Here is a 72089-nt window from a genome sequence, read left to right as displayed (position 1 = left end):
AAGACCGGTTTGGCTCAGTGGATAGAGCATCAGCCTACGGACTGGAAGGTCCCAGGTTCGATTCCGGTCAAGGGCATGTACCTTGGTTGCGGGCACATCCCCAGTAGGGGATGTGCAGGAGGCAGCTGGTCGATGTTTCTCTCTCATTGATGTTTCTAGCTTTCTATCCCTCTCCCTTCCTCTCTGTAAAAAATCAATAAAATATATTTAAAAAAAAGAATGATTGTTAAAAAAAAAAAAATTTCCAGCTTTATTAAGATAATAATTGACATATATCATTGTGTAAGTTTAAGGTGTGTAACTTGATGATTTAGTATACATATATATTGTAAAACTTTTATTATAATATATGATTAATTAACATATCTATCGCCTTGTATAAGTATCATTTATTTTTCATGATGAGAACATTAGTTCTTTTTTTAAAAGTATTTTTTATTGATTTCAGAGAGGAAGGGTGAGGGAGAGAGAGATAGAAACATCAATGATGAGAGAGAATTATTGGTTGGCTGCCTCCTGCATTCCCCCTATTGGGGGTTGAGCCCGCAATCCTGGCATGTGCCCTTGACCAGAATCAATCCTGGGACCCTTCAGTCTGCAGGCAGATGCTCTATCCACTGAGTCAAACCAGCTAGGGCAGAACATTAGTTCTTTTAGCTACTTTCAAGTATATAATACAGTATTGTTAACTATAGTCACCATGCTATATATTAGATCGCCATAACATTACTTTTAAATAAAGAAGAGAGGAGAGAGATTGAGCTTCAGTCTTCAAATGTCCATTTGAGCTTCATGCTTTAAACCCTATTCACTTGGCAAATGTTTGTGTCCCTGTATCCTCTTTTTCTTTTCCTTTTTCTCTTGTAATGCTGGTCCCTGGAGTTTAATTTGGTTTTAAGACCTCTGATTTGCGTTCTCTCTCTCTCTCTCTCTTTTAAAAAAATATATTTTTATTGATTTCAGACAGGAAGGGAGAGGGAGAGAGAGATCAAAACACCAATAATAAGAGAGAATCATTGATTGGCTGCTTCCTGCACATCCCCTACTGGGGATTGAACCCGCAACAGAATCGAAAACTGACCTCCTGGTTCATAGGTTGATGCTCAACCACTGAGCCATGTTGGCTGGACTCATTGTCTCCCTTAATTTCTTTCCTGATGCCCTTCCTTTGATGGTTATCCTATACTATTCTACAAATATTTCCCCTTTTCCACCCACTCCCCACTCTGAAAGACACATATATAGAATAAATGGATGAAGTTAAGGAGCTCAAGGAAGCTGTATCTGAGCATTTCTACCTTCTTGGCATCTCTAGTGTCTTAGAGAACATGGCTTCTGGAATGAGGGCTCTCCTTTATTGCTTTCTTTCAACATTTTTCTGTTTCTTAAGCTTTCTCCCCAAGTGTATTTGACAGAGAGCCTTCACAAAGAGCCTTCAGTAATAATTAGCCATGAAATTAAAACTTATGAAAGGCTTGACCCTGGACACAAGCCTAAAACAACCTGTGAACTCCTTAAGATTATAATTTCTGTAGCCATTGAATGAAGGCAGGGGACTTGGAAATAAGGCACTAGTAAGACAAGTAAAGGGTTGTTTAAAGGAAAGCATCAATAAATGGAGTCATGGTTAAGTGGAACAGTGATGAGGTGTCACTCATTGAGGAAGGAAACAGATTTCATAGATAAGTTATAAATATAGTATTGAGTTTCTATATTTAGTTTCTATATAATAGGGATCATTTACACAAGTGGCACCCAGTCTAGCTGGCTTCTTCTCCTAAGTCGTTCCTGAACTCTGCTTAACTCTGGGATGGGATGCTGTGACTATTTCCACAAAAAAGATGAACTGAGGAAGTATTTTTCTAGGGGACTAATGACATTTTGGTAGGAAACAGTCTTTGGCCAAGTGATATCATGGGGCAGTAATAACAATAGTTTAAATTAATGAAGCATGTCCTATGTGCTAGGCACTGTTATAGCACTCCACTTTTATAAATCACTTATTTTTTAAAACATTTTATTGATTTTAGAGAGGAAGGGAGAGGAAGAGAGAGATAGAACATCAATGATGAGAGAGAATCATTGATTGGCTGCCTCCTGCACACCCTCCACTGGGGACCGAGCCCACAACCCAGACATGTGCCCTTAACCAGAATCGAACCTGGGACCCTTCAGTCTGCAGGCTGATGCTCTATCCACTGAGCCAAACCAGCTAGGACTATAAATCAGTTATTATATCCATTTTTTCAAATGTGGAAACTGAGGCTGGAAAGGTTAAGTTAATTTTCTTCCATCTAATCTTCTGATCTCCCCTATCTTGCTCTACTTTTTCTTTTCTCCCTAGCACTTTTCATTGGAACATATAAAATGTGTTAACTTTATTGTCTCCCTCCTCCCCCACTAGAATGCAAGCTTTATAAAGGCAGGGATCTGTACCTGATTTAAAATGCCTAAAATAAATAAATAACTTCAGTTCATATTTGCTGAATGAGTAACTTTCCCAAAGTCACACAACTTGTTAATTGCAGAGTTCAGACTTGAACCCAGGCAAACTTCAGTGCCTGCTCTCTCTACCTACTCTACTATCTCTCTGTCTTTAGGATGTGAATTATTCCATTTCTGATGCCATATAAAATATGATGCTTTCAACAGCTGTCCTTACAAACCATAGGGCATTGTGGCCAATATAGGGAGAGGTCTGTAGAGTCTTCTTTGTCACTGTCAAGGGATTTTCCTGGGAGAGCCCTCAGCCTGCATTCAAGCCTCTGTGGGCTCAGTTTAGCCCAGCTTATGTCCTCTATGGTCATTTTGGGTAAAGAAGGGTGAGGTCATAAGGGCTTATGCATTTTCTTTTGAGTCTTGGCTGTGGCTGAACCCAGAGAAAATGATTCTTTTGTGTGATATAGCTGCGACCTTTTGGTGCCCATCTCTTTTACGTTCTCATTCCCCTTTCCTGAGCCACAAGAAGAGCTCTCTCAATGCAGATCAAAAGTCAGAGGAAGTTCAACTGTGGATTTCATTCAGAAATGGAAATGCACTACAAAAATCCCTTCAGACGTCTCTTTCTATAATGAGTTGATTTTAGGCTAGCAGTCTAATGGGAAGGCTTGATTGAAATGGCAGCTGAAACAATCCTGGTGTCTGGGTTGACTCAGCATCTGAACCAGTTTTCCAGTTTATGCCTTCATAGGAAGTACGGTATGATTAATGATGCTTCCCCCCTCTGCACTTGTAAGAAGCATAATAGAATAGGTGTGGTGCTTTTGTTTTTATTTATTTAATTTATTTATTTTTAATGAATTAAATTTATTGGGGTGTCATTGCTTAATAAGACTATATAGGTTTCAAGTATACAGTTCTATAATACATCATCTGTACATTGCATTGTATGCCCACCATCCAAAGTCAAATCATTTTCCATCACATATATTTGGCACTCTTTACCCTTCACATTCCTCCATCCCCCTTCCCTCTGGTAACCACCATACTGTTGTTCGTTTTTGTGAGTTTCAGTTTAATATGCCACATATGAGTGAAATCATATAGTCCTTAGCTTTTTATTACTGACTTATTTTGCTTAACATAATATTCCTGAGGTCCATCCATGTTGTTGCAAATGGCAGTATTTTGTCTTTTCTTATGGCCAAGTAGTATTCCACTGTGTATATGTACCACATCTTCTTTATCCAGTCCTCTATCGAAGGACACTTTGGTTGTTTCCATGTCTTGGCCACCTTGAATAATGCTGCAATGAACATAGTATTGCATTTATCTTTTTGAATAAATGTTTTCAAATTTTTTGAGTAGATAGCCAGAAGAGGGATTGCTGGGTCATGTGGCAACTCTATTCTTAATTTTTTGAGGAGCCTCCTTACTGTTTTCCTTAGTGGCTGTACCAGTTTACATTTCCACTAGCAGTGAATGAGGGTTCCTTTTTCTCCACAATCTCTCTAACACTTGTTATTACTTTTCTTGTTGATAATAGACATTTTAACAGGTGTGAAATGGTATCTCATTGTAGTTTGTTTTAATATGTCTTTATTGATTTTTTTAGAAAGAGATGAAGGGAGAGGGATAGATAGAAACATCTATCATCTGCCTCCTGCACGCCCCCTACTGGTGATCGAGCCTGCACCCAGGCATGTGCCCTGACTGGGAATAGAACTGGTGACCTCGTGGTTCATGGGTTGGTGATCAACCACTGAGCCACACCAGCCAGGCTCATTGTAGTTTTGATTTACATTTTCCCAAATGGCTAGTGAAGTTGAGCATCTTTTCATATATCTACTAGAGGCCCGGTGCACAAAATTTGTGCATGGGTAAGGTCCCTAGGCCTGGCCAGCAATTAGGACTGATTGGGGCCTTCTGGCTGCCGGCCGGTGCCTTCCTTCATTCCGCACTGCCTCCTGGTGATCAGCGCACATCATAGCAATTGATTGAACTCCTGGTCTCCCGGTCGAACTCACACAGGGACAATTTGCATATTAGCCTTTTATACACACACATACACACACACACACACACACACACACACACACACACACACACACACATATATATATATATATATATATATATATATATATATATACACTACAGGCCCAGTGCACAAAATTCATGCATGGGTGGGGGTGTCCCTCAGCCCAGCCTGCACCCTCTCCAATCTGAGACATCCCACTCACAATCCAGAACTGCTGGCTCCCAACTGCTCGCCTGCCTGCCTTCCTGATTGCCCCTAACCGCTTCTGCCTGCTAGCCTGATCACTCCCTAACCACTCCCCTGCCAGCCTGATTGATGCCTAACTGCTCCCCTGCCAGCTTGTTTTCCCCCAACTGCCCTTCCCTGCAGGCCCAGTCACCCCCAACTTCCCTCCTCTGCCAGCCTGGTCATCCCTAACTGCCCTCCCCTGCAGGCTTGATCACCCCCAACTGCCCTCCCTTGCAGGCCTGGTCCCTCCCAACTGCACTCCCCTGCTGGCCATCTTGTGGTGGCCATCTTGTGTCCACATGGGGGCAGCCATCTTGTGTGTTGGAGTGAAGGTCAATTTGCATATTACTCTTTTATTAGATAGCATATATAGATTGGCCATTTGTATGTCTTCTTGGGAGAACTGTTTGTTCAGTTCCTCTGCCCATTTTTTAATTGCTTTTTTTTTGCTTGGTGTTGAATTGTATGAATTCCTTACAGATTTTGGATATTAACTCCTTATCAGATAGGTAGTTTGCAAATAGTTTCTCCCATTCCATAGGTTGTGTTTTCAATTTGTTTATAATTTCTTTTACCTTTCAGAAGCTTTTTTAGTTTGCTGTTGTCCTACTTGTTTACTTTACTTTTGTTTCTTATCCTTTGGTGTCATATCTTAACATTCATTGCCAAATGGTACAAATTTTCATTTATAAGATAAATAAGTCTGGGGATCTAATGTATAGCATGGTGACAATAGTTAACAATACTGTATTATGTATTTTTAAGTTTCTAAGAGAGTAGGTCTTAAAAACACTCACCACACTCACATACACACACACAAATGTTACTATGTGAGGTAATGGAAGTGTTATCTAACCTTGTTGTGGTAATCATTATATATATATTAATCAATCAATCATCACCACGATCAATGTTATGGAGCTTCCCCCTATGTTTTCTTCTAGGAGTCTTATGGTTTTAAGTCTTACATTTAAGCCTCTAAACCATTTTGAGTTCATTTTTATGTGTGTTATAAGATGGTAGTTTTTTTAAAAAAAGATGGTAATTCAGTTTCATTTTTTAAACATGTGAGCATCTAGTTTTCCTAACACCATTTATTAAAGAGATCATATTTTTCCCATTAAGTATTCTTGGCTGACTTTTCAAATATCAGTAGATTGCATATCCATGGGTTTATTTCTGGGCTCTCAATTCTGTTTCATTGGTTTATATGTCTGTTTTCATGCTAACACTACAGTATTTTGCTTACTATAGCTTTGTAATATAGTTTGGAATCAGGAAGTGAAATCATTTCATTGTTCTTTCTAAGATTTTTTTGGCTATTTGAGGTCTTTTGTGGTTTCCTGAGAATTTTAGGATTATTTTTTCCATTTCTGTAAACAAAACAAAACAAAACAAAACAAAACAAAACATTGCAAACCTGATAGGGATTGTATTGACTCCATAGATGGCTTTGTGCTGTATGGCCATTTTAATAACATTAATTCTTCTCAATGAACATAGAATTTATATAAATTTATTTGTTTCTGCTTCAGTTCCTTTCATCCAAGTCTTTTTTTTAATTTAACCTTTTGCACTCGGATGTCAAGTGTGACTCGACACGGTTATCATTGGTAGCAGCTCGTATGTCGAATTGTATTGAATGTATCAATAATTTGAAATATAAAAAAATCCAAATAAATAAGTTTGTATGAAAAGAAACTCCAGTTTTTTATTCTACTGCCGCGCTTTGTAAAATCTGGGGTATTTAAAAAATTAAATCCCGAGTAGAATAAAGGAATCGAGAAAAAAGCAAGCGAGTGCAAAGGGTTAATAAATCTTTATTGTTCAGATTAATACAATTGTTTCTCCTTTTTTCTCCCCATAGCTCCCCTCCACCCGGTTCCCAACCCACCCTCTGCCCTTACCTCCCCCACACTGTCCTCATCCATAGGTGTATGATTTTTGTCCAGTTTCTTCCCATACCCCCCACACAGACACCCCTTTCCCCCTGAGAATTATCAATCCACTCCCATTCTATGCCCCTGATTCTATTATATTCACCAGTTTATTCTGTTCCTCAGATTTTTAATTCACTTGAGTTTTAGATTCACTTGTTGATAGATATGTATTTGTTGTTCATAATTTTTATCTTTACTTTTTCTTCTTTTTAAAGAATACCTTTCAGCACTTCATATAATACTGGTTTGGTGGTGATGAACTCCTTTAGCTTTTTCTTATCTGTGAAGCTCTTTATCTGCCCTTCAATTCTGAATGATAACTTTGCTGGGTAGAGTAGTCTTGGTTGTAGGTTCTTGCTATTCATCACTTTGAATATTTCTTGCCATTCCCTTCTGGTCTGCATGGTTTCTGTTGAGAAATCAGCTGACAATCGTATGGGTGCTCCCTTGTAGGTAACTAACTGTTTTTCTCTTGCTGCTTGTAAGATTCTCTCTTTGTCTTTTGCCTTCTGAATTTTAATTATGATGTGTCTTGGTGTGGTCCTCTTTGGATTCCTTTTGTTTGGGGTTCTGTGCGCTTCCTGGACTTGTAAGTCTATTTCTTTCAGCAGGTGGGGGAAGTTTTCATTCATTATTTCTTCAAATAGGTTTTCAGCATCTTGCTCTCTCTCTCTTCTGGTACCCCCATAATTCTGATGTTGGTACACTTGAAGTTGTCCCAGAGGCTTCTTACACTATCTTCAACTTTCTGCATTCTCTTCTCTTCTTGCTTCTCTGGAGGGGTGTCCTTTGCCTCTTTGTATTCCAAATATTTGACGTGATTCTTGTGTTCCTCTAGTCTGCTGTTGGGTCTCTGTATAATATTTTTTATTTCAGTCAGTGTATGTTTAATTTCTAGTTGGTCCTTTTTCATATCCTCAAGGGTCTCGTTAAATTTATTGGCCTTTTCTAGGAAATTCTTGAAAAACCTTATAACCGTGGTTTTGAACTCTATGTCCAGTCGTTTGTTCTCCTCCATTTCTTTCGTTTGTGATCTGTTTCCTTGTCTCCCCATTTTTGCTGCTTCCCTGAGTTGGTAGGGTAGCTTTGTGTGCTCAGTGTCCTATATGGTTCAATGGGTCAGCCTCCCAGTTACCTGAGGTGAACACTCTTGGTGCACCCCTTTGTGGACTGTGTGCACAGCCTTGTAGTTAAGTCTTGATTGTTGTTGGTGTCACTGGGGGGAATTGATCTCCAGGCCAATTGGCTGTGAGGACCTGCTATGTCTATAACGGAAGAATTGCTGTGCTGGTGACACGTTAATGGGGCAGGACTTGTTCCAGTAGGGCTTTGGTGCTCACTGAGTCTCCCTCTTGAATGTGTCCCTTATGAGAGTAGTTGAAATCTGGTGTCGTCTCACACAGACCACTAGATACACTAGTGCCTGGATCTGCAATGGGGTGCATGTCAGCTACTGTCTGAGGCCACCCAGCAGGATCTACAGCAAGAACTACAGTTTTCTCCTCTTTGCTTGGGATATGGTAGTTTTGGAGTAGTCTGACTGGAGCTGCAGTTTATTTGGTTAAGCTGCCACAGGGAAGGCCATTTATATGCAAAAGCCGCTATGTGGAGCTTGGGTGGGTTTGTAGAATGTGCGGGGTGGGGTCTCAGGGCGGGGCAGGGTCTCAGGGTGTCACTAGGCTAGGGCGTGGCAAACAGCAATAGCTACCAGCCAGCCTTCTCTGCCTTTCTGCATTTCCAAGTCCCCACGTCCCCAACTCCAGTGCAGTAAACAATGATTGCTGGACGCACCTCTGCAAAAAAGTCACCCTTACTTTCCAACCTGATGGCCGACAGTCCAGCTTCTCCCCGTGGGCATCTGGGTTCCCCGCATGTCCCCAGAAACTGGATTTCAGAGTGATCGGAAGCTTGTCTCCCTTCGAGTTGAAAAAAAAAAGCGGCGCACCCAGTTGCCTGCCACCAGCCTGATTCGCGCACCTCCGTACCTTAGCTTTTCAGCGTTTGTGCTCCTTTCTCTTTCCTTCTAGTTGTAAAACTTCCACTCAGCCAGCTTTCTCGTGGTTCTGGGTGTTAGACGTTTTGTCTTTTAGTTGTAGTTTTGAAATTGTTGTCTGAGGCGGCAGTTTAGTTGTTTGCCTTTGCCGCCATCTTGGTTTCTCTCATCAAAGTCTTATACTTTTCAGTGTATAGAACTTTCACCATCTTGGTTAAATTTATTCCTAAGTATTTTATTGTTTTTGATATAGCTGTAAATGGGATTATTTTATTTATTTATTTTTTAGCTAGTCCATTGTTAATGTATAGAAACACAACTGATTTTTGTATGTTGATTTTTCATCCTGCAACTTTACTGAATTTGTTTATTATCTCTAAAAGTTGTTCGGTGGAGTATTTAGATTTTTTTTATATAAGATCATGTCACTGCAAATAGACAATTCTACTTATTTTTTCTGATTTGGCTGCCTTTTATTTTATTTTTATTGACTTTATTAGGGTTTACATTGGTTCAAAAAACTATACAGGTTTCAAGTGTACAACTCAGCAAAACATCATCTGCACACCTATCTTGCACCCATTGCCCAATGCACAGTTTCTTTCCATCCTCATTTTACCCACCTCCACCTTCTTTGATTCATACTCTCCCCACCCCCATCCCCTCTAATAGCTGACAGTCTGTTCCATGTATCCATGTCTCTGTTTCCATTTTGTTCGTCAGTTTATTAGTTCATTAGATTCCACATATAAGTGAGATCATATGATATTTGTCATTCTCTCACTGGCTTATATCACTTAACATAATAAGCTCCAGGTCCATCCATCTATGCTGTCACAAAAGGTAAGATTTCCTTTTTTTTTTTTTTTTTTTTTTTTACGGCCAAGTAGTAGTATACCATTATGTGAATGTACACAGCTTTTTTATCCACTCATCTACTGATGGGCCTTGGGCTCTTTCTAGATCTTGGCTATTCTATATAATAAAAGGCTAATATGCAAATCGACTGAATGGCGGAATGACTGGTTGCTATGACATGCACTGACCTCCAGGGGGCAGACATTCAATGCAGGAGCTGCCCCCCGGTGGTCAGTGTGCTCCCACAGTGGGAGCACCACTCAACCAGAAGCCGAGTGCAGCGGCGGTAGCAGGAGCCTCCCGCCGCTGCGGCAGCGCTAAGGATGTTCCACTGACAACTTAGGCCTAAGCCGTCACTAGGACATCCCCCAAGGGCTCCCAGACTGTGAGAGGGTGCAGGCCGGGCTGAGGGAACTCCCTGAGTGCATGAATTTTGTGCACCGTGCCTCTAGTTGTAAATAATGCTGCTATGAACATAGGAGTGCATACATTCTTTCGAATTAGTGTTTCAGGTTTATTTGGATATATTCCCAGAAGTGGGATTGCTGGGTCAAAAGGTTTTTTTGTTTTGTTTTTTTTAATCTTCACCCGAATATATTTTTCCATTGATTTTTAGAGCGAGTGCAATAGAGAGGGAAAGATAGAGAAACATCGATGTGAGAGATGCACATCAATTGGTTGCCTCCTGCACATGCCCAACCAGGGCCTGGGTCTGGGAGGAGCCTGCAACTGAGGTACGTGCCCTTGGCCAGAATCAAACCTGGGACCCTTCGGTCCGCAGGCCAATGCTCTATCCACTGGGTCAAACTGGCTAGGGCAAAATGTATTTTGATTTTTAATTTTTTGAGGAAACTCCATGCTGTTCTCCACAGTGGCTACACCAGTCTGCATTCCCACCAGCAGTGCACTAGGGTTCCCTTTTCTCCACATCCTCGCCGGCACTTGTTTATTGATTTATTGATGGTAGCCATTCTGGCAAGTATGGTACCTCATTGTAGTTTTAATTTATATCTCTGTGATGATTAGTGATATTGAGCATTTTTTCATATGTCTGTTGACCATCTGTATGTCCTCTTTGGAGAAGTATCTATTGAAGTCCTTTGTCCATTTCTTAATTGGGTTGTTTGTCTTCTTGATGTTGACTTGTATAAATTCTTTACATATTTTGGAAATTAACCTCTTATCAGATGTATTACTGGCAAATATGTTCTCCCATACCGTGGGTTCCCTTTGCGTTTTGAGGATGGTTTCTTTTGCTGTGCAGAAGCTTTTTCTTTTTATATAATCCCCATTTGTTTATTTTTAATAAGCACTTGTAATGTGATTTTATTCACAAGAAAAACATTCTTATATATAAATACCAAAAATAGTGTGCTCCAGGAGGTGTGGTTCAACCATGGGCTCCGCATTTGAATTTGTATGATGAAATCTTTCAATGCTGTGATTTGCCAATAGGGGCAAAAGTCGAGATTTGATGTGTTTGGGAATGTGAGAACTTGGTCAAAAGATTTTTTTTTAGGCTCTGCCTGTGTTAGGCCATGTAAGGAACCTAAAGCTGTTTGGATACCTCTCTGAGGAATGAGTATCATTAAACATAGGGATTAGTGGCCAGTTATTACAGCTTCTTCAGCAGGAGTGGATCTGCCAGATGTTCTGTGCAGACAGACAGATGATTAAAATCAAGTGGCTTTAAGTAAAATTGATTGGGCCTGGATAAAGCTACCAGAATCCTTCTTTCCCCTCATACTAAAAATAACCTCCATAAAGAAAAAATATGATCCTTAGCTATCATTAAAGCTAGAGTTCAGAAATATTTAGATGGGGAGTAGTGGCTGACCTTCAGCCTCTCCTCTGTAGCCTCTCCTCCCACTCACAATGCAGTCTTCCCCATCTACCCAATTGAAACCAGGTGATGGCTTGAGATGGACTCTGAACACTGGAGGCAGTAGAGATTGAGCCCTCCTATACCCTGACATGTACTTGGTTATAGGAGTGAGATATTAACTCTGAGTGGTTGCATGGATTAAATAAGACCAATATTAGGCTATTATTATTATTATTATTATTATTATTATTATTCATACTTTCCAATTGTGTTCTTCAGAGCCATCTTTGTCTTAGCCACCTTTTTCATCATGGGCCTTCAGCCCCTACCCAAGGCAAAATGGGAATCTCAATATTATAGTGAGGAACAAATAAGGTAATGCCTATAAAGTGCTTAGCAGAGGAATAGGTACTCAGGATATGGTAGCCATGATTATTAGCTGCTTCTACAAAAAGGAATTTAAAAAATATTAACAGTAGAAAGCATTCCTTGTTCTGAAGATCAACAAAAAGTACTTCCCATGGATCCACCAACTATTGGTTTCTAACACCTGTAGAGCAATAACAGGCTAGCAGTATGTATATTCCCATTATCCTAATGAGCTAAATACAGACCTTTAGTCCTCCAAGTGTGGCCCCCAGAATAGCAACATCAGCATCACTTGGGAACTTGCTAGAAATTAAAATTCTTGGACCCCACCTGCGACCTACTAAATCAGAAACCTTGAGGGTGGGGTCCTGCAGTCTGTGTTTTGACAAGACCTCCAGGTGATTTGAATGCACATTCAAGTGTGAGAACCATGATGTGCTGGAGTTTTAAGTGGTGCCACAAATTTGTTTTTTGTTAATCCTCACCTGAGGGTATTTTTTTCCCATTGATTTCCAGAGAGAGTGGAAGGAAGGGAGGAAAAGAGAGAGAGAGAGAGAGAGAGAGAGAAAGAGAGAGAGAAACATCGACGTGAGAAAGACACAGTAGATTGGTTGCCTCAGAACTTGCCCTGGTGGGAATCGGATGTGTGACCCTTAGGTCCCCAGATGGACGCTCTAACCACTGAGTAAACCCAGCCAGGGCAGTGTCACAAAATCTTGATTCTATGAGGTACCTTTTCATAAATACTATGCATTTCTGAAACTCTAAAATGGGAACGATAATACTGGTTGAAATCATCAAGACTAGTTTTAAAGCAAACCCTAAATGCAAAAGTAATTCCACAGCAAATGGCCTTCTGGGTGGTCACCATGGAATAGTGCCTCCTGCTTCATTCCTCCTGGGGTCAGTAGCTGAGACTTCCCTGTTCTCATTCTAACAAAATGTAGCCAAGGACAGATGTGAACATGCAAAAAGGACTGTCATTTGGCAAAACTTGTGCAGGTTTAAAAGAGTTCCTTACCCAGGTCTCTAGAACCTATATCTGAGGATATGAAATCAATAAAAATATATTTTGAAAAACACCTTTTGATAGTTTAGATAAGAAATTATGTGTGTGGTTTGTATTACTAGTATTACTTATACAGGTGTTTATGTATATGTAGGTTTGGAGTTGTTTGTATGGAAAATAATACACGATTAGTAAATAATAACACAAGAATAAACTGTTTCACATACTCACAGCTATAAACCTACATTTGCCCACCTCTTTACATATCATTTATTTAAGTTGATGTGATTCAGGCAAGTAAGGGTTATAATACGTTTCTGATTTATAAACAATTCACCCTATTTGTTTTTTCTAATTATAGAAGTAATACAAATTTTTTATAGAAAACAGAAAAGTATAATAAAGGAAATAAAATTCCCATAATCCTTCAATGACCTACAACTTTAATCCCATGTCCAACTCCCAATATTTTTCCAATTATAAAAATAATTCATGCTCATTATAGAAACATTTCCAATAAAATAAAAGTTTCATACAATCCCACTGCTATCATTTTTAAATACTAAAATGTGTTTCTGTAGTAAAAATGTGTATGTCGTCCTAGTTGGTTTGGCTCAGTGGATAGAGTGTCAGCCTACAGACCAAAAGGTCCCGTGTTCGATTCTGGTCAAGGGCACTTACCTCGGTTACAGGCTCCTCCCTGGCTTGGGCACTGGTTGGGGTGCATACAGGAGGCAACCAATCCATGTGTTTCTCTCACATCGATGTTTCTCTCTGTCTTTCCCTCTCTCTAAAAATCAATGGAAAAATATCCTCGAGTGAGGATTAAAAAAAATGTGTATGTCGGACAAAATTGTGTTCTGTTTTACACTTAACATTTTTACATACATATTTTCCATGCTCACTGAGAATATTGAAAAACTTAAATTTTAATGGCTATCTAATCAATCACATGATGCACTATAATTTACCTATCCAATATGTTATTGTGAACATTTTTATTTTTTCCAACTTTTATTATTATAGTTAAATCTGGGATGCCTTTCCTTTGTCCTCATCTCTGCTTTTATGATAATAAAGATATTTATATTTACCCTTGCACTTGATTACCTGGCAAACACTGTGAGATGGCATCCCTGGCCTGGGAGTCCTTATTGCTTTGCTCTAACCAACCAAGAAAACAGGTGGTGATGGTATGGAAGCCATATTACACAAGGGATGGACTAAACCACCATGCATGTTTATGGGAGAGAAAAGAAGGTGAAACATTTGAGGGAGTATGACATGGAAGAAGTAGCCTTGCTCTATTTTCCCCCAGATGTCAGTCCCAGAACTAATAGGTAAAAATCTCAAAGAGGCATATTTCAGTTCAACATAATAATAGCAAAAATTTATATAGTGTATACTCTGTGCCAAGGACTGTTCTAAGCATGTTGCATGTACACGTATTTTTTTTCTTTCTTTGCATGTACATGTGTTATGTTATATAATCCCCTCAGTATTCTATGAGGTTGGTACTGTTATAATTCCTATTTTACAAATGAGGACACTAGGGCCCAGACACATTAAATAACTTATCCAAGGTCACACAGCTATAAGTGGTGAAGTTAGTATTCACACCCAGACATTGGGGCTCTCAATTATCCCCTTCTACCATTTTTACTGGGTACTTGTCATAAGATAAGCACTGTGCTCAGAGTTAAAAGTATAAAGATGATCGAACTGACGATTGAACTTCTGACTTCACGCAACTGACAAATGGGTGAGTCTGACATAAAAAAGATAGGTGTCCTCTAATGCAGTGAACCCTCTGAGAGAAATATGTCAGAGTGCTGGGAGAGGGCCCCTTAGCCCAAACTGGAGGTTCAAGGAAAACTTCCTGAAAGCCCTAGTCGGTTTGGCTCAGTGGATAGAATGTTGGCCTGTGGACTGAAGGGTCCCGGGTTCGATTCCGATCAAGGGCACATACCTGGGTTGTGGGCCCGATTCACAGTAGGGGGTGTGCAGGAGGCAGCCAATCACTGTGGAAGTGTGTTCAGAAAAGGTGTAAGCTTCATCTAGGTTCCCTGGGAAACTTCCATAATTAGCAATTCTGCCAGGGGCACTAAAGGAGGAGGCAGGCTTGCTATGTATTTATTGATTTGGGAGTTCAACCTTTCTCTAAACCAGCGGTTCTCAACCTTTTTACTGCCGCGACCCTTTAATACAGTTCCTCATGTTGTGGTGACCCCCAACCATAACATTATTTTTGTTGCTACTTCATAACTGTAATTTTGCTACTGTTAATGAATCGTAATGTAGATATCTGTGTTTTCCGATGGTCTTAGGCGACCCTGCTAGTGGTTCTGTATTAAAGGGTCGTGGCATTAGAAAGGTTGAGAACCACTGCTCTAAACCAAGGTGACTAGTAAAGGAACTTCTGAATTGGGAGGAGAATTGGATTCAATAATTGACTGCTAAAGTTCAGTTATTTATATTTCACCTTTATGATTTAGAGTTTTAGACCATAGCTGAGTACCACCTGTACCATGATTTACTTAATATGCTTCCTTAAATAAACATACCTTATCTTACTAAAAATATTTTATCAAAAATAACACAACCATAAATAGAAAACTAGTTTTACTCTCCATAAATAGAATGCATACTATTAGAAACTATTTATCTCTGTACCACCTAAGGTAATTCTTATATTACTAAAATAATCATCAAAAATAGCACTAGCATAAATAGAAATCTAGTTTTACTCTCCATAAATAAGTATGTACTGTTAGAAACTATTTATCTATGTACCACCTAAGATAACTCTTCATATTGCTATTGGAATGCATACCACATGTTGAAAAGCATTGGGTAAAAATAATCTCTTCGGGTCCCTCCTACATCGACATTCTGTGCTTGGGTGAATAACTCTTGCATCCAATGTGTGCCTCCAATATTTTTTTAAAATATATTTTTTATTGATTTCAGAGAGGAAGGGAGAGGGAGAGAGAAACATCAATGATAAGAGAGAATCATTGATCAGGCTGCCTCCTGCATGCCCCACACTGGAGATTGAGCCCACAACCCAGGCATGTGCCCTGTCTGGAATCAAACCAAGACCTCCTGGTTCATAGGTCCATGCTCTGAGCCACGCCGGCTGGGGCCTTCAATATTTTATTTTTAGCATATTTGTGTATATTCTTTCTACCTGTCATTCACATAGTCCTGATAATTTCTTCTGTGTGTTCACACTATGTAAGCAGCTGTAGTATCTCCATGACATACTAATTAGACTCTCTTCCCAGATCAAATCATTTGTCTCACCCTAGGAAGTGAATTATATTGCTAATGTGCCTGCCTTACTCTTTTAAATTCCCTGCTAGCCTAGCTTGAGAAGGTGATGTCCTGACATTGTGACTTCATGGAAGGCTGCTGCAGTATTTGTGATATTAACTTGAGAGGAAATGATTACCATAATATAGGGCCATTTGGGCAAAGGGCAGAGGAAGGAAGAATAAAGGTGCAGTACTTCAATAGGTGTGTTAGTGGGAAGGTTTAACGAAAGCACCAAAGACATACTTCCCTCCTTTCTTCTCTCTGTTTCACTCTCTGAGAGAAGTGATAAGACTACAATGGACAGACAGACGGGTGAAGGCTAATCTCCCATTGGTTTGGAGAGGATAGTGGGAGATAGACACAACCCCTCTGTCAGGAAAGTGAGAAATGCTTGTCATAATACAAGGATGAGAAGTGTGAGCCTACCTGTGGGGGGCTTGTAGGACCCTGGCGTCTCTGAATTAGCTCAGTGATAAATAAGTTTCTATTCTATTTATACAGGTCCTTAGACGCAGGGGGTGGGGAACATCCAACCCTTGGGCCTAAGAAATCATTTGGTCTGGCCCTGCCAAAACATTGGGGGTGAGTTAATGAAATGTTTGACCAAATATAGCAGGCTACTTTGTAAGTGGATAATTTTGTATGGCCTGTGAATGATGTTATAAATACCCAAATGGCCCTTGGCAGGAAAAAGGTCCCCCACCCCTGCTAGACAATCAAGCATATTTATTTGTTTAATATGAAAACAAGAATGCAAGTCTTTTTCTTATACACTCAATAGGATCCTTCCCTGATTCAGGAATATACATTTTGGGGACCAGACAAAGGATGTTATTCTTTCCTGCAGATGAGTCTGAGACTCCCAGTTTTTCTGGTTTGGCTTGGTTGATGATTATAAACCTCCTCTCCTCCAGTTTATGGGTATTGTAGCATCTCTTCTCTCCTCCAATTATTGGTGTTGTAGCATCCAGGGTCTAACCTGGTGTGAAAAATCCATGAATACCTAATCACCTAGCCCCAACACACACACACACACACACACACACACACACACACACACACACACACACACACGCACGCACTCCTAGTCAAGCCATTGGCTGATAAAGTTAGCAGTCTGAGGCACAGCTGAACTTGTGGGAATTAGCAGGCCTGCCAGAGCTTGCCTGGGATAGTTCTCTGCGAGGAGAATGTCAAACCCTGCTCAACCTGCTCCTGGTCCAGTGGCCATTCCTAAGCTGAATTTAGTCATGCCTCTGAATGTCTCAAGCAAGCAGTTTAGTTCTAATTTCTATAAGTTGGTTTATTTATATATACAAGATGGGAGGTATGGCAAACATGGAAGTATAGTCCCAACATCTGTGGCTAGAAAGAGACTCAGTCTAAAGCTAGTAGATTTAAAAGATGTCATTGCTAAGAATGACAGTTATCCTTTATGGAAGAGCTTTCTTTATGCTAAGCACTGTGTTTTGTAGGCTATGCTATATAAAAGAGAGGAATATGCTAATTATCCATTACGCTGTAACATCACGACCAATCTACAAGTCGGGGAGAGCTACAGGAGGGCGGGGCAGCGAGCTACCAGCAGCGGGAGAGTTACAAGAGGGCGGGCCAGTGGGCGGAGAGCTACAGGAGGGCACAGCAGCGAGCTACCAGCAGCGGGAGAGTTACAAGAGGGCGGGCCAGTGGGCGGAGAGCTACAGGAGGGCACATCAGTGAGCTACAAGCAGCGGAGAGCTACGCACGAGCGGCGGTGGGCAGGTGGCCAGCTGAGGTAAGCGGCAACGAGGTACTTATACACAGATTCGTGCGCAGGGCTACTAGTCCTATATCCTATATAATAAAAGCCTAATATGCTAAGTGTCCGACCATTTGGTCGACCACTCGCTATGATGCACACTGACCACTAGGGGCAGACTCTCCAACCGGTAGGTTAGCTTGCTGCTGGTGTCTGGCTACTTGGGACTGCGCGAGACATGCCAGACATGCCCTGGAGCCCTCCCGCAGCCCCTCCCTGGACCCGATCATGCATGGTGGGGTCCTTTGGCCTGGCCTGTAGGGATCAGGCAGAAACTGGCTCTCCGACATCCCCCAAGGGGTCCCGGATTGCAAGAGGGTGCAGGCCAGGCCGAGGGACCCCCACTGGTGCAGGAATCTGTGCACCAGGCCTTTAGTTCTTTCATAAGGGGCAGATCCAGGGTTTTGGGGGCCTGAAGCTTATACAATTTGGGGGACCCCCTTTAAGAAAAAAGCACTGTTTCATCCCTTCCAGGGTCTTGGAAAGGGCCCATTCCAATGAGGGGCCCTGAAGCTCAACCTTTCATAATTTCACTAGAAAGCCAGCTCTGCCTCTTATTTAATTTTTTTGACAATTCTAAGAAGTAAGTCCTAGCAGCATACCTTTAAAAGAAGTAGGTGAGTCATAGCCAGTTTTGCTCAGTGGATAGAGCATTGACGTGCAGACTGAAGGGCCCTGGGTTCGGTTATGGTCAAGGCATGTACCTCAGGTGCAGGCTGAATCCCCAGCCCCAACCGGGGCCAAGTGTCTCTCTCAAATTGATGTTTCTTTCTCTCTGTCTTCCCCCTCCCTACCACTGTCGCTAAAAAAAAAAAAAAAAAAAAAAGGAAAAATATTTTCTGGTGAGGATTAACAAAACAAAAAACAAACAACGGCCCTAGCCGGTTTGGCTCAGTGGATAGAGTGTCAGCCTGCAGACTGAAGGGTCCCAGGTTTGATTCCAGTCGAGGGCACATGCCCGGATTGTGGGCTCGATCCCCAGTTGGGAGCATCTAGGTGGCAGCCGATCAATGATTCTCTCTCATCATTGATGTTTCTATCTCTCTCCCTCTCTGAAATCAATTTTATATATATAACAAAAAACCCTTAAAAAAAAGGTGAATAAACTGAATTTAAGAGAAGTGAAGTTACTTGCCCAAGATTGTGCAGCTTGTAGGCAAAGTCATTGTTTTTCTCCCACAGTCTCCTTCCAGGCTTTCTCCTCTCAGCTAAGTAGATTTCCTTCTCCAAAACAAACTTAGCCTTTACAGACAGTAACCTTAGTACTGATCCCTGGGATGTGTGAGGAACTTAACACTGGTTCAACATTAGCAGAGGGGCAAAAGGTCTCCTCCTAGAAGGAGGAATATGCCCTCTGGGAAACTGCAGAGCAAGAAGAAAGTGGGTGAGGAGGGACATTTTTTTCCCATTAGAACTGAGCTATGCACTGGTTTCAGCTACACTTTTGTTGTTCTGTGAACAGTGACCTAGGAATGGAGCGGTTTTTGTTTATATACTGCTTGACTTCCCTCCTCTCTCAGACCAGCTCTACCCTGTTGTGCCCTAACTCCCCTTGCTCTCCCTACCCTTCCTCACTTCACCATATTCTTCACCTCAGCTCCCCAACAAGCCTTCTTTTTGTTGTTGTTGTTCTGGGAGCAGGGGGGGTGGTTTTCTTAATGAGGCTTTTCCTTCCTCTCTACAGCCCTCAGACTGGGCTCCACCCTGGTAGTTTGTCAGCTGGCTTTTGTGAAAAGGAGAAGCAGGAGGATGAAGAGGAGGAAGAGGGAATGGGAAGAACAAGCATCTTGTGGGCCCTGACACATGTGGTGTCTGCATATTTATTTTTTAACTTTATTTTTATTATAGACACTAATACAGATGTTCCCCATGTTCCCCTTCTTTACCCACTTCCACCCAGCCCAAGTCCCCCTCCCTTCCCTCTGGCCATCACTACCCTGTTGTCTGAGTCTATGGGTTATGCATATATGTTCTTTGGATAATCCCTTCACCTTATTTCATCCAGTGCCCCCCCCCCCCCACCACAGCTGTCAGTGTGTTCCATGTATCCTTTGTCTGCATATTTCTTAGCTGTTCACTAGGTTCCATGATAAATTTAACTCAAACTTCTCATCTGACTCTTTGGGTATATAGAGGAAACGACAGGCCTACTAGTTCAACCAGAAGTCTCCCTAAGGCTTAGGGTGAGATGGAAGCAGTTGAAGATATTATAGGTTGCTATTTCCTTCCTCCCTCCCTTCCCTTGCCTTCCCTTGCCTTCCCTTCCCTTCCCTTGCTTCCCTTCCCTTCCCTTCCTTTCCCTTCCTTTTTTTTTTTTTTTTGTTAATCCTCAAGGATATTTTTCCATTGATTTTGAGAGAGAGTGGAAGGGAGGGAGGGAGAGGAGAGAGAGAGAGAGAGAGAGAGAGAGAGAGAGAGAGAAACATCAATGGATACGAGAGAGACACATCGATTGGTTGCCTCCTACACACACCCCAACCAGGGCCAGGGATGGAGCCTGCAACCAAGGCATGCACCCTTGACCGGAATTGAACCTGGGACCCTTCAGTTTGAGGGGCCCAGGCTCTTTCCACTGACCCAAACTGCCTAGAGCTATTTGGTTTATTTCTTAAGCCAGCGAATACAAAGGATGCTCCCTAGTGTTGACTGAAAATAATATAGACTAAGTGTTTCATCACTGGAAAGGATTTATTCCTGAAAAAAGGATTTATCCTTGACTCAACCCAGTGCACGCAGACATGGCAAATGATGTTCGTTTTCTAGCCTGCATGCCAAGATGGAGAGGTATTTATATAAGGGAAAGCAGAAGTTAAGGGAAGGGGAAGTTAGAACCATAGAGCTTTATTATAAACACTAGAGGCCCAGTGCACAGATTCATGCACTAGTGGGGTCCCTCAGTGTGGCCTATGGGAATCTGCCGAAACCAGCAGTCCAATGCCACCTGCCACTCCTGCCTGCTGCTCCTGCTCATCCTGGGCCCCATTGCGCTTGCTGCGGGATCATGCCTAGTCAGTCCCCATCGGGAGAGCCTCACACTGCCACAGCGGCCATTTGCCAGCTGTGAGCCCTGTGTCTGGTGCCTGTCAGTCAGCTGAGCAGTGCTCTTGCTGTGGGAGCACACTGACCACCAGGGGACAGCTCCTGCATTGAGCACCTGCCCCCTGCTGGTCAGTGGGCGCCATAGCAACTGGTCATTTGGTCGCTTAGGCTTTTATACCCTATGTAATAAAAGCCTAATATGCTAAGTGTCCAGTCGTCTGGTCGTCCGTTCAACCAATCAAAGCATAATATGCTAATGATATGCTAATGTTGCTCAACCACTGGCTATGACATTCAACTGGTCAATCCATCACTATGATGTGCACTGACCACCAGGGGGCAGATGCTCTGACTGGTAGATTAGCTTGCTGCTGGGGTTCGGCCGATGGGGACTGAGTGACAGGGCCGGATACACCCTGGAGTCCTCCCTCTGTCCCTCCCCAGCTGGCCAACCTCTCATGTCTCTCCCCGGCCCCCATTGTGCACCGGTGGGGGTCCCTTAGCCTGGCCTGCATCCTCTCGCAATTTGGGACCCCTCAGGGGACATCGGAGAGCCGGTTTCAGCCTCATTCCCACAGGCCAGGCTGAGGGACCCCAATGGTGCACAAATTCATGCACCGGGCCTCTAGTATTGGAATAATTATACATGATGTCAGGTGGGTACAAGATATATTGGGGTATCTGTAAGTAATATAAATGTCTAACCACTATTCTGTACACCTGAAACTAATATAATATTGTATGTCAACTGTAATTTAAAAATTAAAAAAATGTCCCTAGTTGGTTTGGCTTAGTGGATAGAGCATCAGCCTACGGACTGAAGGGTCCTGGGTTTCAGTCAAGGGCACATGGCCAGGGATGTGGGCTCAGTCCCCAGTAGGAGGTGTGCAGGAGGCAGCCATCAATGATTCTTATCATTGATGTTTCTATCTCTCCCTTCCTCTCTGAAATCAATAAAAATATATTTATAAAAATTAAAAACGAAAACAGTTCAATGTCTTTTCACACACTGGAATCTAAGAGAAAACTTTCCAGTATTGCTGAAAATAGTGTTGGTTGGAGTGGTGAGAATCCTATGTTTAGTAGAACTCCCCACATTTTAGACTAAAGCTGCCTGGCATAAAGTGATTATTTTCAAAGAATGTGTAGATAGTTGTACACCTGTCTATGTGGTTCTGTGTCTTACATAGTAAGCTGGGCAGATGGTAGAAAAATATGAATTAGTGATATAGGGAGTTCTTTATAGAACCTCTACTACAGGGAAATTATTTCAACATATGCATATTACTTAATCTCTGTCCCTTAGTCTCCTTATCTGTAAAATATGGGTAGTAACAATACCTATCCATAAAGTTGTCAGAAGAATTCAGTGTACACACACACACACACACACACACACACACACACACACGGCTTGGAAAAGAGCTTGCCACATAGTTAATGCTCAGTAACTATTACTATTGTTAATAATATTACCTGGCATGCAGGTTACAGAAATTATAACATCTGATGCCTAATCTCAGGGACTTTATAGTCTAGTGGGGGGAGCAATTATATGTACAAATAGGTCCTCTGAGGTAGAGAAGAGTACAGAGGAATCAATGGTCAGTTTTGCCTGAAGAAATTAAATAAGGAGAGGGGGGATGATCTTGAGTTAATCCTTTCAAGAAGGATTAACAGAGAGTTTAAGCCATTTCAAACAGAGAAGCAAGGTGAGCCAAAGAATAGACATGGAAACAGGCATTCTCAGGGATTTGTAATACAGATTAAGCTCAAGAAAGTACCAAGATTTCTGCTGCTTCAGAGGTAGGCTGAGTCCAGAGTACAATAGGTTAGAGCAGTGATTTTCATCTGGTGTGCTGCAAAAAATTTTTAAAAAGCATTACCTGACAGGGGCACTGACTTCTTTTCCTTTAGACTGTCAAATTAAAAAAAATGACAACCTACACAACAATAACTGTGAATGTTCTGTCTTGAACCATAATTATAGGCTATTTATAATAGAGTTGCATCTTATTGGTCACCTTGCATAATATGGTTGTGTTTGATTGGTTAACTCCTGGTACTAGAAATCCTTATTATACAATTATAGGCACTTGATTTTTAATTTTTTTACAATGTATTTTTATTGATTTCAGAGAGGACGGGAAAGGGAGAGAGACAGAAACATCAATGATGAGAGAGAATCATTGATCAGCTGCCTCCTACACGCCCCCAACTGAGGATTGAGCTGACAACCTGGTCATATGCCCTGACCAGGAATTGAACTGTAACCTCCTGGTTCATAGGAGCCACGTGGCTGGGTGATACCTGATTTTTTTAAAAGTCACTTTGGAGCAAAAAGGGTAGGTAATTTGTCAGATTGGCAAAAAAGACGTTTTTGGTGTGCTGCGGAATTTTAGTATTTAGTTTATGTGTGCCATGAGATGAAAAAGGTTGAAAATGCTGGGGTAGAGGGTGAGTCCCAGGGTTCTGCTTTGGATGTTGACATGCATAATGATGCCATTCAGGTAGCTGGGGAGCTATAAGAGGAGAACCTCGAACTTTAGAGGCAGAGTAAGAAGATGAGATGATTAGAAGACATTCAGGCAGAAAGATCAAGCACGTGGGCATATTTGTGTTGGGAAGTACTGGTGTTGTAGGCGGGAAGGGTGCCAGATGGCAGACCGGACTTGGGTTACATGAGTTCTGACTAGGAAAGAATTCAGAGCCAAGACTCAAAACTATAGGAGAACATGTATTTGGAACATCACAGAGAGAAAAGAAGTAATTTGTAGAAGAAATGGGCTCAGGAAATAAGTTATAGAGGCAAAGGGAGGGCCTTTGGAGCTTGAGAGTGAGAAAGCTAATGGAAATGTGCCTGGGGGGATGGGGAGAGGGAAGGGGAAGGTGTGGCAGCTCCTGGGAGGGAGAGCTCACTGGGTCCTTTGTCCTAAGGGTTTTAAGGGTGGAGATATTAGGGGAGGTCCTGGGGGAAGATCTCAATAGAATATTCAGCAGTTTTCCAGGTGTGACTTTTCAGGTTCCACTGATTGATTATTGGTTGGTGCCAGGGCAGAGGATCATTAGCCAATGCAACTGGTCCTGAGGTAAGCCCTGGGGTTACTGGCCTGGTTTTGCTTCTTTTCTGGTGCTGGAGCTGTAATACAACAGAGGCCTCGATGTTATCTCCAGGGAGGAAAGGTCAGGGGGTCCAAACCGCAGGACCAGGACCGACCAGTGATAAGCTAGTGGAGGAAAGGCCACCATGGGGGTGAGGCCCCACCCTACAATTGCTAGGCCCCCCAGGGCTTTCTGCCCTGGTGATCTTCTGTACCGGGCCCATCGTCCTTGCTCTGCTCATGTCTGTCTAATTGCTGACCACACGGAGCTTTGAACTTGTTTTATCCTTTAAAAGGGGGCTTGAGGAGTATACTAATACCTATTTTCCAGGGTCGTTGTCGGGAATAAGAAATGATAAATGCACCTGGCCGAGTGACTTGCCCATATTAGGTGCCGAAGACACGGGAGCTATTATTTCTCCTGTCTCTCTGCTTCCTCCGTCCCTCTGCTTTGTTTCTCGTCTCGCTGCTCTTTCCTCCCCTGTAAAAGAATTGTGGTAGTGAGGACGCACTGATAAGGGCCTGTGGTTGCTTGAGACTTCCTGACCTCCTATTAAAATGACGTAGAGAGGGACTTTCAGGCAAGGGCAAAGAAATCCTGGAAATGTGGCTGTTTTATGGATTCAGCTCTACAGGAATCTTAGCAATGCCTGGCTGAAAGGTAGTCTCAGGCAGTTGAGAACCCTATTCTTAGAGGTCTGGTATCCGGAAGACTAAAAGAGTCTTTCTGTCCCCACAGTTCTTCAAACTCCTCCTTCCCCACCCATTCTTTCACCCTCACCTTCTTTCCTTGTCTCTTGCTACAAAATGCCCCAGCTCCATTCTCCACCTTGAGAAGACACTGTGACCTCGCTGTCCCTGCTGGTGTCTTCCTGTTACCATGGAGAGCTAGGCGGGTGGATATGATTCCCGTTGCCAGACTTGCTTTTTCCTTTCCCCATTCCTCTCTTTGTAGACAGCCCCGAACCCCAAACCCCAATCCCTTTCGCCCTCCCCTGGTGAGTTAGTTTAAATCCGAATGGATTGGTGACCACGCAGAGCACTGGCAAGCCTCTCGATGGGATGGGGAAAAAGGGAATTGAAATTTGACTCGAGTTATATACCTGCTGGGGCTGGAGACTGAGAGAAGCTGCTGGGCGGGGCAAGACCAGTACTCTCCGCCCAGTGCCCCGCCCCACCCCCTCCTTTCTCCCCTCCCTGGTCTCAGCCACACCCTTTTCCACCTCCTCCCACTTTTGACTCTCCTCTGGCAGGCGTCTGTCCCTTTTAAGGAACTCCACCCTCACGGTGGTCACACCTCTCTTCTGGGTGTAACCGGCTAGAGACAGAGTCACCCCACCCACTCAAGTTGCCCTGCTAGCACTTTAGGATCTCTCCAGTGGGGCAGCTGGGTGCTTCCAAGAAATGTCTCCCCAGGAGTTGGGGCCATTTTTTCGCTGAAGCCCCTGCCCTGGGCTGGGGATGCCTCTATAGGTTTCCACCAATTGTATGCATTTGCCCCTCCTTTCTTTCTCGTTAGGAAGGCGCTGGGGTGTGGGGCGGCTAAGGCTGCGGGAAAGATTCCTGCCCTGAACGGGTCCTCGCTCGTCCGCCTCAACTTTGTATTCAAGTATTGCTTTGGGATCTGGGTTGGTTTCCTTAGGTCCAACCCCGGGCCCTCTCTTCCAGGGTATGTGGAGTGCAGAGGATGGGTGGAGAGTGGGCTTGGCCGGAACTGAATTGGTGGAGGTGAAAGGGGAACCGAGGATCCTCGGCTTTGGCCACTTCGACCCAGCGAACCCACTTTATTTTTAGCCGAGGGAAAGAGCTGCATTGGCAGCAGGGGGTGAGAGTGGGGGGGGAGATTCTTTTTAGGAAGTCTGCTTTGCTGGCCCCCCGATTTGGGATTGGATGCTTGAGAGCTTTGTTTCCCTTGTTGCGAGGGTGGCCCAGCTGAGTCTGAATTGACTCCCTCTGCCCTGGCCCTCCTCCCCAGTTTCCAGCCAGGAGGAAAAGGGGAGGTTGGGGGGCCCAGCAAGAGAAGGCGAGAGCGAGTCGCTGGCAGACAGGGGCGGGTGTGAAGGAAACAGCTGTCTTGCGATCAGCTGAGAAGTATGAGCCTCGGGGAGGACGGTATGAGGTCCGGAAACATCAGGAGTCCCCAGCTAGTGACATGGGCGGTAAGTGACTCTGGGATTAGAACCCACGCACTCCCATCTTGTCTGTTGAGATTCAGCCCCAGCCCCACTTCTGTTCTTTAGGTTTTAGCGGGGGGGGGGGGAGGGGGGAGGGCATAGGTGGGTTGGGGAGGAAGGGCACAAAAACTATGTGGAACCGAATGAAACTCAAGAGAAAATGATTTTGCTGAAGGGCTGAGCAAAGAAGGGATAGGAAGGTTGGGGAGCCTCGTGGGAGAAATGAAGGGGTGGGGGGCAAGAATGGATGGCTTTGTCTAACTTAGTCCGCCCGGGCTCGGCACTCTCATTTCTCCTTAAACAGCGAGGTTTGTCTTTGACCTAACCCAGCCCAGCCAAAGTTGCAGCCAGAGCACAGAGTACAGGGTTCAGAAGGACAGCACTCTCACGTAACACCACCCCCCCTCAGCGGTAACAGGTACCCAGAGATGCTTCTAAAAAGGAAGGAGAAGGGGGAAGTGAGTTAAGGTTTGAGCGTAGGCTATTGGGGACATTGAGCTGGCGGGTGAACTCCCGGAGGCAGCCTCGGGGGAGGAGCTGCTTTGGGTGTGCCTTCTCTTTAAAGGGAGGCTGAGCTTTATTTGAGGTGGAAACCTACGCCCTGCCCTACCTAGCTCTTTAAATCGTGGCCAAGGTGGCTGGTTCCTCTGTAGGTGTAAGATTGAACCAAATTGCTGTAGCAAATCGACTTGCAGTGATTACTTGGAAGAACACACACACACACACACACACACACACTCTCTCTCTCTCTCTCTCTCTCTCTCTCTCTCTCTGTCTGTGTGTGTGTGTGTGTGTGTGTGTGTGTGTGTGTGTGTAAAATTCAATGAATTTGGAGGGAATTAAATCACAAAATAAATACAATTTATTCTTTGGAAAAATAAGTCCAAACAGATGGTCAAAGGGACAATCCTTTATTTCCTTTGGTATTATTTAGCACCTGTCTGATGTCACTCAGGCTGATAATAACTAGGCAAAGAGAATAATCTTTAAGTTTGGGTTTGAAACTAATGGAAACTATGATGGTTTGGAGCAGCAGGCATAACTGCTTTAAAACTCCTAATACCACCACTTACTTGCTGCATTACCCTGGACATTGCTTTTCTCCTTTAGAGAATGTGGATTAATAATCTTATCTCAAAAGAAGTTTGGATAGACTAAATGCCATAATGTATGTAACAGAGGCTGCCTGCTATTCCGTGTATATCTCAGTTTCACTTCCTTTTCTTACTTGGTTTGAGACTCCTCTCTGGAACACTGCTGATAGAATTCGTGCTTTGCTATCTTTAAAACACCTTCCAGGTGGGGTGAAAGGAGACCTCACAAGATTGAATTCACTTGCCCAAAGGCTGAAGTTAGAGTACGGGCTTTATTTACTTTTGGTTTAACATTGTTCCCACTGGACTTTAGCACCTCCTAGAGAAAGGGCCACTAGTCTGCCTTTCCCCTCATTCTTTGGGCAACTTAAACAGGATGATATAACCAACAGGACATTTGGACAAGAGAAACCAGTGACTCACAAATGACCTCATCCCGTTCTTCAGAAATTTTGTGGGGGGGATTCTTATATCTTCGGTGAGCTTTGAGACACAGAGAATGGACTGGGAACAGTGTCTTCAGGTTAGCTTGAAGGGCATAGGAAGAACGGAAATATAAACTTAGCAAAGGTGACACATGTATCCGAAAATCAAACCAGATAATGGCTCTATTTTCAGACCTCAGAGGAGCTCTAGGTCCCTCTGGTTTAGGCTTCCAGGATACATTGGAAAGAAATTGGGGAGAAAACACGAACTAGCTTGCTACCACCCTCTACCTCCCACCCCTGTCATTCTAGTAATGTATTTCTGAGATGAAGCCCTTATTGGTATAGCTAACTGAATTCCAATAATCAAGCCACCAGGCTTAGTCATCTTCCATCCCTCTAGGTTGCATGTGCCTAGCAGTGAGGGAGAACAACCATTTATTCTTTCTCATTCTGGCAGGGGCAGTATAGTAAATCTAGAGACCACGATTTAATAGACTTCGAATTTAACAGACAAATTTTCTGGTCTGTATGTCATATGTCAGTGGTTCTCAACCTTTCTAATGCCGCGACCCTTTAATACAGTTCCTCGTGTTGTGGTGACCCCCAACCATAAAATTATTTCCGTTGCTACTTCATAACTGTGATTTTGCTACTGTTATGAATCCTAATGTAAATATCTGTGTTTTCTGATGGTCTTAGGTGACCCTGCTAGCGGTTCTCGACCCACAGGTTGAGAACCACTGCTGTAGAGCCTAAGACCATCGGAAAACACAGATATTTACATTACGATTCATAACAGTAGCAAAATTAGTTATGAAGTGGCAACCAAAATAATTTTATGGTTGGGGGTCACCACAACATGAGGAGCTGTATTAAAGGGTCGCGGCATTAAAAAGGTTGAGAACCACTGTCATATGTGAAAATTAACACCCTGTTAATTTTAAAATACTTTTAACCAAGACTTGCTTATAATTAAATTATCAGGTTATTTTTTTGTCGTGAATTCACTGTTATTTGAAAAAAAAAATTTATTGCTTTTAGAGAGAGGAAGGGAGAGAGAGAAACATTGATGAGAGAGAAACATCAATCAACTGCCTCCTCCACGCCCCCCCACTGGGGATCGAGCTGGAAACCTGGGCATGGGCCCTGACAGGCAATCAAACCATGATCTGGTTTATGGGCTGATGCTTAACCACTGAGCCAGGCAATTCACTGTTGTTTTTTAACAAATTTTAGCGAATAGGCCATAGGTTGGAAAAAAAACACTAGTAAATTTGCCAACATAAATAAATATTACGTACCTACAACTATAGTCTACATATTTAAATCTAATTGTCACGGCTGGTAAACAATGTTCAGTGAATGATTAGCACATGATCACGCCTCATCAAGAGTGGTAATTGGTTCTGTTATCTCCTGGCATGACTTGCTTCTGCACCAGTTTTAAGGCATGCAGGGAAGATGTTCCCACATGCGCTAGGCCACATCCCAGCCATATGCATTTGTTTATTCACGGTGATGTTGAATGCAGGCATTGATTAGACCTATTCAGTATAAATTTAAAATTACTATAATGCATATAGAAAACTTTTCTGTGAAATTAAACTTTTTTTTTAAAATATATATTTTATTGATTTTTTACAGAGAGGAAGGGAGAGGGATAGAGAGCTAGAAACATCGGTGAGAGAGAATCATCGACCAGCTGCCTCCTGCACACCCCCTACCAGGGATGTGCCCGCAGCCAATGTACATGCCCTTGACCGGAATCGAACCTGGGACCTTTCAGTCCGCAGACCGACGCTCTATCCATTGAGCCAAACCGGTTTCGGCAAATTAAACTTTTTATACATACTTAACTTTAATCATACAAATGTGTGTACATAAGTAAAAACAGGTAAACTAATTTGTCAATTTGTTAGCATAGGCATTTGGAAAACCTACTTTATTATATAACAGACTTTCGGCTTTAACAGGCCCCTCCTCGTTGGTCTGTTATATCGAGGTTTTACTGTATTATTATTTGACACATTTCTATATTTACCCTTGCCTTGAGTTGGTTATAGTTTATTGTCTCACTTAAATTGATGAATAATGAGAAGATTGCCTTTGGATGTATAATTTATTTAGCAAATATGTATTGGCATACTATGTGTCAGGCACTGAGAAATTGGTTTAAAACTCATTTTGTATTTCTTTCATCTTAAATGCCTTCTTTTTGCCTCCCCATTCAAACCCCAATTGTCCTTCAAGTCCTATTACAGCCCTTTGCATGTGCATCAAACCTTCCTTATTTCCTCAACTACTTCTTAGCAATTGTACATCACTGTCTGGTCTGCTCAGTTGATAATTATCATAGGATGTGCTTACTTTCATGTACTTACTTTCATGATTTTTTCTTAAAACAGTATTGATAGATTTCCTTCATTATTAATTTCAAATTAAATGCTATTTCTATGAAAACTTCCCTGATTCTTGCTTGTAGAAACAAACTCTTTGTAGCCCTGCATTATCTGGAACCTCCGTTACACTGTTCCTTGTACTTTGTGTACATATCTAATTACATTGTCACATCATGCTCATTAGTTTATCAAAGACAATGTGAGACCTTGTTTGATTCACTTTTTGATTTTCATATAATACTGTTTTCAATTTGGGTTTTATATCTGAAGTTGGGTTTCTGATGTATTTATTATCACCAACTCAGCTTTAGCCTCTGTTTTCTCACCTCTAAGATGATATGGTAATTTATGATTACAAAGAATGTAAGTAAAACACATTGGATTCAGTTCTTGACTTCTCTTACATATTTTATAAGTGGAGGGTCTCTTCATTTTTGTTACTTTAAGTAACTTATTTAAATGTTGCTTGTGTGTTTGGAGAAGAGGAAGGTAGGTTAGTGGGACAGGAAGGTGGATTTAAATGTAACATGCTAGGTACTTTGTATAATAAACTTAAAGGTATTAACTGCACACTTATACAAAATAGGTATAATATGAACAAACCAAACTCTGGGTTTAGTAAACACTTTAAATTAAGGAGCTATAACCTAAGTCTGGAGCCAGATTCATGTATTTGATATCAATACAGGTATCAAATATCTAGCATTTTGCCATTTTTTTGTAACCTCAATCTCATCATGTCTAAAATAGAATATGTCATTACTTCTAGATTCTTCCCCCACCCCTCATTCAAGACTTTTCCTTTTCACTTCCCTGGTTCTGCAACTTACCATCATCATAATCTCTGCACTTGCCTTTTCTTGTCCATGAATTGAGAACAATAGTAGAAATTACCTCATAGGGTTGCAAGAAAGGAATAAATGTATTAATTTTTTAAAGCACTTAGAGGAATACATGACAGTATAGTAAGCAGTGGGGAAATATGGCTGTTGTGGTTCTCTTACTCCATACTCAAAATGCTAGCATTAGCCCTACCCAGTTTGGCTCAGTGGATAGAGCATTGGCCTGTGGACTGAAGGGTCCTGGGCTCAATTCTGGTCAAGGGCACATGCCCGGGTTGCAGGTTCGATCCCCAGTAGGCAGCCAATCAATTATTCTCATCATTGCTGTTTCTATCTCTCTCTGCCTCTCCCTTCCTCTCTGAAATCAGTAATAATATATATTTTTAAAATGCTCGCATTAGCTTTGCCCTCTTCCTCAGTTTCCTTATCTACTTAGTAGCCAAGGGCTCTTGTTAAAACTTTCATTTAAAAATGTATTTTAAATTGGTAATGAATTCCACAGTGCTCAAAATTAAAAATATGCAAATGTATATACAATGCAGTGTCTCCCCCCTTGAGTTATGTGTTGATTAGGAATCCTTCCATGGGCATTTTATGTATATCAAACAAATGAGTCTCTCTATATGCATATATACTCCCCATTGCCTTTTATACACAGTAACACACTCTGCATATTATTTTTCACCGTACTTTGTCTACTTAGAAATATACTTAGGAGCCCTTTCCATATATGTATGTAAAGAAATACCTCATGCTTTTGTATGACTGCATAGTTTTTTACTATATGGATACATCACAATTCATTTAAACAGTCTCCTATTGAGTGACTTTTATTATCCCCAACTCAACTTGATCATCTAGCCTTCACTCTCACTCCCTGGAGCCCTATCCATTCATCTTTCTAGCTTTGGGCGTGCTCAATGTAAGAACCGCCCCTCTACCATCTTGGCCAATGAGTAGACTCCCCAGTGCTCCCTGACTGCCTATGGTAGTGAGGGAGTTGCTGCAGGACCTGCCCTAGGGAAGCCTGGAGATGTAACAGCCCTCACTCAGCCTGCCTTCTCATCGCACAACAGCAAAAAGGCGCCACTTGGAGTCCCAGGGCACCCCTTGTTGGTTCCCTGTGTATCCAGCATCCTCTGGGCTACTCTCACCCTTCCGGCCCGCCCCTCATAAGTGGCCAGTCAGGCCTGCGCTCCAACTGACGGCTGCCTACATTTGCTCTTTTAACAGAACACAGTAAGTACTCAGGGAGTGTTGGCAATTATTGTTCTTTCATCACCATTCTGTTGTTAACCTCATGTAGAGTAGCTTCTATGCTGCTGAAGGTTTTCCCAGAGATCATCTCAAAACTACTCTCTGAAAAATATGCAGTTAAACTATCTGGCCCTGGCCAAAGAGTGTCTGGCCCTCTGACCGAAGAGTCTCAGATTCCATTCTCGGTCAAAGGTTAACTGTCAATGGCATGCACTGCAGTAGCTGGAGCACCCCCAACTTGGACGCTAGTGAGAGGCAACCAATCAATGTGTCTCTCTCACGAGGATGGTTCTCTCTCTCTCTCTCTTTCTCTCTCTCTCTCATATCTCTTTCTCTCTCTCTCCTCCCTTCCTCCCTCCCCCATACCCCTCCCTTCACTAAAAATCAGTGGAAAAAATATCCTCACTCGGATGAGGATTTAAAAAAACACTATCTGAAAACATCTGTGTACTCATTCTTTCTGTTATTTTTAAAAACTTTTACGATTTATCTTTATTGTTGAAAGTATTACATATGTCCCTTTTTCCCCATTGATCTCCTCCACCACGCCTGCTCCCCTTTCACCACCCTATTGTCTGTGTCCATGGGTTACGCATATACGCAAACAAGTTTAGTTGATCACTTCCCACCACCCTGCCCTGCCCTGCCCCGCCCCACCCCGCCCCGCCCTGCCTTCCCCCTGAGATTTCCCAGTCTGTGTCCTGCTTCCAGGCCTCTGGATCTATTTTGTTCATCAGGTTTTTAAAAATCTTTATTGTTGAAAGTTTTACATATATTATCCTTCCTTTCCCATTGTACCCCTCCAGTTTGCCACGCCCTCTGCCCCAGACCCTCACCACCCTATTGTCTGTGTCCATAGGTTATGCAAATATGCATATGAGATCTTTGGGTGATCTCCCACCCACCCTCCCCCATCTCCCCTCTGAGATTCCGCACTCTGTTCCATGCTTCCATGTCTCTGGATACACTCCATTCATCAGTTTATTTTGTTACTTAGATTCCACATGATGAGTGGGATCATGTGACACTTGTCTTTCTCTGACTGACTTATTTCACTTAGCATGATACTCTCCAGGTCCCTCCATGCTGTCTCAAAGGGTAAGAGATCCTTTTTTTACTGCTGCATAGTATTCCATTGTGTAGATGTACTACAGCTTTTTTATTTACTCATCTACTGATGGGCACTTGGGCTGTTTCCATGTCTTAGCTATTGTAAATTGTGCTGCTATGAACATAGGGGTGCATATATTCTTTCTGATCGGTGTTTCTGGTTTCTTAGGATATATTCCTAGAAGTAGGATCACTGGGACAAATGGCAGTTCCATATTTAATTTTTTGAGGAAACTCCATTCTGTTTTCATAATGGCTACATCAGTCTGCATTCCCACCAGCAGTGCACGAGGGTTCCCTTTTTTCCACATGCTCACCAGCACTTGTCATTTGTTGATGATAGCCATTCTGACAGGTGTGAGGTGATGCCTCATTGTTGTTTTAATTTGCATCTCTCTAATGATTAGTGACTTTGAGCATTTATTCATATGTCTCTTGGCTTTCTGTATGTCCTCTTTGGAGAAGTGTCTATTTAGGTCCTTTGTTGATTTTTAAATTGGATTGTTTGTCTTCCTTTTGTTAAGTTGTATGAATTCCTTATATATATTTTGGAAATTAAGCCCTTATTGTATGTATCATTGGCAAATATATTCTCCCATATAGTGGGCTCCCTTTTCATTTTGTTGATGGTTTCTTTCGCTGTGCAGCTTTTTAGTTTGATGTACTCTTATTTGTTTATTTTCTTCTTTGTTTCCCTTGCCCTAGGAGATGTATCGGCAAATATATTGCCACGAGATATAACTGAGGTTTTGCTGCCTATGGTTTCTTCTAGGATTTTTATGGTTTCACGACTTACATTTAAGTCTTTTATGCATTTAGAGTTTATTCTTGTGTATGGTGTAAGTTGCTGGTCTACTTTCATTGTGTGCATGTACTTGTCTAATTTTCCCAACACCATTTATTGAAGAGACTGTCTTGACTCCATCGTATGCTCTTGCCTCCTTTGTCAAATATTAATTGAGCTTTTGGTGTGCTCAGTGTAAGAACCTCCCCTTTTCTCCACATCCAGTGGCTTGGGTTGATCTGGGTTCTCTGTTGTGTCCCATTTATCTATATACCTTGGTTGCAGGCACATCCCCAATAGGAGGTGTGCAGGAGGCAGCTGATCAATGTTTCTCTCTCATCGATGTTTCTAACTCTCTATCCTTTTCCCTTCCTCTCTGTAAAAAATCAATAAAATATATCTATAAAAAGAAAAGAGAAAAGAAAAAAGGGTGTTAGATTTTGTCGAATGCTTTTTCTGTGTCAATTGATATGATCATGTGACTTTTGTCTCTCAGTTTGTTTATGTGATATATCACATTTATTGATTTGCGAATATTGTACCAGCCTTGCATCCCTGGAATAAGTCCCATTTGGTCATAGTGTCTGATCTTTCGAATAAATTGCTGGATTCGATTTGTTAATATTTTGTTAAGGATTTTAGCTTCTGTGTTCATCAGGGATATTGGCCTGTAATCCTCTTTCTTTGTAGTATCTTTGATTTTGGAATTAGGCTAATGCTGGCCATGTAGAAAGTGCTTAGAAGTGTGCTTTCCTCTGGGATTTTTTGGAATAGTTTCAGAAGGATAGATGTTAGTTCTTCTTTGAATGTTTGGTAAAACTCTCCTAATTTTTTTAAAAAGTATATTTTTTATTGATTTCAGAGAGGAAGGGATAGGTAGAGAGAGATAGAAACATCAATGATGAAAGAGAATAATTGATGGGCTGCCTCTTGCAAGCCCCCTACTGGGGACTGAGCCCAAAACCCAGGCATATGCCCTGACTGGGTATTGAACCGCGACCTCCTGGTTCATAGGTTGACACTCAACCACTGAGCCACACTGGCTGGACTCTAGTTGTTCTTTAATAATCTTTTTCAGATATTAAAAACACAGGTAATGTGTTTTAAAAAACTGCATACTAGTATAATCTCAAAACCCTAAAATGTTGATTTTCATTTTTTAACAGTTTCAGCATTTCTTTTAGTCAGTGGCTGAAAATGATTGATACTACTCAATATCTTTCTAAATGATTGATATGTTGTTTTTAAACTTGTTTTTCTTTTAGTAGACAGTTTTTTCTTTTCTTTTTTATTAAATTTATTGGGGTGACATTGGTTAATAAAATTATATAGGTTTCATGTGTACAATTCTATAATACATCATTTCTATATTGCATTGTGTGTTCACCACTCAAAGACAAGTCTCCTTCTGTCACCATATATTGACCCCCTGTACTCTTTATTACTTCCATACACCCCTCTTCTCCATACTGTTATCTGTGTCTGTGAGTTTTTGTTTGTTTGTTCACTTGTTGCTTTCAGTTTTCTATCCCACATCTGAGTACAATCACATGGTTCTTGACTTTTTCTGTGACATTTCACTTATCATGATATTTTCAAGCTCCATCCGTGTTGTCACAAATGGCAGTATTTAACCTTTTCTCTGGCTGAGCAGCATTCCATTGTGTATATATACCTCACCTTCTTGATCCAATCATCTATGGAAGGACACTTTGCTTATTTCCTGAGTAGACAGTGTTTTAGAAAGAAGGTTCTCATCAAATTTGCAATATTATAAAGTAGTAAGGGAGCACTGTAATTTGAGTCGGAAGATAAGGTTCTGATTTCGTCACTTCTAAACTATGTGACCTGAGCTTCCAAGTTCGTTATCTGCAAAATGGGAATGGCATATGAGAGCTATTTCCCTGCTGGAAAGCTATGTAGATGCGCATGAGGGATGGTTATTTGTGTCTGAACATATTTGTGTTGTTCACATGCTCTATCTTGTTAAGACACTAGGTACCTTCTTAGGTCTGTGTCAGGGATCCCCATGCTCTGCTTTCTTTTGAAGTTGTAGGCCTCAGTGACTCTGCTGTGCTTTCCCTCCTTAAAGGTTTAACTTCTTGATTCATCCCTAGACATTTTTTTCCTCTCAGGGCTGGCCAAAGGGTGAGATGCATTCTTATTAGCCAGCCACCTGCTCCTGTCCCTTAGAAGCACACTTTCATATATCAAGCACATCACTATGGAAAATGTGTAACAAAATAACCTTCGGAACATGGCAAATGTAATATAACATTAGCAATTTTCTGTGGTCATGGTCCTTGTAATATGATGTGTGAAGTTATGCATCTATTAGACATTGACCCCCTATGGAAGGGGTTCAATCTTCCTTTCTATCGCCTCCTATATTTCCTCTTCCAGTACCCCCTACATTAGGAGAAGGACCAGAAAGTCCGGCTTCCAGACACAGAGGCTTGAAGAGCCATTCCAGGCAGAATAGTGGTTATTATCTCAAGTAGGTTATTTGCATTTCTGAAGCTCTCCTGCCTGTGAGATTCACATCTCCATAGCTCAACACAAATACCTTAACCCCCTTTGGGTATTTCCTTACCACTTTCCTCACAGATTCTGTGCAGCTGTCTGGTTCTAGACACTTAAGAGCAGCAGCTCCAACTTTAGAGAAAAGTAAAAGGCTTTTAAATTCCTTTAAAAAAACAACAACCCTGAGCTTTCTTTAAAACCATTCTGTTGGCCCCGATTTTTTAAATTTTAGCTGGCAAAATATTAAATAAAACATTTTTAAAAGAGAAGGTTATACACATTTCTGACAGCTTTCTCTATATTCATTCCTACCAACATTTAGAGTGTTGTCCATGGTTATCTAATGGCAACTCCAATTGACTATCTTTTGGGTGAAAGTGCAGTTAGCAAAAATGGCTGAGACATTCCTGATTGTCAGCTTATGCCATTTGACTAATATACTTAATTCTTTTTTATTGATTTCAGAGAGGAAGGGGGAGGGAGGAAGAGAGAGAAACATCAATGATGAGAGAGAATCATTGATTCGCTACATCCTGAACACCCCACACTGGGGATGGAGCCTGCAACCTGAGCATGTGCCTTGACCAGAAATCGAACCTCCAGGTTCACAGGTCAACACCCAACCACTGAGCACGCCAGCCGGGCTGACTAATATCCCTTTTTAAAAAATATATTTTTATTTGTTTCAGAGGGAAAGAGAGATAGATACATCAGTGATGAGAGAGAATCATTAATTGGCTGCCTCCTGCACACCCCCTACTGGGGATTGAGCCAGCAACCCAGGCATATGCCCTTGATCGGAATTGAACCCAGGACCTTTCAGTCCACAGGCCGATACTCTATCCACTGAGTCAAACCAGCTAGGGCAAGGACTAATATACTTTTAATGCAGTTTGGACAAGAAGTATTTTTCAGACTCCTTGATTATTGCTATTTTAAATATTAATATTATTGATTATTATAGTATACTAGAGGCCAGTGCATGGATTTGTGCCCATTGAAAGTAAATTAATTAGAAGGTGGCTGGCGGGGTGGGACTGGGCGAGATGGGCTGGACACGTCCTGGAGACAACTTCCTGTGGTCCCTCTCCTGGCTGGCTGCACCTGGGGAGGCGCTGGGCTTGAAGGGCATCTGTGGAATGAGTGGAGTCCCTCCGATAGGTGGGGTCCCTCAACCTGGCCTGCGGGGATTGTGCCGAAACTGGCAGTCCGACATCCCCCCAGGGGTCCCAGTGTGTGAGAGGGCACTCTGCAAATTTGCTGTTGCTCGGCAGCTTCTGCGTCTAGTGTCTGCCCCCTGGTGGTCAGTGCATGACATAGCTACCAGTCAGAGTGTCTGCCCCCTGGTGGACATTGCACATCATAGCTACCAGTCGGATAGTCACTTTGGCTTTTATATATATGGATTGCTTTTATTTAATTTTTTTGACTACAGTTTTACATATGTCTCCTTTTTCCTCAGTTGACCCCTACCCCCCCCCCCAGCCATTCCCACCCCGGGCAAGCCCCCACTGCCCCAGTGTCTGTGTCCATTGGTTATGCTAATATGCATGCATACAAGATTGTTGTTATTAAATAACCTTCCTTATTCCTATGATCATTCATTCATTGGACATTAGCACACTACATGGAGGAGATACTCTGCTAAAAAACTGGGACACAGAGAGGAACAAGACTAGGTATCTACTGAGGAGCTCACCTGATGGTGCCTCTTTGTACAAGATACTGTAAACACTTGAACACATATTAATTTGATAAATACAACAACCCTATGAGCTGGTACTATTATTGTTCTCATTTTGCAAATGGGAAAACAGACACAGAGGTGTGGAAACACTTACCCAGAGTCTTATCATTAAGAAGTTGCAGAGTCAGGATGTGACCCTAGGCACTCAGTCCAGATCCCACTTGTTTTTACCACACTTGGGTTGCAATGTGGGAGAATGGACTAAAAGGGGAAGTGACTGGGAAAAGATGAACAGCTAGGTTTAAGAGATATTTCTTCAGTGGAATTTATTGCAGCTGACAACCAATTGGCTGGAGATGGAGAGAGAAGAGTCAAAAGTAACTGGCCCTCAGTTTTTTAGATTGAGACTGGGTTGATGGTGGTGCTATAAATTGAGATTATAAATATAAGCGGAAGAGAAGGTTTGTGAGCACACTGAGTTTATGAAAGAACTATTTGATGCCTAGGAGATACCCTTCTGGGACAGAGCTAAACATGGCCATCAACAATAATAATGGTGGTGACTTTAATAATAACTACTTATATTGAGAACTTTTCATATGCAAAGAAGTACATTTGCATTTACTAATTCATGGAATTCTCACGTTACACCTATTAAATCAGTACCATACCCCCTTTCCTTTGTAGGTGAAGAAACTGAGGTTCAATAGGGGCTAAATAGGTTATCAAAATCACTTTGCTCCCTCAACCCTGCTGTCTCGTAATCCACAGGAATTGAGGAAGACCAGATAGGAGGTGGCTCTTATCTTATAAGTTGCCCCAGATAATAATAATGAGGCCTAATTGAAGAATATGTGAATGGAGAAGAAGAATGGAATTCTCTTCACTCTCCTCCAGATTTTTCTGGCAGCTACCAAGCAAGTGCTCCTGACTTCATGGTGCCCTCCTCTGGATCATATGCGAGTTATCTGACCTAATGTTCTTTTTTTTTTTTTTTTTACTGTTGTACCTCCTTTTTCACTCCTCCTTGAAAGCGCAATAAACTACCATCTCTGGCACATCATACTTCATAGTTAATCGCATGTCAAACATCTCTCATACATAACCTGTCTAATTTTATTTTATTCTTTTCTATTCTTGTCTAACTCCTGTACTCGAGAAAACACACTTCCTCATTCTCCTTTTCTGTCACTCATCCAAAATCTTGGGAAATGTATTGAACACCTACCATGTGCCAGGCACTGTCCGAAGCCCTTGAAATACACCACTGAAAGAAACATCAAAGATGAAAATCTCTGCCTGCAAAGAGCCTACCAATCTAATGGAAAACAGTTTTCCGTATCTGACTTCTATGCTTATTCTTGACTACACATCTTCCTCCATGAACCCCACCCCCACCCCCAAAAGACTTCTCAGATGCCTTAGGACTTTGCAGAGAACAGTTTGAACATTTTAAATTCTAGACGGAGAAGTTAAAGCTTAGAAAGAAAAAGGCCTTGACAAAGATAATGGGCTGTGATTTGTAGGCATTTAACTCCCAGGTCAGTGCTCTCTGCTGCATTTGCTGACTCTCCATCTCTGGTTGACTCAGATCAAAAACTGATAACAACTTGCCTACTATAACTTCTAACACAGTAATCATGCAGAGATGATTTGGTGAATGATGGATGTACATGTGAGCAGTTCTACTCATATACTTGGAACAAAGAAAAGGAAAATCTATGTACTTTGAGATCAAATTGGTGCTATTTTATTTATTTATTTATTTATTTATTTTCACATATTCATTCTTGTTTATTGGTTTGCTTGTAATATGCTTTTTTTAAATTTCTTTATTGATTAAGGTATCACATATTTGTGACAATTGGTGCTATTTTAAATTGTCAAAATTCTGCAAACTCTTGATAGTGTCTCAGAAGTTTTCTCATAATCCCAATAGAGGATTCTTTGTCTATTATTGCCACTCAATTAGGATTTCTTTCCTCCATTCCTGACTTTTAATAAATAAAGGAATTGTGTTTCAAATTATATTTTACTTTGTGTGCGGTCGTATTATAATTTTCTATTCCTGCTAATTGTGCATTTGTTGTATATTAACTGCATTTGGCCTTAAATGGCTATTGTGAAGTGACCTGTAAATGAACATTTCCATAGGTAAGTGTATTTGATGTCCAAAGCAATTAACTGATTTATGGACAACTTTTTGAAATGCAACCAGATCATAAATGAGGAAACTAATTGTAATTGACTTGGAGACACTTAGAGAAATCTGAAATCTGACCAATTAAGTCATAACCAAGCTGCGGATTCATCTACCTTACCCTATGCTTTCCTCTCTAGTGAGATTAGACTGTAAATAGATCAAAGGAAATCTGGTAAAAGAGATGCTGGTATGTGCTTCTGGTGGGAATGAATGTGATGGTGCAGGGCAGCTGAGTGAGGCCACCAAGTATCTTTTTTTCGCAGGAGGAAAATCTATCTAACAAGGAAGTAAAAGATCGCTCATATTAACTCCACCTGGCTTGTATGTTAAAGAGAGGTAGAGAGATAAAATACCCCTTTAGAGAGAATTGATGCTGATGTGTAAACAAGTTCACTAGGGTAAATATCCATATAGGAGCATGGGACTCCTTAGAATGAGAGCTAGGCCAGGAAGGGGAGCATTCTGGAAACTCTGTAGCTATGCTGATATTCCTATGGATGTAGGGTGGGTTGGAGAGATTGGAAGAAACAGTTTCACATGCATACAGAATTTGAGGGGAGTGGGCAGCTCATATTACTGAGGACAAGCCAGGGCCATCTTGATGAACATACTATATAAATTAGAATGTTGTCCAAATGCTGACTGCTCGGTACCTAGTAAATCTTGAGAAATCATGTTGATAAAAACACAAACAGGTGTAACCAAGAATACTAGTAAATGACGTATTGTATGTGAATATAGTGGGTTAGATCCTATTTTAAAATTATCTTCCTCTTGTCTCTTTTCCAGATATGGATCAATTCATAAACAACTTGAAGGCCCAGCTTAATTCAGAAAGTGGCTCGATGCATGTATTCAAACAGGTCAGTTATCAGGAAAAAGAGATACTAATATTGTGCCATAATACTGCTAAGTGCCTCATAATCATTATCGAGCTGAAGATCATTTTTCTTGTCTATGTCTAACAACATATTGAGGACTGAGAAGGGATGAAAAAGGGAGGTTTGTAAGAAGTACCTGAATGCTCAGTCTTCACATTCAAATAGGGAGTAGATCTGGCCTTAAAGAAACAGCCTCTGGGATCAAAGCAATAGGGGCAAGATTGGTATAAAACAGCAATCATTTATCTAGCACTATTCCATATTTCAGGCACTCTGAAGATTAAATGCATTGTCTTATTTAATCTTCATAATAATTCTGTTGGGTAGTGTATTAGGGTTCTCTAGAGAAAAAAACCAACAGAATGTGTATGTCTCAATCTCTCTCTCTCTCTCTCGATATAGATATGTAAATATAAATATAATTTTGTTTTATTTATAAAGATATCTATGTATGTATGTATGTATGTATCTATCTATCTATCTATCTATCTATCTATCCATCATCTGTCTATCTACCTACCTATCCATCCATCCATCTATCTATCTAAAGAGATAGAAATATTTTAAGGAATTGGCTCTCATTATTGTGGAATCCAAAGTCTAATGGGTAGGCTGGCAGGCTGGAGAGCCAAGGCAAAGTTGAAGTTTGAGTTCAAAGGCAGTCTGCTGGAAGAATTCTTTCTTGCTTGAAGGAGGTCAGTCTGTCTATTAAGGCCTTCAAGTGGTTGGATGATGCCAACCCACATTATGAAGGGTGATCTGCTTTACTCAAAGTCTGGTGCTTTAAATATTAATCTCAAACCAAACAACCTCACTGAAATATTCAGAATAATATTTGACCAAATATCTTGGCACTGTGGCCCAGCCAAATTAACACATAAAATTAACCATCACAGATAGGTATGCTTAATGTTCCAATTTTACAGATAAGAAAATTGTGAACTTGGATGTGCCCACAGCAAGGATTCAAAGCAGATTATGGTGGTTTTTTGTTGTTGTTGTTCATCCTTACTCGAGGATATTTTTTCCATTGCTTTTCAGAGAGAGAGTGGGAGAGAGAAAAAGAGAGAGAGAAACATCAATGTGAGAAAGACATATAGATTGGCTGCCTCCCGCACATGGCCCTTTGGAGCCAGAGATTAAACATGAAACCCAGGTACATGCCCTTGACCAGGAATTGAACTCCCCACCCTTCCAAGTACGGGCCCACGGGCCCATGCTCCAACCACTGAGCAACACTGGCCAGGGCAAAACAGATTATGTTTTTTACAGCCAAGCACTCTATGTTAGATGTGGAAGTCCCATTTTGCTCATGGTTAAGTTCTAAAGTTATTGCATATGTGAAACCCAAATACAGTCAAAGTTACCCTTAAAAATCTCTAAATTGCTTACAAAATTAAGTATATAGTTTTATATATCCAGTACAGATCTTTTTTTTTACTTTTTAAAAATATATTTTTATCGATTTCAGAGAAGAAGGGAGAAGGAGAGATAGAAACATTAATGATGAGAGAGAATCATTGATCTGCTGCCTCCTTCAGGCCCCCTGTGGGAATCAAGTCCGCAATCTGGGCATGTGCCCTGATTGGGAATTTGATTTCCTGATCGGGAATTGAACTATGAACTCCTGGTTCATAGGTCCCCGTTCAACCACTGAGCCATCCCAGCTTGGCCAGATCTCTTTTTTAAAAGTCACCAGATAAAGTGTCTGGCTTATATTAGGAGTTAAATTTTATGAAAATGTTTTTAATCATTAAATGTTTTGCCCTTGGTGTACAATTGAGTTGGTGTACATATGATGCCTTGTACTGTTTTAATGATATTTGTAGCTGCGGCCATTTAGGGACTATTTGCACATCAACACTTGCTAATTGTTCCAAAACATCTGCTGTTTGGTGGTTCTTAGTCATAGTTAATACTAAAAGGAAGCTGAGCCCTGATGGACTGAAGGGCCTGGGTTCGATTCATGTCAAAGGCACGTACCTCATACCTAGATTTTTAGGCTCGATCCCTTAACTTACCGGCAACCAATTGATGTGTCTCTCTCATATCGATGTTTTCCTCTCTCTCTACCCACCTCCCTGCCTCTTTAAAAATCAATGGAAAAATATCCTCGGGTGAGGATTAAAAAAAAAAAAAAAAGGAAGCTGCGTGTAAGTGTTAGAGAAAAATCTATTGGACTTGTAATAAAAAATAGTAAAATGTTGTCAAGCATGCATAACTACCTTATTTTCAAATCTCTGTACACCTAAGTACAGTTTGAAAAATGTTTTTCAGTGTGTTGTTTAAGTATCTTAAGGTTCCAGAATTTGAAGCACTTTGAAATTGGGTCAATGTGTAGAAATTCTGGATAGTAGATGATCTAATCACTTGTGTTTTGTTTTGTTTTGTTTGTTTCTTGTCATTTCCAAGAGACCTTGGTTGTAGTACAGCAGAGGTGCTTGTGGTGCATGGCCACAGAACACTGGTCAGGCCCCAGGGGACAAAGACCCAGAGCTTGTATTCTATAACAAGACTGTGCTGGCCACATCCTCGTGGGCAGAAGCCTCCTGTTTGGTCCACTGTATGATTTGTTAATGTCATGAGGTAGGATTGATGGGTGGCTCTCTAGCTCAGTACACACATGCTGCTCCCCTTCTTCAGATTATTTTTTTAAAAATATATGTTATTGATTTTTTATTTTTTACAGAGAGGAAAGGAGAGGGATAGAGAGTTAGAAACATTAATGAGTGAGAAACATCGATCAGCTGCCTCTTGCACACTCCCTACTGGGGATGTGCCCGCAACCAAGGTACATGCCCTTGACCGGAATCGAACCTGGGTCCCTTGAGTCCGCAGGCTGACGCTCTATCCACTGAGCCAAACCGGTTAGGGCCCCTTCTTCAGATTCTTATATCACCAATGAATTGTTGCCACCTGCCCTTTGTTTCTAGTTTCTGATTATTTCCTGAAAGTACAATTTCTTGGACCAAGTGTATGAGCAGCTTTAGAGTTCATATTGTAGTATATATGTCTCCCCCCTCCAATTTATTACTCTTAACATTTTGGCATATATTCTTGCATTTTCTCTCTCTCTCTCTCTCTCTCTCTCTCTCTCTCTCTCTCTCTCTCACTCACACACACACACACACACACACACACACACCTTTGAAAGCAATTTGCATCAAGAAACTTCACCCCTAAATAATTCAGTATGCGTCCTAGCTGGTTTGGCTCAATGGATAGAGTGTCAACCTGTGGACTGAAGGGTCCCAGGTTCGATTCCGGTCAAGGGCACATGCCTGGGTTGCTGCTTGATCCCCAGTGGGGGGCATGCAGGAGGCAGCCGATCAATGATTCTCTTTCCTCATTGATGTTTCTGTTTCTTCTCTCCCTTTCCCTTCTTCTTTGAAATCAATAAAAATATATATTAAAATAATGATAATTCAGTATGCATCACCTATAAATACTGACTTTCTCCTACCTAACAACATCAACACTATTACAACCAAGAAAATTTAAGAAGTAATAGTTAATATTACTTCTGTAATATTAACTATTTGGATCAAACATTTCTAAAAGATTCTTAGTGATACCTTTTCCTATGCCATTTTTTCTGCCCGGCATGTGCTTCAGTCAGTCTGTCTGATTTACCAAATCTCACACTTTCCTTAGAGTCCGAATTCCAATTCCATTTATTTCATAAAACTTTCACTGATAACTCCAACTCTCACTAATCTCTAGTACACTTGAGCTCCTGGAATGCTAAATTACCTGTATCAGTCACTCATATGGTTCTGCTTATTACTTGTTCTCAACACCCACAGTCTATATTCTTGTGGAAAATTATACTACACTTAACCTCTTCTTATGCTTTCTGTTGTAACTTTTATTTCTCAAAATTATTGATAGTCATGATAGAGAGACTATAAGAAGTAATACTTCTTCCTGTTCTTTCTTAGAGATTCCTAGTATTCTGCCTTTTTAATCTGGGAAGAGGACTAACCAGATGAAGAGACACATGGGAAATGTGGGAAAAATGAGAGTTTATGTTGATTTGGGGATTCAGAGGACTTTAAACAGCCATTTTTTGACAACATCCTCTCCCTATCCTCCCTCATCCCCACCACCAACAGGGTTCTACTGCTCCGTTACCTGAATGGAGTGTATCCACCCATGAGGGAAAAATCACAGAGTCATGTCTTAGAGAAGCAAATTGAAGCAATATTTGGACTCCGAACAATGCCTGAGTTGAGATGCGGGATTGTAAATGAAAAAAATCAAGAGTGCCATAGCCTAGCAGAGGGAGAAAGCAGATGGCAGCCTGACTAAATTACATAGATGAAACATGGATGCTTCTTTGTGCCCTTTTAAAAGTATTTTTATTGATTTCAGAGAGGAAGGGAGAAGGAGAGAGAGGAACATCAATGATCAGAAAGAATCATTGATCAGTTGCTCCTGTACACCCCCATACTGGGGATCAGATATGCCCTGACTGGAAATAGAACCGTGACTTCCTGGTTCATAGGTCGATGCTCAACCACTGAGCCATGCTGGCTGGGCTCCATTTTCTTTTTTTGAAACCCCTCATTTATATGTCTGCTGCATCGCTTACTATGGTATGACTTATAAACTACTCACATCATTCTATCATTATAGTTAGTATATTAGTACTTTTGGTTATACCTCATCCATGTGTGCCCTCGCTAGACTTAGCCCAGTATTTATAGTGGACTAGAGGCCTGGTGCATGAAAATTCATGTACTGGAGGGGGGGTCCCTCAGCCCAGCCTGCTCCCTCTCACAGTCTGGGAGCCCTCAGGGGCGGGAGGCGACCCAGCGATCAGGGGAAGGCAATGCCTCATCACACCTCTGCTGCTGCCATTGCCGGTAGCGCAAGCCTTGGCCGGCTCTGGTTACCTGAGCCTCGGGCGTCCCTGGGCAGCTGGGCAGCTGCCATCCGAGGCTTGCCTGTGCCTCAGGCCGGCCCTGGGAAGCTGGGGGGCTGAGGGGACTGGGGGACTCCAGAGGCAGGGCGAAGGGGACTGGGCACCGCCATCTTGTGGCTGTGGGTGCCACCATCTTTGAAGGCGTGGCAACAATTACCATAGTTCCTCCTTATTGGCTGGGGGTGCTGCCATCTTTGAGGGCGGGACAGTCAATTAGCATATTCCCTCCTTATTGGCTGTGGGTGCCACCATCTTTGAGGGTAGGTCAGTCAATTAGCATATTCCCTCCTTATTTGCTGTGGGCGCCGTCATCTTTGAGGGCGGGGCAGTCAAGTAGCATATTTTCTCCTTATTGGCTGTGGGCACTGCCATCTTTGAGGGCAGGGCAGTCAAGTAGCATATTCCCTCCTTATTGGCTGTGGGCGCCGTCATCTTTGAGGGCAGGGCAGTCAATTAACATATTCCCTCCTTATTGGCTGTGAGAGCCGCCATCTTTGAGGGCAGGGCAGTCAAGTAGCATATTCCCTCCTTATTGGCTGTGGGTGCCGCCATCTTTGAGCGAAGGTCAGTCAATTAGCATATTCCCTCCTTATTGGCTGTTGGCGCCACCATCTTTGAGGGCGGGGCAATCGATTAGCATATTTCCTCCTTATTGGCTGTGGGTGCCACCATCTTTGAGGGCAGGGCAGTCAAGTAGCATATTTTCTCCTTATTGGCTGTGGGCACCACCATCTTTGCGACGGCATGAGGGTAAATTAGCATATTCCCTCTTTATTAAATAGGACTAGAGGCCTGGTGCACGAAATTCGTGCAGAGAGGGGGGGTTGTCCCTCAGCCCAGCCTGTACCCTCTCCAATATGGGACCCCTCGAGGGATGTCCGACTGTCCATTTAGGCCCGATCCCGGTGGGCAGTCAGATCCCTAAGCGGGCAGTCGGACATCCCTCTCACAATCCAGGACTGCTGGCTCCCAACTGCTTGCCTGCCTTCCTTCCTGATTGCCCCTAACCACTTCTGCCTGCCAGCCTGATCACCCCCTAACCACTCTGCTGCCAGCCTGTTTGCCCCCAACTTCCCTCCTCTGCCGGCCTGGTCACCCCTAACTGCCCTCTCCTGCAGGGTTGATCACCTCCAACTGCCCTCCCTTGCAAGCCTGGTCCCTCCCAACTGCCCTCCCTTGCAGGCCGGGTCCCTCCCAACTGCCCTCCCCTGCTGGCCATCTTGTGGTGGCCATCTTGTGTCCACATGGGGGCAGGATCTTTGACCACATGGGGGCAGCTATATTGTGTGTTGCAGTGATGATCAATCTGCATATTACTCTTTTATTAGATAGGATAGAGGCCTGGTACAGGGATGGGGGCCAGCTGGTTTGCCCTGAAGGGTGTCCCGGATCATGGTGGGGTACCCTGGGGGCGTGGGGCGGCCTGAGCGAGAGGCCTGTGGTGATTTGCAGGCTGGCCACGCCCCTGGTGACCCAAGCAGAGGCCCTGGTATCTGGAATTTATTTACCTTCTACAATTGAAACTTTGTAGTCTGGAGCAGAGCCAAGCCTGGGGCTCCCTCCGAGGCCCGCAGCCATTTATGTTGGGATTATAATTGAAACTTTGTTGCCTTAAGCAGGTGGGCCTGGCCAGGGTGTGCGGAAAGCTTTGCTTCCCCTGTTGCTGGGAGCAACCCTGGCCTGCTCTCTCAAGCTCCGTTCTGCCGCCATTTCTGTTTGAATTTGTTTACCTTCTATAATTGAAACTTTGTAGCTTGAGTGGAGGCTTAGGCCTGGCAAGGGCAGGCAGAAAGCTTGGCTTCCTCTGTTACCTAGGAAACTTGCTCTCTGTGCTGTAGCCATCTTGGTTTGGGTTAATTTGCATACTTGCTCTGATTGGATGGTGGGCGTGGCTTGTGGGTGTGTTGGAGATATGGTCAATTTGCATATTTGTCTATTATTAGGTAGGATAGTTAGGAAGTGTTGACTTTAATTAATCTTGCAGAATTATTATAAAGATTATTATAAAACAATTTGTATCAATTGCCTGATACAGTGCCTACTACCAATCCTCAGGAAAGTGTCCCTTCTTTTTCCCTCTTTAATGTACTCCTGCCTCATTTCTTTCAACTCCTTATATATTCTGTTCATGAGAAGAGAATGGAGATATCTTCCTTTCATTGCTCGCATGTCTCTTCAGGGCACTAGCACTGACTGTTTTGCATCTCTCATTTGTTTATTAATTTATTTCAGGTCACTGGCTCTGTTCAAATCAGAGATCCCCCAAAGACAGCAGGCAGAAGTAATATGACATCTCTACCATTTCTGGATGCCAACCCCATGGAGAACCCAGCACTGTTTAATGACATCAAGATCGAGCCCCCAGAAGAACTTCTGGCCAATGATTTCAGCCTGCCCCAGGTGGAACCAGTCGACCTCTCCCTTCACAAGCCCAAGGCTCCTCTCCAGCCTGCCAGCATGCTGCAAGCGCCAGTCCGTCCTCCCAAGCCACAGCCTGCTCCCCAGACTCCTGTAGTGTCCCCTTCGACATCTGATGCAGGCACTTTAGCAAACATCCCTACCGTTCTGACTCCAGGCTCTATTCTGGCCTCCTCTCAGGGCACTGGTGGCCAGCAGATCTTCCATGTGATTCACACCATCCCCTCAGTCGGTCTGCCAAATAAAATGAGTGCCCTGAAGACCATCCCAGTAGTGGTACAACCGCTGCCCATGGTGTATACTGCTTTGCCTGCAGATGGGAACCCTGCAGCCATTACAGTCCCACTCATTGGAGGAGATGGCAAAAATGCCGGATCAGGTGAGCATCATTGTGTCCCTTTCCTTAGCTTCACCTCCATCAATCTATTCTCTCATTTATTTATTGACATTATTACAGATGTCCCCAATTTTCCCTATCTTTGCCTCCCTCCACCCAGACCCCACCCCACCCTAGGCCTTCTCCACACTATTGTCTGTGTACATGGGCTATGCATATATGTATATGTATTCTTTGGTTAATCTCTTCTTCCCACCCCCTGCTCTGAGATCTGTCAGTCTGTTCCATGCTTCTATGTCTCTGGACCTATTTTGTTCATCAGTTTATTATATTTATTAGATTCCACATATGAGTAAGATCATGTGATACTCATCTTTCTCTGACTGGTTTATAGAGCTTAGCATAATATTCTCCAGGTCCCTCCATGCTGTTGCAAAGGGTAAGAGATCCTTTTTTTTACAGCCTCATAGTATTCCATTGTATAGATGTACTACAGCTTCTTTATTAAAATCTTTATTGTTGAAAGGATTACATAGATTCTCTTTTCTTCCTATTAGCCTCATCCGTCCCGGTCCCATCCTCCTCCCCCTACTAGGTCCTCACCCCATTGTCTGTGTCCATGGGTCATGTATATATGCATACAAGTTCATTGGTTGATGTCTGTACCACAGTTATTTTTATCCACTCATCTACTGATGGGCACTTTGGCTGTTTCCATATCTTAGTTACTGTCATCTATTCTCTTTTTGAGTTGTCCTATCTCCTGTATCTTTTTACCCCCTCCAATTTTCCTGGCACACAGCTTCAAGCACAATCTTTCATACACACTGTTTTTATCATGTCTTTTCAATGCTTAAGAATGTACAGTGGCTCTCTTTTGTTTAGCCCATGCTTCTCAAACTGGGGTATGCATATCCTTGAGTAAAATACTATAAATCTTCCTGGAACCTATATATTATTTGAGAGTTCAGTAATTTAAAACATTTTATATTTTAAAAATATGATTTTATCCTATATAATAATAGACAAATATGCAAATTGACCATACCTCTGACACAAGCCACACCCACAAGGCACGCCCACCATCCAATCAGAGCGAGCATGCAAATTAACCCAAACCAAGATGGCTACAGCCACAGAGAGCAAGGTTTCCTAGGTAACAGAGGAAGCCAAGCTTTCTGCCAGCCATTGCAGGCCTAAGCCTCCACTCAAGCTACAAAGTTTCAATTATAGAAGGTAAACAAATTCAAACAAATGGTGACAGAATGGAGCTTGAGAGAGCAGGCCAGGGTTGCCGCCGGCAACAGGGGAAGCAAAGCTTTCCACACACCCTGGCCGGGCCCATCCGCTTAAGGCAACAAAGTTTCAATTATAACCCCAACACAGATGGCTTCGGGCCTCGGAGGGAGCCCCAGGCTTAGCTCTGCTCCAGGCTACAAAGTTTCAATTGTAGAAGGAAAATAAATTCCAGATACCAGGGCCTCCACTTTTGTTGCCAGGGGGCGTGGCCGGCCTGCAAACCACCACAGGCCCCTCGCTCAGGCCGCCCCATGCCCCAAGGGTACCCCACCCTGATCAGGGACACCCTTCAGGGCAAACCAGCTGGCCCCCACCCCTGTACCAGGCCTCTATCCTATCTAATAAAAGAGTACTATGCAGATTGATCATCACTGCAACACACAATATAGCTGCCCCCATGTGGTCAAAGATCCTGCCCCCATGTGGACACAGGATCGCCACCACAGCAGCAGGAGAGGGCAGTTGGGAGGCACCTGGCCTGCAAGGGAGGGCAGTTGAGAGGGACCAAGCCTGCAAGGGAGGGCAGTTGGAGGTGATCAACCCTGCAGGAGAGGGCAGTTAGGGGGCACCAGGCCAGCAGAGGAGGGAAGTTGGGGGCAAACAGGCTGGCAGCAGAGTGGTTAGGGGGTGTTAGGCTGGCAGGCAGAAGCGGTTAGGGGCAATCAGGAAGGCAGGCAGGCAAGCAGTTGGGAGCCAGCAGTCCTGGATTGTGAACGGGCAGTCAGACATCCCTTGAGGGGTCCCAGATTGGAGAGGGTACAGGCTGGGCTGAAGGACAATCCCCCTCTGTGCACGAATTTCGTGCACCGGGCCTCTAGTTAAAGATAAAAATGTAAAATTTGAATAACATTTTAAGATAAAACACAAACTTCAAAAATAGTTTTACGCTTACTAGGCTTGGGATTTTTCAGGAGAGTGTTTTTATCCTTCTATGCCATTAGGAATGCTTTGGCAGACAAATTGATGATGTTTCTAGGCCTACATTCTTAGCCAGACTTAGCTCCTGCTAGGCTCCTAACACTATTTTTTTCCCCTGCAGGTAGAAGTCTCCTTTGAAATATTGCCATTTCCTTATGTTCCTCCTCATTTTAGTATCTGTCACCTTCCATTTTACTTTTTACTCACCTGTATCACAGTATATGGGCATTCTTCCTAACTGAATTGTAAATTTCTAAGGACAAAACTGTGTTTTATTTCTCTTCTGGTGTCTTCAGAGAACCTAACACAGTGGTAGATGATAGGTGTCTCACAAAAAATAATTTGATGAGCCCTGATTGGTTTGGCTGTGGATAAGAGTGTTGGCCTTTGGACTTAAGGGTCCCAGGTTTTATTCTGGTCAAGGGCACATGCCTGGGTTGTGGGTTTGATCCCATTGTGGGGCATGCAGGAGGCAGCCAACCAACAGTTCTCTCTCATTGTTGATGATTTTATCTCTCTCTTCCTCTGCCTTCCTCTCTGAAATCAATAAAAATATATTTTTTAAAATTTGATGAATGAACTTGGACATTTGTCCGGAAGAGAGTTCATCTACTATAATCTTTCCTTCTGCTTAATTTTTAAAATAAGTTCAGAATTCAAAAAGGTATAAAGTAAGTCTCCCTTTCAACACTTTCTAAGTGTTTTCAACCTTTGAAATCTAATGCCTTGTGATTGTTGCATCACTAAATGTAGGATGCTGAAAAACAACATACCAAGTATCAAATTGCTGAGACTCTGCAATGTTCTTTTGAATAAAAATGCCATCATTGACCAGAGGTTAACTTTGCTAATGTAAGTATTCTTAACAGTCTTGTTTTTGAGATCTCCTGAGGAGGTTAATTAAAATACAGTTATCGATTCTTGTACAGGGAGAGAGAACCAAACAAAAAATGAAATGGAAAAATAAAATTCCCCGTGTGAGAATTTACTGATCAAGACAGTGGTAGCACCTCGGGATGGTTTGAAGGGGCTTTGAATTCCCACCATAATATCCATCAGTCCATTGGAGCCATTCTAAATAAACAATACGTTTTAAAAATGTTTCATGTAGTTTCAAGCTAAGCTAAGACCGTTAGCTCAGTGGTCTCCAAAATGGTAGGCTTCCACCTCAAGTCAGAGAGGTGCCCAAATCAATTAGAGCACAAGGAGAAAATATCAGCATTTCTATTTGCATTTTCTTGCCCCTTACATATTATTTTTTGTTTATTTTCATAATGTACACAAAATTTTAATATACTAGCACATTTATATCATACACACATACATGCAAACACATACATATTGAGATGCATACTTAAAACTTTTTCTTTACCTGAGGATATGTTTATTGATTTTAGAGAGAGGAAGGAGGGGGGAGAGAGAGAGAGAGAGAGAGAGAGAGAGAGAGACATCAATGTGAGAGAGAAACATCAATTAGTTGCCTCCTGTACGCACCTGGACCGGGAATTGAACCCACAACCTAGGTATGTGCCCTGACTGGGAATCGAAACTGCAACCTTTTGGTGTACAAGACAATGCTCCAACCAACTGAGCCACCTGGCCAGGGCCATGTTTAAAATATTTTAGTGAATGATGTACAATCAATGTATGAAGGCGATTGTACTAGCCAGGTCCTTCCTCATTCAACCTTATTAGCATCCTTAAGTTTCTAGCTTTTACTAGATCTAGGAGACTGCTGACCACAGGATTGAATTTTGTTAGGTGTCAGAAACACTACTAATCTATGCTAATAATAGGGTAATATGCTAATTAGACCAGGAGACCTTCCGGACATCCTTCCGGACAAAGCCATGGTGGCGGGGCCAAGGCAGAGGAGGTTGGGGTGATCAGGCCAGGAGGGGAAGGTAGTTGGGAGCAAGCAGGCTGGCAGAGGGGGGCCAGTTGGGGGCGATCAGGCCGGTGGGGGGGCAATTAGGGGCTAGCAAGCCAGCAGGGGGGGGGAGTTGGGGGTGAGCAGGCCAGCAGGGGGGGGTAGTTGGGGGTGAGCAGGCCGGTGGGGGAGGGGCAGTTGGGGGCGAGCAGGCTGGCAGGCAGAGTGGTTAAGGGTGATCGGGCAGGCAGGCAGGTGAGCGGTTAGGAGCCAGCAGTCCCGGATTGCGAGAGGGACCACTAGTTGATAATAAGAAATATTTGAGGGCTTCTTCCAACATAGGGAAAAGGAAGGATGTAACATGTATCAAATGCCTACTAGGTACCAGGTATGTGTTTCATTGGCTTGTTTTCATTTAGGAGCACAAAAGCCGAAGGGTGCATTATCACCTGTAGGCTGAGACTAGGCATTTGTCTTAGGACAGCCAGGGAACTATTCAGAGAGTATGATTCAACAAGCACACATTGAACCTGACTTTTAAGCAGACCCTGTCCTGGGGGCTGGAGGTAGTCCATTCATAACCAGACCCTATCCTAGAGAAACTCACTGTCCTAGCTCACTCACTATCCCAGAGAAGCTTATTCTTGTGGTACCAGAATGTTCCTGACTATCTTTCCCTCAAAGGAATTTCTGTTTCCTGCTATGCTAAATATTTTAAATCTTCTCTTCCTTCTACACAAATACACTTCTTCCATCTTTGTCTTTCCTTTATTTCTCTTTCTGCTCCTTCTTATTGTGGGCCAAACTGGGAATCCTGAAAATTATAACAGAGGCACATATATTTGTAGCCCACATTGCTCCTTTTCTTTGCCTTTAGTGAAAGTTGACCCCATGTCCATGTCTCCACTGGAAGTCCCAAGTGACAGTGAGGAAAGTGCAAATGAGAGTGGATCCTTGGCCTTACAGGGACTACAGCAAGAGTAAGTACTTTTGTCTTTACTTCAAGTCCCTTTCTATGTATATATGTGTGTCTGTGGTAGAAATGGAACAAATTCTTAGACACAATAGTAAGAATTTGGGGACAACAAAATACAGGAAAACCTTTCCCAGCAAAGGTATGAGTTTGTGTGCATACATGTGCACAGGCATGCATATTGTGGCAGAGTTAGGTTCTAATTGTAGATCATCAATTTTACCCTTGAAAAATCTGCAAATTTCCTGTAAAGTACAGTTGCATAGGGTTTCTTTCTGTACGTTTAAAGCAGCCTTGTCGTCCAGTGTTGGGACTAATAAAGTAGTTGGCTTGTGTTTTAGCAACCATGTTGTATGAAAAATATATTTCTTTAAACACAAGTATGAGACTTGTTAGAGCGAAATGCTCACACTGTTTGGGAGCAGAAACCACCCAAGGAAACATTGCCACCTCCTGGAACCTGCACCTACTGAGCAGAAAGGGCTAGTTGAGGGAATTGCTTGTACTATATTACTTCTTCTTTTAAGGGTCTAGTGATAAATTTGCACGTATGAAGTGGTCCCACTATATGTATGTCCCTTTATTTAGACTTCACATTAAAAGCATTCATTGGCCTATTTCTCTTTTTTTTGCTCAGACCAGCAGCAATGACTCAAATGCAGGCAGAAGAGTCCCTTGACTTGAAAAGAAGACGGATTCACCAATGTGACTTTGCAGGATGCAGCAAAGTATACACCAAAAGCTCTCACCTGAAGGCCCACCGCAGAATCCATACAGGTCTGTCCACCTTCACCCCACCCCGCAACACACACACACACACACACACACACACACACACACACACACACACACCGTACACAGTCTCTGAGAGATAGGAAGGGAAGAAAGTCTTCAAAGATTGATCCATTTATACTCATGGATCAGAGTCCGTTCATGGCTTTTACTCTTATGCCTTGTTCCTACTCTAAGCTTTTATAAAACCAGCCTATGACTACACTAAGCCTTGTGTCTTCTGAATGGCCATCATCTCCATTGATCACCTTTTTTTTTTTTTTTTTTAATCTTCATCTGAGGATATTTTTCCATTGATTTTTTTAGAAAGAGTGGAAGGGATGGGGAGAGACAGAGAGAGAAACATCTATGTGAGAAAGACAACTTCAGCAATTATTTCAGTATGTGGCCAATTTTGTTCCCTCTACACCCCTAGCAACTCCCCCATCCCACACTATTATTTTGAAGCAGATTTCAGACATCATATTATCTTTGTCATAAATATTTAAGAATATATCTTTAAAAGGCAACGGACATTTAAAAATAAGCTGAAGGGAGTGGCAGGAGATATTTAAAGTGCTCAAAGAAAGGAATCTAAAAATTCCTTAATATCAAATTTCCCCAGTTGTCTAATAAATGCTTTTTAAAAGGTTGTTCAAATCAGTATTTTAAAAAAAGGTCATTAAGCGACATAGTTAATATGAGAAGGAGCCAACTATGCCAAAAGTTTAAGGAAAGTGTTGCTCTTATCTAGGCGGAGTACAAAAGCTGGGAGATGGGAATAAGTCTGTCTTGTTCTAATAACTGACGGAAGCCCAGCATTGCTAGGGCATATTAAGTGCAGTGGTTGGTGGTGGAAGCATTGAGTTGCAAGAGTGGAAGGAGGCCCAGCCAGAGTGGCTCAGTGGTTGAGCGTTGACCAGCAGCATGCCCCTACTGGGGACCAAGCCCGCAATCCCAGCCTATGCCCTGACCAGGAATCGAACTGTGACTTTCTGCTTTATAGGTCGACCTTCAACCACTGAACCACACCGGCCAGGCTTTGTTGAAAGATTTTTGATTACTGACTCAATCTCCTTACTTGTTGATGACCTGTTTAGGCTTTCTACTTTTTTTTTTTTTTTTGAGCCAGTTTTTTTAAAAATATATTTTATTGCTTTTTTACAGAGAGGAAGGGAGAGGGATAGAGAGCTAGCAACATCAATGAGAGAGAAACATCGATCAGCTGCCTCCTGCACACCTCATATTGGGGATGTGCTCACAACCAAGGTACATGCCCTTGACTGGAATCGAACCTGGGACCTTTCGGTCTGCAGGCTTACGCTCTATCCACTGAGCCACACTGGTTGAGCCAGTTTTGGTAGGTTGTATGTTTCTAGGAATTTATCCATTTATTCTAAGTTTTGTAGTCTGTGGGCATATAATTGTTCATAATTTTCCTTTATAATACTTTTTATATCTGAGGGATCCATTGTAATGACTCTTCTCTTTTTTATGATTCTTAGAATTAGTGAGATGATCACATTACTATGTTGTACATCTGAAACTAATATTGTATGTTAACTATGATTAAAATAGATGTAAAACAAAGAAAATAAAAATTTATTATAAGATATGATATCACGATTTTTAAAACATTCAATTGACACAGAAAAGTGAAAAGTAAAAAGAGAAAGTCCTTTTCCCACAGTTTTTCTCCTCACTTTCCAGATATTCACTTACTGTTAATTTATTTCATAATTTGCATTTAAGTATATTGATATTGCCTTTATTCTGAGTATTTAAACATGTACTGTGTGATTTACACACCCTAATGGGATCCTCATGTGTTAATGTATTTTCTATTACTTTTTTCTTTTAGCTTTTTATCCAGAGCATACATATTCCATATCTAACCCAGATGCAACCTGCGGATACTGAGCATGAACTATTAAAAAAAAATTTGACTTAATGCTTCTCCTCCTCCCATTCCACGCACTTTAACTTCTGACCCGACACAGAAGAAGGCCTGTAGACTGATCTGAGGGCTCCTTCTAGTGAATCACATTTTCTTTCTGTGTATATGTCTCTACTTTCGACTATTTGCTGGGAGGTATTAGAGGAGAGGATATGGCTGCTACAGTGTGGTACAGGGTCAAGTGTCAAAGACCTCAGTTTGGATCCCAGGTTTATCATTTACTAGCTGTGTTCAGAAAAGAAGAAGTGTCAAACAGCCCTGTGAGTTATTTTCTTCACCTTTAGAGATGATTAAACAGAGACCCAGCCAAAGAGAAGTTACTTATTTCAGGTCAGAGAGCTGGTATGTAGTAGAGCCAGGATTCAAGCAAAGGCCTGTTGGAGCCAGCGTCTGCCGCCTTAGCTTCTCCTGAGCACTTCTGTAAGGTTGAAGAAGAGCCTGTCTTTAAAGTGATTGCCTCACCTTTTGACCAAAGCCTTGATAAAAGCTTATGGCCTCTGTTATCTTTTCCGTGTCCAAACATCTCTGACTCCCCTTGTTTTTTTTCATCTTCCCCTTTTAGGAGAGAAGCCTTATAAATGCACCTGGGATGGCTGCTCCTGGAAATTTGCTCGCTCAGATGAGCTCACTCGCCATTTCCGCAAGCACACAGGCATCAAGCCCTTCCGGTGCACAGACTGCAACCGGAGCTTTTCTCGCTCTGACCACCTGTCCCTGCACCGCAGGCGCCATGACACCATGTGAGCTCCACAGTCCGCACTAGAAGAGCTGCACTGGTCTCATTCCTGTGTGTGTGCTGAGGTCATGACCATCTTTCCCTCTTTGACTTCAGCTTGCCTCTGGGATGGGACTGGAGTAGCTCACTGAGCCAGGTTGATGAGACTGGAGGAAAAGATAGCTGATTTCCCATGGTGGCTCCTCATATTCCATCTTCACATCTCCGTATAGGTTGAATAAAAAGTGTGGCACCCATGGTCGCAGATGGGACACTTTTTCTACAATAACAAAACAGGAATCCAACTCAAGGCTGTGAACAAACATATGCTGCTTTTTTTTCCTGTTTTTCCCTCCTTTTGTTCTAGAATTCTTATCCATATTTTAAAAAAATCAGTACTTAAAAGTGGTTGGTAGTGTTTTAAAATGACTTTTTTTTTTCCAAGTTCCTAGACAGAAGAGGGCATAACAGTGTAGCTTGTTGGTAGAATGGATTGGCATCCTGAGCATAGGACACATTTTCAGTGAATTTACTGAGTCCCATACAAAACTCAAAGGTTTTGTAAATCCAATCCTATTTGTCCTTACAGGTTGGTTTTCACACAGTGCGGGCACTTCTGCTTCTTAAGTCCATTGAAGGGAATGAAGTGATCTTGTCCATCTCCTTCTCCTTCCTTCTCTTCCTCCTTCAACATTAAGGATTTTACAGCACAATCACCTTCTTTTTGGGTTAAATATTAGTTAGGATAGTGGTCGGCAAACTCATTGGTCAACAGAGCCAAATACCAACAGTACAACGATTGAAATTTCTTTTGAGAGCCAAATTTTTTAAACTTAAACTTCTCCTAACGCCACTTCTTCAACATAGACTCGCCCAGGCCGTGGTATTTTGTGGAAGAGCCACCCTCAAGGGGCCAAAGAGCCGCATGTGGCTCGCGAGCTGCAGTTTGCCGACCACGGAGTTAGGACAAATATTTGAAGCACACGTTGACATGCCGGTAGGATGAAAAGTGTTTCAGGAGAGCATGTTGGACCATGACAGGAAGAAGCAGAACCAGGATAACCCTGAAAACCAATAGAGAGGGACTTTCACTTGGATATGACGCTAAAAGTGCTGTAATCACAAACCTCATTCAAATGGCAGCCTGTTGAGACAGTGTCTTGAGGGGCTGCACTGTACTGTTTATTCTTTTGTTTACATAAAGCAACTATTATGAGTATAATGCATGATGAGAAATCATACACTGGGGCCATGTCATAGAAAGGTGAGGGGTTGTAAGAAAAAGATTTGTTCATTCCGTGGCATTATTAGCATGCATTCCTGTGTTTCAATTGGAATAGGAGGCTTTTAGTGAAAACTGAGATACAGAAAGCAATTCGATGTTCTGCAACTGCTATGAGCACCTATGGCATCTGTTTTAGCCATTACAGCATATTGCATAATATAGACATTTGGTTACCAAATCTATTTCATAATAGTCTCTGAGACATAAAACCCTGTGTTCCAGGCTCTGGACCTCAGATCTACCTCCACATGTCATATTTCCTCTCTCCGGGGGGAGGGGGAGTTTGTATCACTTAACTTTGGACTCAGCCTCTCTCCTAAAGGTTCATATGGAAACCCTTTTTCCTTGGCAGATATGGAACCAGTCCCTGCTTGCATATTTTAGGTTACTACCTCCCAAGGTTTGTCCATTCTGAATAAATCATAGAATTCTAGCACCAATGAGGGATCCTATTAGCCATCTAGTCCTATCCATCATTCATATTTTACAGATGAGACAAATACGGGTCAGATTCTTTCCACAGATGTTCCTTGAGGCCTTATAGACCTGCACACTCATTCTCCCAGGGGTCACATTATTAAATCAGATTAGAGAAAAATTTACATGATTGGTTGCAGTATTTGTCCAATTTTATATGTTATGCTTCAGAAAACTTTAGAACACTCAGTTGATTACATTATAAGTAAGGTGTGCCTGTGGTCATGGACATATAACATTAGGTACACAATATTTCTCTTCTAACACTTTCTGTAATATCTCAGAATTGATTTACCTCATTTAAACATACAATGTCCAGATTATAAACCTTCATGAATTCAAGGCCTGCCTGTATTATTCAAAACGACATGTGGATTTTTACACTTCTCATGGTTATTTTGAAACAGACTTTCCTCTGACTTTTGGTGTGTAAGTTCCACACTATAGACTGTAAGGGAACTTTTATGTAGCTCTAAGATGGTTAAAGGTGACTTACCATCATACATATTGGCTTAAGCTTATAATTGAGTAGTTGATACAGCGTTTCACAGTAGAGTCCAAGGACCCATTTTCTCCAGAGTTTGGATCCTGAGACTCCCTTTCCCAGAGTTCATAACTGTCTTACGCTCCCCAGACCTCAGGATCTTTTGCATTGGAGTATATAACCTGTTAATAAATAAAGGCTATCAAACATACTATTGTACTAACTATGATGATCAAATTAAAATTCCTAATATTGCTATCTCTGCCATCCCTAAACCTTTATTCAATTTTTTTCCTGCAAAGTAATGAGGGATTTTGTTACTGCTTTATTAATAGTCCCCTCCAAATAACAATAAAATCATTCCAATCATTATATATTCTTTAAGAGATGTGTCAAAATTTATTAAGAGTATTTCATACCATACAGGGATTCAAATATAGTACAATACAGTACTGCACCAAAAGCACATAGAATTTTGTTAAGTAGACAGTGAGATGAAAAGGAACGGTAGCTCTTTTTAAAAGAATATGTTTTTATTTGTTTTTAGAGAGGGAGGAAGAGAGAGAGAGAAAGATAGAAATATCAATCAGCTGCCTCCTGCAAACCCCCTACTGAGGATCGAGCCTGCAATCCAGGCATGTGCCCTGACTGGGAATTGAACCTCAACCTCTTGGTGTGTGGGACAATGCTCAATCCACTGGGCAACACTGGCTGGGCAGGAACTGTAGCTCTTAAGTAACCTTGTTTGCTGGGATTGGACAATATCCTGGGATTTGTTGCAGTGGAATTCCTCCATTTGTAGATAATTGTCAGTTGAACATAACTATTGATGATTATAATTGGAAAATTCGGGAAAAACTGAAGAATGTGAATTGGTTGGTTAGATTAGGTGGAAAGAATTGTGGGTAAGACAGAAAGATTTGTGAGGGTAACTTCCTTTTAAATAAAATGTTTATTTTAGGACAGTTGCAGATTTACAGAAAAATTGTGACGATCCTAGAGTTTCCTTATACCCTACAATCTGTTTTTTTCCCATTTTTAACATCTTTCATTAGTATGGCACATTTGTTATAATTAATGAAGTAATATTGATGCTTTATTAACTAAAATCCAGACTATTCAAATTTCCTAAGTTTTTACCTAATATCCTTTTTTTTGGTTACAGCATCCCACTCAAGATACCATGTCACATTTAGTGGTCATATCTTCTTGGGCTTTTCTTGAATGTGGCATTTTTTCAGATTTTTTTTTTCCCTATTGACCTTGACACTTTTGAGTAGTATGTCCCTCAATTGAGATTTGTCTGATATTTTTCTCATGATTAAACTTGAGGTTAAAAGGAGGAAGACCATAGAGGTAAACGGCTCTTTTTATCACATCAAATTAACATGACTTAATCTTTGATGTTGACCTGGACTACCTGGCTGAAATTGTGTTTGTCAGCTTCCTCCTTTGTACTTTCTCCACCACATTCCATACTGTACTCTTTGGAAGGAAGTCACTATGCAGCCCACACTTGAGTGGAGAGTTGTGCACCACATCCTTGAGTGTGAATATCTACAAAAAAATTATTTGGAATTCTGCACGGGAGATTTGACTCTTCTCCCTCATTTATTTATGTAATAATTTACTTGTATCAGTATGGACTCACATTTACTTTATACTTGGGGTTATAATCCAATACAATTTTATTTTGTATGCTCAAATTGTTCCAGCTTTTGGCCATTGGATGTTCTTTTGGGTTGACTCCCAAGTCCTTTTGACATACCCCCGTCATTTTTTTTTTTTAGCATATATTTATTTGCTGGCACTACAAGATGCTCCAGGCTCATCATATATATTTTTGGCCCACTCTTATAATCAACCATTTCTTTCAGGAGCCCTGATTCCTTTTAATGGATAATTGTATTAGAAACCAAGATCTAGGATTAGGTATGCTTATGGCCACTGGGGTATTGTTGCTTCTAGGCCATCTCAGCTGACAGAACAAGAAAATATATGTATGTACACTAACTCATGTATATATACACATATCTACAAATAATTCTATATGTAATCTTCCATATCTTTATTAAGCTAAACGTGAGTTCATACTGATGTTGCCAACACCAGTCCATCACCAAATGTATCATTCTAGCCTTTTCCCTTTGCTTATTTGTAACCTCCCACTCAAACAGTAAGAAACCTGTCTCCCACACTCTGACATCTATTTGCTTAATTGTGCAATTCTAGTATAAATATACTAGAGGCCTGATGCACGAAATTCGTGCAAGAGTAGGCCTTCCTTCCCCGGCTGCTGGCACCAGCTTCCCTCTGACCCCCGGGACCTGGGCTTTCCTTGCAGCCCCAGCTTCGTCCGGAAGGATGTCCAGTCTAATTAGCATATTACACTTTTATTATTATAGATAGCAGTATCTGAATTTTTAATCTGTACACTGTGGATAACAACTAGAACACAGTGCTTATGTGTATGATAGTAACATTTTTTTCAAACTCCAACAGCTTTTTTGAAACAAAGTGATCTGCAAAATTTAGGAATTAGGGATTTCTATGATCATGGTTCCAAGAATTTGAAAATCTATTCTGCCCCCCAAAAGTTTCCTCAATAACCAAACCATTGGGAATTGAGCCAACCTTGAATAAACCTAGGGAAATTATTGATTCCCCCATAGTGTGCTAATGTCTACATAGAGAGATGGACACAGAAGAAAGTGGGTGTGCCCAATTTAAAGTAAAACATAACACTATCCTTTCTCACTGGCAAATATGGCTCTCTGACATTAAGGGTGCTATCCTAAGTTACCTCTCCCGTATTTTCTCATCTCTCACTTGGTTGACCTTAGGCAAGTCACATCACCTCTCTGTGCCTCAGTTAACCCATCTGTAAAATGGGGATCTAAATATCTACCTCACAGGAATGTTGTGAGGATTCTTATTAATGGATGTTGGCAACAACGATGGGAGATGCCTAAATGAATAAAAAGTATTGTGATCTATGATAATAATTCTAATACCCTATATTTACCCTAGAAAACGGGGAGGATTAGGCTTTCTGGGTGATACAGAGCTAAATTTGAGTCAGTGACAAGGATAATTGAAGAGCAGTCACTGGAAGCAATATTATTTCCTATTCTACTTTCACTTTTCCTACATTCTCCTTGTTACTAACTATAGAATTTTGATCTGTTTCCAGACTCAAAGCATATTAGGGCCTACAGGGATAGGTAGACAAAATCCATTGCTACAAACACTGTATTCCCCTTTCTTCACTCTGCCTGGACCACATTACATGTCACCCTGTCAGAAGCACAAAGGCAATTTCCCAGAGCCCTTCAGACACTGCTCAGTTCAACTTCACCAGTTACATTTCTCTCTCCCCACTTACTGTACCCTGAACAGTATAGGTAGGAGGGAAGTGAGGTGGGATGTTTGGGGTGGGAGCGGGGTGGAAGAGGATGCAATTTATACCAGTGGCAGGATATTTCTTTGATTCTCACTCTGGTTTCACCTTCCATTTCCTTTTCTGATGGTGGATTGAGGGCTGAGGGAGAGATATTCTTTTGTTAACTGTTAAACTCTCTTTCGCTTCCAGTAGATGTTTCCCAGGGTCAGTAGTTGTGTTGGACATTACTTTTTAAGTATATTGTATGCAGTGCTGTTTTTATTGTATTTCTGAATGAAAAGAGGAAGAGAATCCCTAGTATTGTCCATCCCTGGTTTTTGGCAGGAGGTCACAGGGGCAGAGCAGTCCCAGAAACTTTTTTGTGTATGTATGTTGGGGAAAGGAGCTCGAAGTGAAGGGACTGACTGCATTTTTTTGTCAATGTTAGTTTGTTTAAAGAAATTACAGAACAGTATATAAGCTTTAGTCTCTATAACTCTTATGTTTGTGCCTCGTTATTTCAGTGCTTTAGAGCAGCACCCCATTTTCCTCTATGTTATACTAGTTCTTGCTCCAGAGATATGGCTTTGAGGCTAGGATCATGAACAATCTCTTATATACGAGCCTGTTGTGCACCTGGAAATACTCAAGGATTTCCTCAGCTAGCATGGCCACTTTAGAGGTTACTCTGTTCTAACCTAAAGAGACTCTCCCTCTGTGGCATCCGGGCAGAGTGTGTGCTTGGGTACTAAGCAATCTTGTTATGTTTGATTATTGTACTTTTTTATTAATAAAATATTTTAAACTTCAGATACCATGGATATTATTTTGACTTTGTCTCTATTTTATGTTTCCTCCATATGGCATGGCATAAATAGATAAGGCCCCCGGCCTTAGCTGCGTAAACTATAGTGATGAAACTATTGTATATTAGCATGGGGCAAGAAAGGAAGCTGGTCTGTCTTAAGCACAATAATTTCTCTGTTTAAGCACATGAGGCCCTCCCCATTCTTGGTAATCTAGTCAGAAACGTCCCAGAATGGGGTCTCATGAAGACTGCTTTTTAAAAAAATATTTTTTTTTATTCATTTCAGAAAGGAAAGGAGACAAAGAGATAGAAAATCAACGATGAGAGAGAATCATTGATTGGCTTCCTCCTGCACACCCCCCTACTGGGGATCGAGCCTGCAACCCGGGCCTGTACCCTGACGGGGAATTGAACCATGACCTCCTGGTTCATGGGTCAATGCTCAACCACTGAGCCTTGCCGGCTAAGCCTGAATGCTTTTTAAAAATGTTTCCTACAAAGACTCTTGTGGATACTGATTCAGTTGGCTGGCTTTCCATGCCCATTCCTATTCTCCCCATCATTTATTTGTTGTTGTTTTTTTTCTAAGAAGGACTGCAGAAGAGGAGGGGATAGGGACAGCTTTAAACTCCAAAGCTACTTCAGTATAAATACCAGCCTTTGGTGGGGATGTGGGAGGCTGTCTTGTTCGAAGACTCGGCTTTGGGAAGCTTTGTCTTTCAGAGACACTGGGGAGAAAGTAGAAAGGGGGAAATCCTGTGAGAAAGATTGAGAACAAGATCTAGAAAAACAGATCGAAGAGTGACTGCCAGAAAGGGATTTTTTATTACAAATGATACAAAACAAGAATTCTCAGGGTTTATAGGTTTTCCGTTAATATTTCTTTATTCTAAGAGTCATTGTCATCCCTTTGGGTTAAAAGCATAATCAACTGGATGCTACAAATATTGACTGAAAAGCTACCAATAATCCAGACTCTTTGCTGGTTGCTATGGAAATGAATAAAATACAGCTACTCTCAAGCAATTCACTTCCTAATGAGGGATACCAGAAAGAAAAACAACACAGTAGTGTCTTAAATATCATAATAGATATGTGTTCTATATTTCTGAAAATTAAAAATATGTGAATAATATAAGATACCATAAGAAGGTAAAACACAGCCACACATATAACACAAGTGTGTCCAACATACACACTTTGAATAATTACTCATTTCAATGGGTTAAATCTGAAAATAGAGAAACATCAATTGAGCTATCAGCTGTTAAGTGTGTATACATTTTTGGGACACCCTATATATAAAGAAATCACAAATAATAAAACGAATAAAAATTAACAAATAATTCACAGGTAGATTATATATAGTCAATAAACATAAAAATATGTTCACTACTAATCATGGAAATAAAATTAGAATGAGAACTATTTTTTACTCATTTAAATGGCAAATATTACAAGTTTTATAAGACCAAGTGTTTACAGATTATATGAAAAGGGGCAAATATAATTCACTACTGGTTGGAGATAAAAAGCGTTAGTCATATTGGAGGGAATTTTTCCTGTATTTATTATGACCAAAAAGACCATATACCCTATATCTTAGAAATTCTACTTTTTGGTGTCTATAGTACAGGGATGCTCATATATGTAGAGGTTGGTGCATATACACTAAAAATGTTCATTTCAGCATTGATTATAATAATGACCTATTATAGACAACCTAAATATCTATCAATAGAGGAATGACAATAAATTATGGTATAAGCTGTGGAATACAATGTGGCAGTTAATAGGAATGAAGTAGATCCCATTAGTCTACAGGGAATGATCTTGAAATCATATTATTTTGGAAGAATCCACACCAACTAGATTACTGTACTTTTTGTGAGAAATGAAGAACCTGAGTTTGAGGGTTTAAAATAAGTCTGAGATACAGGAGGGAAACAAGCTGGCAGAAAATATGGTCAAGGGAATAGTGAATACAAAAACACTTCTCTTCTGAATCATTTTATTTAAAAAAATCACAGGATTACTTGGGAGAGTTAATACATAAATTCATATTTGATCACCTACAAGTACATTATTCTGATTCATTTGTCAGATTAGGTACAATCACTGGGCAGAGAATGAGTGGGGATAGGTGAGAATGGGACCAGGTACCTTTTTCTGGTTAATCTTTACCCAAGGATATTTTTTCCATTGATTTCCAGAAAGAGTGGAAGGGAGGGAGGAAGTGTGTGTGGGGGATGGGGGAAGAGAAACATCCACGTGAGAGAGACACTTCACTCGACTCCCACACTTGCCCCTATAGGGGCTGAGGGACCTACAACAGAGGTAAGTGCCCTTGACTAGGAATCGAACACGCAACCTACGCTCTAATCATTGAGCCAAACTGGCTAAGGTGGGACCAGGTATATTTTCAAAAGAATTAAAGAAGGTTAGCAAGGGGAAGGTGCATATGCTGGGGACATCTAAGCAAAGAATCATTGCATCTGGGCCAAAAGATCATAAGAAGCCAGAACAGCTGGGTATGAATGGCCTAGAATACAGGCTTTTCACCCTTCTCATGAGGGGAGGGGTATAAGGAAAACTGACCTGATAGCTTGGCTCCTTGTGCTGAATATCTGAATGTGTTAATTCCATTAGTAGCCTGGATATTTTCCTTAAGCATTTCTCCAAATTACATTTTTTCTACCAGGTTTATTGATTTATAATCTTGCCTAATAATAGAGAAACATGCAAATTGACTGTACCTCCGCTACGCCCACAGCCAATCAGAGTGAGTATGCAAATTAACCCAACAAAGATGGTGGTTAATTTGCATACATACCTGGGTCCCTGGAACCTCCTCAGCACCCAGGTCACTCCCAGCCGGCTATTGGAGGAGGGGGCCCTTCCCAAGACTAAAGCCTGGGGTGGAGGCTTTAGGCTAGGGAAGGGGCCGAGCCTGGGATCGAAGGGAAGGGGAAAAAAATCAATGGAAACATATCCTCAGGTGAGGATAAAAAGAAAAATAAATGAAATGTCATATCCTATGAAAGACACATCTTGAAAATGCTTAAAGAAAGTTGTCATTTTTTCATGGTGAAGGGACTGGAGTCCATGTTGATGAAAATACCTTGGTGGCTGCGGTGACTGGCAGTGGCTGCAGCAGCTGGGTGATGGGGCTGGTGCCTTCCCCTGATCAGCCTGGTCGCCTCCCACAAAGGGAGGCCAGACTGCAGCTTAGGAAATCCCCTGAGGGCTCCCAGTATGTGAGAGGGGGCAGGCTGGGCTGAGAGACCCTTCCCCAGTGCATGAATTTCATGCACTGGGCCCCTAGTCTTATATAATAAAAGCTTAATATGCTAAGTGTCCGACCGTCCAACCGTTTGACCAGTTGCTATGACGTGCACTGACCACCAAGGGGCAGACACTCCAACCGGTAGGTTAGCTTGCTGCTGGGGTCCGGCCAATCAGGGACTGGGTGATATGGGCTGGGTACGCCCTGGAGTCCTCCCACGGTCCCTCCCCAGCCCCAGTCATGCATCAGTGGGGTTCCTCAGCCTGGCCTGCGCTCTCTTGCAATCTGGGACCCCTCGGGGGATGTCGGAGAGCCAGTTTCAGCTCAATCCCAGCAGGCCAGACTGAGGGACCCCACCAGTGCATGAATACCAGTGCACTGGGCCTCTAGTTGATTAAAAATATTGTATAAATTTAAGGTGTAAATGTGATGATTTGATACATGTATATTGTGAAATGTTTGCCACAATTAAGTTAGTTAACACATCCTTCACCTCACATAATTACTATTTTGTTGTTGTTCTTATGGTGAGAACATTAAAGCTCTGCTTTCATAGCAACTTTCAAGTATACAATACCATATTGTTAACTATAGTCACCACCACACTGTACATTTGATATCCTGAATTTGTTCATCTTATCACTGAAAGTTTTTACTCCTTTGACTAACACCTCTCCATTTCTTCCACCACTCAACAATGGCAAATACAATTCTACTCTCTATTTCTTTGAATCTGATATTTTTAGATTCCATTTATAAGTGAGATCACACAGTATTTGTCTTTCTTTGTCTACTTATTTCACTTAGCATAATACCCTCTAGGTGCATCCCATTCTGTTTTATGGCCAAGTAATATTTCATTATATTAATGTACCACATCTTTAAAAAAATATTTTTATTGATTACAGAGAGGAAAGGAGAGAGAGAGAGAGAGAGAGAAACATCAGTGATGAGAATCATTGATCAGCTGCCTCCTGCACGCCCCCTACTGGGGACTGAGCCCACACCCCCAAGGCCATGTGTCCTTGACCGGAATCGTACCCGGGGCCCTTTAGTCCCCAGGCCAACACTCTATCCACTGAGCCAAACCAGCTAGGACACCACATCTTTTTTTTTTTATTTTTTATTTTTTTTAATTTCTTTATTGATTAAGGTGTCACATATTTGTCCTCATCCCCCCATTCCCATCCCACCCCTCTCCCCACGCATGCCCCAATCCCCTGTTGAACTTAACCGTTGGATAGGCTTATATGCATGCATACAGGTCCTTTGGTTGAACTCTCCCCCTCCCCCCACCCTCCCCCTACCCTCCCGTATCCTCCCTCTGAGGCCCGATAGTCCGATCGATGCCTCCTTGCTTCTGGTTCTGTTCTTGTTCCTCAGTCTATGTTGTTCATCATTTCCTCTAGATGAACGAGATCAAATGTCACTAGATATATACTAATAAGAACTGAATGTGAGACGAGCAATAATATTTATGCTGACAGGCAAATGAATCAATCTGTAGCGAGCTTCCCCCTGGACCAACAGTTCTTTTGAGACCCAATTTCGATGTCCAGTAGTTCCTTATGTGTACATGTCAGCACTGACCCCTCAGCTCTGGATGGTGGACAAATGGTGGTAATGGAGGTCTGACTCCCTCTGGTTTTGTCTCTGCCGATCCCAGGGGCACGGCGTCACCTGGACTAAGGGGCACGTGGCCTCACCCATATCCAAGGGGCGCGTGGTCTCACCCGGGCCTGGGACCCAGCCTCACCCGGATGGATCCAGGGGCGCACGGCCTCACCCGGACCCAGGATCTGGCTTCACCCGTACCCAAGGACACTTGGCCTCTCCCAGACCCAGGGGCACGTGGCCTCACCCGGGCTTAGTTGCACAAGGCCTCACCTGGATCCAGGGACACATGGTCTCTCCCGGACCCAGGGACGCTTGGCCTCTCCCAGACCCAGGGCCACTTGGGCTCACCCGGGCCTAGGTGCACGAGGCCTCACCCGGATCCAGGGACACATGGTCTCACCCGGACCCAGGGACGCTTGGCCTCTCCCAGACCCAGGGCCTCTTGGGCTCACCCGGGCCTAGGTGCACGAGGCCTCACCCGGATCCAGGGACACATGGTCTCACCCGGACCCAGGGACGCTTGGCCTCTCCCAGACCCAGGGCCACTTGGGCTCACCCGGGCCTAGGTGCACGAGGCCTCACCCGGATCCAGGGAGACATGGTCTCACCCGCACCCAGGGACGCTTGGCCTCTCCCAGACCCAGGGCCACTTGGGCTCACCCGGGCCTAGGTGCACGAGGCCTCACCCGGATCCAGGGACACATGGTCTCACCCGGACCCAGGGACGCTTGGCCTCTCCCAGACCCAGGGCCACTTGGGCTCACCCGGGCCTAGGTGCACGAGGCCTCACCCGGATCCTGGGACACATGGTCTCACCCGGACCCAGGGATGCTTGGCCTCTCCCAGACCCAGGGCCACTTGGGCTCACCCGGGCCTAGGTGCACGAGGCCTCACCCGGATCCAGGGACACATGGTCTCACCCGGACCCAGGGACGCTTGGCCTCTCCCAGACCCAGGGCCACTTGGGCTCACCCGGGCCTAGGTGCACGAGGCCTCACCCGGATCCAGGGACACATGGTCTCACCCGGACCCAGGGACGCTTGGCCTCTCCCAGACCCAGGGCCACTTGGGCTCACCCGGGCCTAGGTGCACGAGGCCTCACCCGGATCCAGGGACACATGGTCTCACCCGGACCCAGGGACGCTTGGCCTCTCCCAGACCCAGGGCCACTTGGGCTCACCCGGGCCTAGGCGCACGAGGCCTCACCCGGATCCAGGGACACATGGTCTCACCCGGACCCAGGGACGCTTGGCCTCTCCCAGACCCAGGGCCACTTGGGCTCACCCGGGCCTAGGTGCACGAGGCCTCATCCGGATCCAGGGACACATGGTCTCACCCGGACCCAGGGACGCTTGGCCTCTCCCAGACCCAGGGCCTCTTGGGCTCACCCGGGCCTAGGCGCACGAGGCCTCATCCGGATCCAGGGACGCATGGTCTCACCCGGATCCAGGGACGCTTGGCCTCTCCCAGACCCAGGGCCACTTGGGCTCACCCGGGCCTAGGTGCACGAGGCCTCATCCGGATCCAGGGACACATGGTCTCACCCGGACCCAGGGACGCTTGGCCTCTCCCAGACCCAGGGCCTCTTGGGCTCACCCGGGCCTAGGTGCACGAGGCCTCATCCGGATCCAGGGACGCATGGTCTCACCCGGACCCAGGGACGCTTGGCCTCTCCCAGACCCAGGGCCACTTGGGCTCACCCGGGCCTAGGTGCACGAGGCCTCACCCGGATCCTGGGACACATGGTCTCACCCGGACCCAGGGACGCTTGGCCTCTCCCAGACCCAGGGCCACTTGGGCTCACCCGGGCCTAGGAGCACGAGGCCTCACCCGGATCCAGGGACACATGGTCTCACCCGGACCCAGGGACGCTTGGCCTCTCCCAGACCCAGGGCCACTTGGGCTCACCCGGGCCTAGGTGCACGAGGCCTCACCCGGATCCAGGGACACATGGTCTCACCCGGACCCAGGGACGCTTGGCCTCTCCCAGACCCAGGGCCACTTGGGCTCACCCGGGCCTAGGTGCACGAGGCCTCACCCGGATCCAGGGACACATGGTCTCACCCGGACCCAGGGACGCTTGGCCTCTCCCAGACCCAGGGCCACTTGGGCTCACCCGGGCCTAGGTGCACTAGGCCTCATCCGGATCCAGGGACGCATGGTCTCACCCGGACCCAGGGACGCTTGGCCTCTCCCAGACCCAGGGCCACATGGGCTCACCCGGGCCTAGGTGCACGAGGCCTCATCCGGATCCAGGGACACATGGTCTCACCCGTACCCAGGGACGCTTGGCCTCTCCCAGACCCAGGGCCACTTGGGCTCACCCGGGACTAGGTGCACAAGGCATCACCCGGATCCAGGGACACATGGTCTCACCCGGACCCAGGGACGCTTGGCCTCTCCCAGACCCAGGGCCACTTGGGCTCACCCGGGCCTAGGTGCACGAGGCCTCATCCGGATCCAGGGACGCATGGTCTCGCCCGGACCCAGGGACGCTTGGCCTCTCCCAGACCCAGGGGCACGTGGCCTCACCCGGGTCTAGGTGCACGAGGCCTCACCCGGATCCAGGGAGACATGGTCTCACCCGCACCCAGGGACGCTTGGCCTCTCCCAGACCCAGGGCCACTTGGGCTCACCCGGGCCTAGGTGCACGCAGCCTCACCCGGATCCAGGGACACATGGTCTCGCCTGGACCCAGGGGTGTGTGGGCTCTCCCAGACCCAGGGGCGCTTGGCCTCGCCCGGGCATGGGGTCCAGCGTCATCCGGGTCCAGGGGCACTTGGCCTCACCCGGACCCGGAGTCCGGCCTCACCTGGACCCAGGGGCATGTGGCCTCACCTAGACCCAGGGACGTGAGGCCTCACTTATACCCAGAGGCGTGTGACCACACCCGAGTCCAGAGGCGCGCAACCCCGCCCGCACCCGGGTCTCAGCGGGGCCCCGTCTTCCCGATCCCAATTCCTGCCGGTCAATCCCCCCTCAGCAATTCCCCTGGCCATCCTTCCAGAGCTCCAGTATGGCTGCTGCAGAACTCGTCGGGCGGCGGCTCGGCGAAGTTCCGGTGCGCCCGGTGCATGGCGGTGGGCCAGTCTGGCGTCGCTGCGTCGGCCCTTGGATCTGCATAGGTGGCTGGTCGCCGAGCATGCGCACCTGGCCGCTTCCGGGGCGTTGAGATTCTTGACGGACTCAGAGGTCAGCAAGCGCGGAGTCTCCCACCCCATGTCT

At 43.1% G+C, this 72089-nt stretch overlaps 1 protein-coding gene across 1 annotated transcript; it reads left to right on the top strand.

Moving 5' to 3' along the window:
• The first annotated feature begins 26070 nt into the window (after nucleotides 1–26070).
• On the top strand, nucleotides 26071–63957 carry KLF8 (KLF transcription factor 8). Its single transcript, XM_054713721.1, has 7 exons — nucleotides 26071–26117; nucleotides 41249–41322; nucleotides 48500–49064; nucleotides 53987–54089; nucleotides 54720–54859; nucleotides 57373–57550; nucleotides 63076–63957. Exons 1-7 carry the CDS (start codon nucleotides 26111–26113, stop codon nucleotides 63164–63166), a joined length of 1158 nt encoding a protein of 385 aa, XP_054569696.1. The 5' UTR covers nucleotides 26071–26110; the 3' UTR covers nucleotides 63167–63957.
• Nucleotides 63958–72089: the final 8132 nt, after the last annotated feature.

The sequence above is a fragment of the Eptesicus fuscus genome, chromosome 1 (assembly GCF_027574615.1).
Source record: "Eptesicus fuscus isolate TK198812 chromosome 1, DD_ASM_mEF_20220401, whole genome shotgun sequence".
Lineage (NCBI taxonomy): Eukaryota > Metazoa > Chordata > Mammalia > Chiroptera > Vespertilionidae > Eptesicus > Eptesicus fuscus.
This window is presented reverse-complemented; position numbering and strand designations above follow the sequence as displayed.

Bases quoted from the DNA above. Each gene is read 5' to 3' on its own strand.
- KLF8 (XM_054713721.1), top strand. The intron at 49,065-53,986 runs GTGAGCATCATT...CTTTGCCTTTAG, and splicing joins TGGCAAAAATGCCGGATCAG to TGAAAGTTGACCCCATGTCC. The intron at 54,860-57,372 runs GTCTGTCCACCT...TTCCCCTTTTAG, and splicing joins CCACCGCAGAATCCATACAG to GAGAGAAGCCTTATAAATGC.